The sequence below is a fragment of the Rhinolophus ferrumequinum genome, chromosome 13 (assembly GCF_004115265.2).
Source record: "Rhinolophus ferrumequinum isolate MPI-CBG mRhiFer1 chromosome 13, mRhiFer1_v1.p, whole genome shotgun sequence".
Classification (NCBI taxonomy): domain Eukaryota; kingdom Metazoa; phylum Chordata; class Mammalia; order Chiroptera; family Rhinolophidae; genus Rhinolophus; species Rhinolophus ferrumequinum.
In genome coordinates this window covers 2,853,659-2,925,288 of record NC_046296.1, presented here as the reverse complement: position 1 = coordinate 2,925,288, position 71,630 = coordinate 2,853,659, and the positions used below count along the sequence as shown (strand labels likewise).

The 71,630-nt window shown below is 45.4% G+C and overlaps 1 protein-coding gene across 7 annotated transcripts; it reads left to right on the top strand.

The window, feature by feature from the left end:
• The first annotated feature begins 11,191 nt into the window (after positions 1 to 11,191).
• On the top strand, positions 11,192 to 51,980 carry IL1R2 (interleukin 1 receptor type 2). 7 transcript variants are annotated; one of them, XM_033124188.1, is made up of 9 exons: positions 11,192 to 11,261; positions 30,731 to 30,858; positions 31,684 to 31,948; positions 36,915 to 37,095; positions 40,090 to 40,264; positions 42,367 to 42,429; positions 43,679 to 43,814; positions 45,287 to 45,429; positions 47,264 to 47,460. In XM_033124188.1, exons 2-9 carry the CDS (start codon positions 30,753 to 30,755, stop codon positions 47,443 to 47,445), a joined length of 1,251 nt encoding a protein of 416 aa, XP_032980079.1. In that variant the 5' UTR covers positions 11,192 to 11,261; positions 30,731 to 30,752; the 3' UTR covers positions 47,446 to 47,460. The 7 variants fall into 7 exon arrangements, with proteins under 7 accessions (XP_032980079.1, XP_032980081.1, XP_032980082.1 ...); XM_033124191.1 differs by lacking the exons at positions 11,192 to 11,261; positions 47,264 to 47,460 and adding exons at positions 15,185 to 15,311; positions 51,669 to 51,980; XM_033124185.1 differs by lacking the exon at positions 11,192 to 11,261 and adding an exon at positions 15,185 to 15,311.
• The last annotated feature ends 19,650 nt before the right edge of the window (positions 51,981 to 71,630 follow it).

Here is a 71,630-nt window from a genome sequence, read left to right as displayed (position 1 = left end):
CTCGGAGGCTGAGGGATGGTGTTGCTGAAGGAATGCCTTAGGGCTCCCGGTGTGCACACGCCAGTGACTTAGGCTGGATGACTGAGAACTCAAAAACACAGCAAAACACCCCTGTGGGCACCTATCAGAGAACTGGTTATTCTAGGCCAGGGGTGTCCAAACTTTTTTCAACGGTTTTCACCAAGGGCCACATGCGGTAAAATACACACACAGCCGGGCCACTCACTCGAGGTGAAGTACGTATTGCCTCACCTGGTTTATTTAAGTAAACTAAATATATTTTTGGAGTTTGCTGTGGGCCGGTTAACAATGGATCATGGGCCGCAGTTGGCCCGCGGGGCACAGTTTGGACACCCCTGGTCTAGCTGCTTAAAAGCTTTCCAGGTATGGCTTGAAGTTTGGGACTTGAGGTCACTAGGTACTGGCAGAGCTCTCTGGTTTTAGAACTTCAGAGACTGAATACACAAATGGACAATGCCTAGGATATGTATATAGAGAGAACTCTGGCCCACAATCTGTAGTAACCAGCGTGCTATCTAAAAGTCAGCCTTGGAGGAAGTCAGAGTACTTCTCTAGCAACCAATCTAGGAAGCCACATAATAACCCCGCCTGAAACAATCAGCCCCCAATGGCCAGGATTAATAACTGACAACTTCCCTAATATTTGCCCCTGCTCCCAACTTAGGACCAGCTAGAGAAAGCCAAATATGCACCCCTACCAACCAATCACGTGGGATGTCCCCCATCCAGTTAGCCCACCTCCTGCTTCCCAGGCTCACAGCCTCCAATCAGGGTACACCCACGCCTTCCCTTTTTCCACCATAAAGTTTCCCCACTCCTCTGGCTGCCTTTGAGTGTCTGCCAAAACCACATGATAGAGGCTGACTCTCTTGTTATAGTCAGCTCTGGATAAATAGCCTTTGCTGGTTCTCATTTGCGTGGTCTTCATTTATTGCCCCCCAAACATGGCTCTGACCCACGAAGAAACCTAACACAAAAGTGGGCTGGCCAGTTGGAGGGCTCCTGACTCAGTTCTGCTTCCAGTTCTCTCAACTCCTAGAGGTGAAGCAAGGGGACAGGAGGGGAAGCAAGTCTTGAGCACAATTTTAGTGGCTCCTTTCCAGGCCCCGATAGCAGGGAGGCAGGAGGAAGTGTCACAAGAGTGGGGTTCTTGGCTGCTGCTTTAGCTGCCTGGGAATTTCAGAGAGGTGGATCCCCCTGAAAGCCAGCTGCTGAGTCACGGGGTCCCCGTAACCTGGTAAACAGGGATGTGTGATCGCCTTCAGTGCAGTGGGCAGAAGGCCCGGGAGGGAGGAGGGGACCCAGACCTGTCAGCAGATGAGAAAACCAGCCAGGTGAGGATGAAGGGAGGGGGCTGGCGTTTTTGACTTAAAAAAATTACTTTGACATAATTTTACATTTGGAGAAAAGTTACAAGAATAGTAAAAAGAATTCTCACATTATTCACTCAGATTCCCCAAATGTTAACATTTTATTATATTAACTTTGTCTTCTCTACCATCTCCCGCGTGTGTGTGTGTGTGTGTATTATTTTTTTCTGAATCATTTAAGAGTGAGTTGTCAGCATGTCCCTTTATTCCTAACTATGCTATGGCATGTTTCCTGAAAACAAGGAATTCTCTTATGTAATCACAGCATGATGATCAAAAGCAGGTCATTCACATGGTATTATTATCTAACGTGCAGATCTTGCATGGATTTTTCCAATTGTCCTGCTCATGCCCTTAGAGGCAAAAGAGAATCCAAGATTATCCGTTGCCTTTGTTGTCATCTCCCCTTAGTCCTGTAATCTGGAGCAGGTTAGTCTTTCTTTGCATTTCATGAGACGGACACTTTGGAAGACTGTGAGTCGAGGATTCTGTAGAAGGTTCCTCACTTTCTGTCTGGTGTTTACTCCTGAATAGATTCAGGTTTGCACCTTTGCCAGGAACCCCATGGGTGAGGCTGAGCCTGTTCAGTGTCTCAGGTAACTGACTTGGATGTCACGTGGGCACCACATGTGACATCATGTGGAGTTCAGAGATTAAGTTTTACCCCAGGAGCTCCAGACATGTCGGTCAACAGAGCCTAAGCCAAAGGTCAGCTCACACCCCGAGGAGGCTCCCTGTCATCTCTGTCTCAATCAACAACCAACCGAAGATCAGAGTGGTTTCTTTTTTGTTGGAAACAGTGACCTATTAATGGGCGTGGTACAATTTAGAAATGGGCTCTCATTACTGAGATTAAAGGTATTTGAGATGTGTGGCTCAAATATTTTATAGAGCATTTTCCATTCTTGCATAAACAGGACATAACACATCCCCTTAGGGTCATCCTGGATTTAGCCCACGTCACTGGTGGGTTCTAGTAGCCTCGTGCTTGCTTGACTTTTGGCTTGAATGAGTATTTCATGTCAGGTGGTGGTCAGAGCACCTACAAGAATGGAGAGCGGGAAACTTCTTGAGCCTATCGCATAGGATATGTGAACATTATTTTTTTGTTGTTGTGGGTCATGGCTTGCTAATAAACGAGTTAAAAATGTCTGTATGTGTATGAGGCAAAAGTAGGTCTTAGACTCGTTCTCCTGGTAAACTGCTGGCGAGGTTGTGGTGTGGAGCTGCCAGGCCCCGCCGTCTTCAGTCTTCTTCCCCAGCTAATGTTGTCTATCAGGTCTGTTTGCAACCGTGGGCAGTTCCTTCATACTGTCACTGAGCATCCAAGAAAGCCCAAGAGCCCCTCCTGTAACTCTGCAGGAGGGAAAGTTGGGTGAGTCATGCTGTTTCTGCATTAGCAAACAGAACAAACGGCGGTGCAAAGGCAAATCCAGCTCACAGCGCAAAGCTGTCTTCAACTCAGCTAAACATTGGTATTCCCCTGGGAATCTAAAAAATCCTGGTGCCCAGGCCCCACTTCAGACGTGTGAGATCTGAACGTCTGTGGTTGGGGCCAGGGCATCAGGATATTGTAAAGCTCCCAGGTGATGATCAGGTAACCACAGCAGACTAGATAGCTGGGACCACCCTCCTGCCACCTTTGAAAGCAGGACCCACGAGGGCGACAGGAAAAGACTGGAATGTTCTTCTTGGGGTGGATGCCAAGCAGGCTAGGGGCTGGCAATGCCACGGAGGCCACCCCTTGCCCCAGCACTTTTGGGTAAATCCTCCTTCTCTCCTCTCAACCTCTTGGAAACGTCCAGGGCAAACAATGAAGGGACAAATGGCTCAGACAAAGAAAGCCTGGTTGGCGATGTGGGGTGTGATTGGCGCCCAGCACTGGTCGCATTTAGTCCTCATACACCTGCCTTAAAGCCAGACAGCATCTCACTGCCCACATCGTGGGAGCAAGGTGCTCACGTGGACAGGACCATGTTTGAGAGTCTCTGGAAACATCCTTCTATAAGGTTTTGGTCTCATGTTCAGTTCGCAAGCTCTCTGCTCCCTTCCCGCCCATGGGGGCTGCCCGATGGTCGGGCTGCGGTGGACCCCATCTTTGGCACCACTTGGCCTCCTCCCCTGGAGGACACTGGGAGGCAGGGGATATCTCCATGCTGGTGCTGGCCCAGCTCTTTTCCAAGGAAAGGCTGTTGAGACATAACTTTCCACCTGGTTCTTAAGGCAGGAACGCAGCATGTCTCTCTTCAGTTATTTAGTGGCGGCAAGCCTGGTATTGACGTCCTGGGTTATGACTTTGGCATTGCAAGAACAAATGCCAACTCTGACTCATTTGTGAGTGAAGGCCCACTGAGAATAGTTAACCTGGAGAGGACTTTGAAAAGACAGGAGGGGCCTCTCTGGGAGAGGACGTGAGGGGGGCAACTCTGCCTGGGACAGCAGGGGACTCAGTGCTGGCCGGGCAGAGGTGGGTGTCTGCAGGACGAGGGGCTTGAGTGGAGGTCTGGGCCTGTGGTTAGTGGACAGGACAACTGAGGCCAGAAGGCTGCTGGTGGAGGCCTGTGTCCTGATTTTGTCCACTAATGAGACCACCATGGACTTCCCTCACCACCGATCTGAGACCAAGTTCGAGTGTGACCCTCATCACGGTGCTTCATTCAGGGGGCTCTGAGTGGCCAAGAGTGTCTCTGGGAGGTGAGAAGCATTCATCTCAGAAGGGGCTTCTCTGGGTCCCTGACCACACACAGAGCAGAGACTCGGGGGTGTCAGCACCTTCTGATGGACCGATTGCCCCTTTCCTAGCTGCCACCCCGAACTCAGGAATTCTCAGGGGCCCCACTGTTCACACTTCTCAGCTCATCTACCCAATGTGAGCGTGCAGTTATCAAAAGCTCATCACCCTGAGAACCAGGGCTCTGAGGAATGCAGACTGACAAGATGTGGCGGAGGTGTCACTCAGGGAGCAGCCTGCAGTCCCCTGGGAGAGGTTCTAGAACAGCCGGGAGACAGAGGCCAGGCAAGTGACCTCCATTCTACTCCCTCCCAGAGGGTGGGGCCTGGGGCCAAGGGACCTGTCTGGCCGGAGAGGGACTCATGTTGTCCCCAGGATCTGGGGGTGGGGAGCAGGGTTTGGAGTTCAGAGGTCCTCCTGGGGTGAAACCCTGTCTGTCTTGCTTACAAGTTATGGGACTTAGGCTCGTTGCCCCTTAATTGTCTTACACCTCAGCAAAGTGAGCTGACACTGCTCAGTGCATGGTGGCTCGGGACCTTAAGTGGAAAGATACGTGTTGTGTATGGAACCCAGTGCCTGGAACATAAAATGGACTTCATCAACATCAGTACCCTTTGTCTCCTTTCACAGAACTGGGGTACACGGTGGAGCTGATCATAAGGAAGAAGTCAAGAACTCAGTCATCAGAACCAGGGATCTGTGGGAACTGCCTACTTCCTCAAAGGTCCATCCCCCAAGGCCAGGCCAGGCACAAGGAACCCTCCAGCAGGTCCCCAGGGATGTGTCTGGAAGGAGAAATGGAGTCCATTTCACTAACGCAGACCTCGCTCCTGTTCCTCACCCACCAACTCTCCGCTTTACCCATCTTGCCTTGCCTCCATCGATGTCACTACCTTCCAAGTACCTGGACCAGTTTCCCAGCCTCTGACCTCTCTTCCTCTGGGTATCTGGCTCTAGATGTCTGTGTGCAGCCAGGAAGCAGCTCCTGCAGGTCCCAGCCTGACCTGGGAGAGGGGCTGGGCAAGAACAAGGTCAGAGGCCTGGCAAGGCTGACTCAACACTGAGCCAGTAGCCTGGGGCTCCCTAAATCCCCTCTGACTGCAGTAGGTCGGTCCCAGCACCCAGGGTGGGGCTGTGCACATGGGTGGGAGCCAAGAGCCCTGGCAGCCAAGGCTGGGTGCAGGGCAGGCCGTCACTCAGCCCTTGGATAAACAGAGCTGTATCTAGGTGGATTCCTCAGACTAGCGGTCTTTCTTGGTACCTCACGTCGTTACCCTTCTGGCTGGTTCTTCATGTGCAGTGCATTCGTGATTTGGTGTTGGTTGTGTAGTAGTGGCTTAGATTGACTGAGTACTTTGTGCACAGAACTTTCCTAACTGCTGGTATAAACATAGAACAGCCCTATTATTGTCCCCACTGAACAATGGAGAAAAGCAAGGCCCAGAGAGGTTAAGCAGCGTGCCCAAGGCCCCTGACTTGTAGAGGATCATACTCACCTTTGCACTTCAACTCCTTGAACTCAGCAGGTGCTTAATAAACATTTGCTGGGCTTCACTGAATAGTGACTGATATTGCTAGTGAATTTCCCCCCAACTCTCCCTCATCAGCACCTCCGTTGTGGGGGTGGCTATTCAAGATCAGTGGGTCAGCCTTTAGTCATGGGGCAGGGCGAGGGCTGTGCTTCTGTCCATCACCCACACCCCGAGTCGGGCCTCCTATGCCGGGCCTGGGACCCAGAGGTGTGATGATCCTTGGGGTGTGACCAGGCTGGAAGGGGGCAGGCTGGAAGAATGCCTCTTACCTGCCTTACCTGGAAAGGCATCTCACTTCTGGCCTCTTTCTGCTTGGCAAGAATAGCAAAGTAATTAACTTCTTGATGGGATGTGGTAGGCTCAGTGCCCCCAGAGTGAAATATCATGAAAAAAAGAAAATGATCAACACACCCACCCCTTCCCTGCAGGGTACGTGACATGCTGCATTGAGCTGTTGTGTTGCTACACGCTGGGGAGTAGTTAGGGCACGGTTTCCATCTTGTTGGAGGTGTTTGCCATCACTCTTTGTATATTTCAATCGTCTGAGAATGTGGACGACCCACCCATAAATGGCGTTTATGCCATCTTTGCAGAACTGTGAGCTAACCACTGCCACTGCCACTACATGTGAGCTGCACCATGTCCTGGCACTGAGCTGGCCACTGTCCCCGACAGTCACCCTGTGGGATGGCGATGAACAGCACGGCCTCTGGACCAGAGGGCCCAAGTTGGAATCTCAGCTGCCACACGAACTCCCTGTGTGTATTAGTTACCACACATGGGCTGGTTTGGAGCAATAGTAGTGTGTCTGACAATTCTGGAGGCTAGACGTCCCCAGTCGAGGCATTGGCAGGCCCACGCTCCCTCTGACAGCTCTCGGGCAGGGTCCTTCTTTGCCTTTTCTGTATCCTGGTGTTGCCAGCAGTCCTTGGTCCTTGGTATCCATTGGCTAATAGATACATCACTCCACTCACACGGCTGTCATCCGTTTGTGTGAGTCTGTCTTGGTCCAAATTTCTCCTTTTTACAAGGACACCAATCATATTGGATCAGTGACCCTAATGACCTTATTTGAACTTGATTGCCAAAGATTGATTCCCAACTCAGGTCACGTTCTGAGGCACTGGCTTTAGGACTCCCACTTGTCTGTTTTTTGGGGGATGGGGTGAGAGACACAATTCAACCCAGAACACTGCGCTACCTTTGATAACTTACTGGACGTCTACACACCTCTGTTTCTCTATCTGCAAAGCCGGCTGCTAATATATCATAATATTCACTTCATAGGGCTGTTGGGATGATTATATAAGTCAGTATGTAAATAACAAGCTTGGAATAGAGTCAGGCACTTAGTAAATGCTCCATAGGTGAGAGCAGCTATTACCAGACCCTCTTCTTACAGCTGCAGAAATGCCGGCTGCAGGAGGTTACAATGCTTGCAGAGTGTGTGACGCTGGATTAGGAACCTGAATCTACCTGGACTCAGAGATGGGTCTGGGACAGGCCACCACTGAGAGTTCACATGGCCTGGCGCTGGGCAGCTGAAGGAGGCCGATTGCACCCAGAGAGGGCAGAGTCTCTTCTAGGAAATGGTTTTCTCCATCTTCACAGAATTCTTCACAGAATTGTTGTCAAAGCCAACAAGGCTTGAATACTCCCGGGGGTGTAGGGGGTGGCTTCACCCCTTGGTCTTTTACTTGGGCGAAATCCCACCAGCTGCGGCTTCCTTAACTAGAGAGGGGGCCCCAGGCCTCTCCCTACTCTGACAATCTGTGGGTCTCCAAGTACAAGAACCAAACACGTGATGGTCTGACTAAACCAGCCCCAGCTACTATTTTACTTAGTTCTACTAGTATTTGGCGCAAGATGGCTGAAAAGCTTGAGCAGCTCCTTGGGCTCCTTAGAGTGGGCCTGGCTGGCTCCATGAGCCTCTCAGCGTCCAGACGAGCCTCAGCTTGGGGGTGGGGTCTCGTTACGCTCTGAGGTCTCCCAGGGGCTGATAGTTGGGTTGCCTGACTCCCAGAGATGCCAGTAGATTCCTTCCCACCTCATCCAGGACCTACAGTAACGCCTGGGCATGGAGTTCCTCAGAGCCCCTACCTGGGGCCGACTGCTCTGGGTACAGGCCCAGGAGGGCACGTCAGGTGGGCATGCCTGCCCACGTGTGATCCTAACTCTGTCCTCTTGGTCCCTGGGAGGGCGGCCAGGATGACCATCGGGTTATTCACTCTCCTGAGACACTGATGGGGAGAAGGGGGAGAAAGGCAGGAACCCATGATTCAGGGAAGAATTATTTGATGCTGAGCAATTGTTTGGAGAATCAGATCTGCTTGAGGGAACGTATGTATTTAAAAAAGCAGTTGGAAATCGGTCAAGTCCACTCTTGGATCCAGGCTAACAGAGTGTTCTCAACAAAGACAACTGGAAGAAATAATTATGATTTATTATCAATGCATCATCATTTGATGCTAGGTGACTACTTTTCATAAGTATGTAATTGTGTATTCGCTGTGCATTGTTTTTTCCTTAGCAACCTTTTTCAATACAGGTAGGATCAGAAAAAGTTTCACCCTAATCCTCTTCCAAAAGTGTCAGCATTATTGACGCTCCCATTTTTACTGAATTAGTGGAGTCAGGTTAAGGCTTAGACATCCAAACGTAATGGGGTGATGCACTGCAGACTCTTGGGGGAGGACTGGTTGGTAACGCTCTTTGCCGAGATGAAACCGAGGCTAGTGAAAATCGACATTTGGGTGGCTCTGTCTCAGGAAGGGGACTGTCCTGTGCAGCAGAACTTAGTATCAGTTATTGGTTAACCAGCATCTTGCTGTTATGAATTGACACATTCATTTGTCTATATCTTCATTATTGTTATTTCTCTCCATGGAAATGTGAGTTCTTAGGGTCCAGAACAGGGCTGGGCCTGGAGCAGGGACTCAAAAACATATTAGTGAAATGAATGAATATACGAATGAATGAATGAATGAATGGGGATGCTGACCCAGACCTGGGTCTTTTCTGAGCTGCTTCGTGGGAGCTGGAGTCTGATCCCTCTGCTTGACCTGAGTAGATGCTGGAGATTGGACCCTACCAGCTCCACGGCTCTGCGAGGCCCCTTCGGATCTAGCCCGGCAACCTTAGCTTCACCTCTGTCCTTCTTCTTAACTGTCCTCCATGAGGCAGCCTTGGAATTTGGTCACTCATTTGCTTTTTCTCCCTGCGGGAGCCAAAGACACAGCCCTGGAGAATGTGAGTGGTACAAGCCCCAGGCTCTCAACCTTCGTGGGCGACACGTTTATATCCACTGGGGGTGTTTCAAAAATATCCACTGGGCCCCGGCCCACCCCTCTCAAGGTCTAGTTCAGGGGTGTCCAAACTTTTTTCAACGTTTTTTACCAAGGACCATATGCGGTAAAATATACAAACAGCCGGGCCACTCACTCGAGGTGAAGTACGTATTGCCTCACCTGGTTTATTTAAGTAAACTAAATATATTTTTGGAATTTGCTGCGGGCCAATTAACAATGGATCGCGGGCCACAGCTTGGACACCCTGCTCTAGTTGCTGTGAGATCGGGCCTGGTCATCAGTGTTTGTTGAAAGCATCTCATGTGCAGCCAGAGTGGAGAACCACTGGACAGCTCTTCTCTAAATCTTGTCAACATCAGAGCCACTTGGGGGACTTGCTAAACACCTATTGTTTCGCCCCTCCCTACCTGCCGATCCAGGAGTCTGAGGTGTGGGCTAAGAGTCCGCTTTTCTAACAAGCTCCCTGGATGGGCTGCTGCTGTCGGTCAGGGCAATGCTTTAATTGCTGCCCTGGGGCTCGGTCATGCCTCCCCGGCCCCATTCTCCCTGACCCAGAGTGTTTTCTGCTTCCTTCCCCTCCTGTCCTGGTTATTCCCTTTCTCCAGTGGGGTGCTTATTTTGCCCTCTACACTGGTCTGCCCTTCACTGAGCTCTGGGCTACAGAAATTATTTTTATCTACTTTTCCCAACCCAAAGGAGATTGGAATGCTTCAAAAGGTGTTCTACTGAGGGGGAATGGAGCCCCCAAAAGGGGACCTGAACACATAGACGTGGACACATTGGGAGGTGGTTGGTTGTGAGTTCTGGGTTGGCTGGTCTGTACGTGAGAGACCTATGTGGGGAAGAGCGGTAGCTACCTCTAGGACTTGGGGAGCCGCTGGAGGGGTCAGCAAGGCCCCAGATGTCACAGCACTGGAATACAGACATGGTCAGTAAAAGATGTGGTTAACACAGGACGGTTCACAGAGAAAGGGGGAGTGGATGGTCTGGGCCGGGCACCGATGTTCAATGCAGGTCCATTTGAAAGTCTCGTAACCACACCGTCCAGTCCCTAAAACCTGCAGTGGTGTGTCCTCTAAGCTAGCCAGCCTCTCTCATGCCAGGGCACAGTTCGTGGACTGATGCCAGCTGCCACAGCGCGTAGTCACCGTCACCCATGGGCCCAAGGAGGCAAAGGGCGGTAGCTTTTGTGAGAGCCACACTGAATGTCATTTCCCGTGAAGGCTGGTGTGCCAGCGTGTGACAGGACGTTGAGGAACGTGGATTTTTCTTTGGGATTAACTTCAGCTGAGGTCCTCATTCCAGCTGCCAAAGTCTGCTGAGCCCAAGCGCTGAGCCCGCCCTGACTGCCTGCCCCAGGGGCCATGGTGCTTCAAAGACAGCAGACGGAAGTCAGGGCTCTGCAAGAAGTGTGGGTGCCTGTCAGGATGACTAGGCTGTGTTTTCTATAGCACGATACACAGATGGGAGGCAATGGGTGCATTCGGGGCCCTGCGGGCTGACTCAACCACCATCACATCACTGCCTTCCGGAGGCATGGAGCTCAGGCAGCAGCTGGGAAAAATGCTCTACATGTTACTGAGAAATGATTTGAAAGCAGAGGAAGGTCTCCCGAATCAAGGGAGGAACTGTCTGGCAGCTAGAATGTACTACGGACCCTGGGGATATAGTAGGGTGAGAGGTGGTGGGGGTGTGGGTAAGGGTGGCCAGAAAGGCCATTTGACCCAAGACTCACAGTCACCAAAGGCTACGTGTGGTGACTTTGCAGCTTTATCTCCAGGTGATGTACAGAGCTGTTGAGGTTTGGATGAGTTGTAAAGCACTTATTTCGAAATGGAAACATTTTTATACAATACAACCCGATGCCTGTGATTCGGTTTTGGCATAGATCTTTAATTTCTAGTCCTGAGAGCGCCTTTCTTATTTTTTCATATTTTTTTTTGCAGTGGCTGGGGTGTCTGTTGTTACTTGCTGGAGGTCTGCCCGGTGCTAACCACAGGGAGTAATGACTGGTTAAGCGGTAGCGCTGGGAGGCTGGCATGTACTGGGGGAGCCAGAATGAACGGTAGCACATCATTAAGAGAAAAACCCCAAACCAACACACACACACACACACCCCTGAGTCCTAGAGTAGGGACCACTTTTTTTTTTAATCACCTTTATTATGAGTCTAAAGTCAATTTAATAATTCAGCTATTTGTGGTTTTTATTTCTAACAGGAAACATGAGGAGCCATTGGAATATTGACTAGAACAGCTGCTGGGCTTGGTGGGCAGTGGGAGGCCCAGAGGACAAAAAGGTAACGTGAAGGATGGTCCGGGGTGGCCGCTGGGAGGTGGGTGGGTGGTTGAGGGAAGCAAGGGAGACCCTGGGCCTTAACTCACAGTGGGTGGGGTCTTCACAGAGACTTCTGGGCTCCACGGGGAGGGAAGGCTTGGTCTTGTGGATGGACGAGCAGGGAGCTGACAGCTCTGAATTGGGCCTGGACACTCTGGGGAGGGAGAATGAGCATGAAATGGAACCAGCTTCCAGCTCCCCTCCCATCCCTGCTCTGCGTGCTGTGGGAGTTGGAAGGAGAGTGGGCAGTGGCCGTTAGTGCCCTGGACGCCCTGGAATTCCCATTCTTTCCCAGTGTCTTTCACTGAAAACCAAGGTGGGGAGAAGAAAGCAAAAGAAATGGCTGGAAAGAAAAAGGCTTCGATCTCTGAATCGAATAGCGAAATGAAATCTCTCCCGTGGCTCTCAGAAGCTCTGTGCATGCTCTGTCTACACTTTCTAGACAACTTTAGCCCTTAGGTGTGAAGGCGAGTGTGTTGTTTTCCATATGTATGTAGAGCCATCGTCTATGCTTCTGTGCACAATCGTGAAGCGCAAGTTCTGTGAACTGGAAGGTGTCTTGGAGTTTGCGGGAGGCTGAATAAGTCCCCTAAACACGCCCATACCCTAATCCCCAGCACCCATGATTCGCTTACCTTGTATGGCAAAAGGCATTTTACAGAGGAGGTTAAGGATTTTCAGGGGGGAGATTATCCTGGGTTACTTGGGTGTGCCCCAAATATAGCCATGAGGGTCCACATTTGAGGGAGGCAAGAGGGTCAGAAGAAGGAGGCCACATGGTGATGGAAGCAGGGGGGGAACCGGCGATGGGCTGGGGACCACAGTCCAGGAATGACAACCTCTAGAAACTGAAAAGGTAAGAAAATGATTTTCCCCTGGACATTCCAGAAGGAATCAGCATCGCCAATACTTGATTTTAGCTCCTTGAGACCTGTGTCAGACTTCTAACCGCCAGAACCGGAAGAGAATTCATTCATATTGGATGAAGCCCCCGCCGGTGGTAACTGGTCACAGAAGCAATAGCAAGCTAGTGCAGAGCTCATCCACCTCAGCCCTTTGTTTTCACAGATGATGTGACCAAAGCCCACTGCAGTCAATATTTTCATTTTAACTTTGTTCATTTGTAAACTATTCATGGGGAGGGAGTGACTTTTCTCCTGCCTCTATAAGACATACAGTTTTTTTCTATGATTGACCAGAAATGCCTTAGAATTTCCAATTTTATGGGGTCTGATTGGTAAATTGATCCTATGGGTTTGATGACCACATGCTACCACACGCAGACTCGGGGACAGGTCCGGGACTGGAAATCGTCCTCTGTAAGGGGTGGGCAGGGACACACCGAGGAGAAAGGCTGGTCATGCCTGCCTGGTAATTAATCGAGTTTATTAAAGGAAACTTACATACGAGGTGCGTCTCGGGCAGCTGCAGGACAAGATGAATCCCCACGTCACCGGGCAGGTGCCACAGAATTATCTAGGCAAAGAGGGGATAGTTAACAGTACTATGTGAATGCTGCCGGGTACAGAAATTTTTTCATGTGTTTGACCAGGTCAGGACACCCAGGAACCAGCACCGAGCAGGGGGCGGGGGAGGGGTGCTGACTTACGTCAAAACAAACACTCATTATGATCAGACCGTCTCTAAGGGAGGTTTGAGATAAGAAACCTCCCTTAGAGACTCTAAGGTTATGGCCAGGGTCCAACTTGCCCCAGGCAGCAGTTATGTCACACAACCATGTCTCCTCCACACCCTATTTTCTTGAATCAAAATGAAGGATTCTGATCTGATACGAGTGAGTGCATTTATGAAGATAACATGAGCGCAGCTGTCCCATAAAGCGTGGGACAAATAGTCTTCGTTATAATACATGACATACTGGCCATCACACATGCTCCGCCAGCTCCCTTCTCACTTTCTCCAACCCTCCGGCCTCCACAAGAAAGCAAAAGGGGTTGGAAGCTTGCCACAAGGGTTTTCAGAGGATGCTGCTGATTTCTGAACCAGAACAGACTTTGGAAAGGCCTTTGGGTCTGAAAAATGAAGACTCATTGCTTCAATCCTTGCAATAAACATCCTGGGTGACTTTCACCTCAAACCTCAGAGGATTTCGAGATATTTCGGAACATTCTGTGCCTTATCTATTTCCCATCAGTTGGTGGAGAAATTGAACCAAATGCACAGGAGATAGTGAGAACAGGACAGTGTATAGGGAACTGAGGGAGGTGGGAAATGTAGCCATTGTTTTGTGAGGACCACGGCAGAGTGGGGGACTGTGGCTGACTCTGAGGTCTGAGGCATTCGTTCTTGAAAGGACTATTCAAGCAATTCTCGTGCCTCCGTGATGGAGTTTTCCCAGAGTGAGACTGAGGTTATGCAAATTCCTCTGCATGGATCACAAGACGAGCAGTTACACTTAGCAGGGGCAAAGGCAGATTGCATGATTTCACTTCCTCTCTTTGGCTATGTTAAGTTGTAGGCTGCCCTGTGCTACTTAGTGACTGAGATCCCAACCAAGACAGGTCAGTTGGGACTGATGGGTTTGATGTCTTTGACCACAGACGGGGTGTAGACAGGACTCAATTATTCTCATGCCCTTTATCCGGGCATGATGATGGTATTTGGTGAGATTTTCCTGCTGGGGTGAATTCACACCCTTGAAACTTACTTGGCTTACCCCAAATTTATAGCTCACTGTTTAATCTTACCATGGCAAAACTTGGAACAAATCAAATATTCCCCACTCGATTGGTCCTTGGAAAAAGAATAAACATGGATACAATGTAAATTTACCCTTTGCCCATCAAGCTCCATTTGGGGGTAGTCACAGCTTCCATAAGAACGACCCCCTTTGTGACCGTATATACATCATTAAATTCCTACAGCTTTCTCACCTGTGGTCCCCCTATGTGCCTGCACCTCAGTTTGATCTTTTTAAAATTGCAGGATGGATTTGACCACCTATGAATTTCCATCTAGTTTCAACACTGTATTTTTCTCAGATTTTTATGTCTGAGTTGTGACCCCTGAGAGTTACCTGCCTTGTTAACAAAAGGATAAAACTGGGACCAGTGGGTCCTTTTGACTTTGAGCCATTTGTTTTGGATATGAAATTTCTAAGGTTTCTCTAAAAGAGTTTCTGCATCTGGATTTACACCTGGAAGAACCTGAATACCAGTATGTTCATATCAAGGAGGGCACTGGACCGAGAGGTCTTTACGGTCCCATCTAGTCTGGACAGCAGGGATTTGAATCAGCGAGGTGGGAAGGTAGGGCTGAAGTAATTGGCCACGTGTGTCTGTGGGGCAAGCTCCCGGGGTCCTCTCTAACTTCATGGCCGTGGCTCGTGACGGGAGAGAGGAGTCGTCACTATCGCCTTTGGGCTCGTTAGAGGAGGTGAGGGGACATATGTCTTGTACAGACATGACTGAGGACCAAACTCTCATTTTCGGAGTATAAACTATTCAGTTAGGTGAATTCCACAAACTGTAATAAAGATTTGGAAATCACCCCCTTTCTTCACTTAACAAGGATAAGTCATGTAACACTGGGAGCCAGGGACTCATAAACTTAACATTCCTTTGATCCCAGGAGGGTCCTAAGGGAGAAACATCCACTATCCCACTGGTTAGAGACCAGAAGTCCTCCTTATCTCTAACAGAACCACATAGGGCAAAGGACACACGACTTTAAAACCACCTCTCAGCTGGAAGGATGAGTCTTAGCGAGTCACAAAAAAATAGGGAAACTTACGCAGAGTTTCCTTGGCCACTTCCCCATCTGAGTGATCACATACCCAGCACTATAGCCCGGGGTGCTCCCCTGTGAGGAGAGAAAAGGTGTGTCCACTGCCACTCAGTTGGAGGGAGTGACACAAGCCTGATTAGGAAATCCCGGGAGGACGGGGATATAAATCTGTGCCCCAAACGCTGAGCTTCCAACTGAGGTGAAAGTCAGGCCCGGCAGCCCTCCCCAGGTGAGAAGCAACAAGGTGAAAAATGCAGAGCTACAGGTAAGAGACTACTGAGAGAGAGAGAGAGAGAGAGAGAGAGAGAGAGAGAGAGACAGGAAATCTGGGAGTCAGGACCCCTGGTTTCCATTTCTGGATGGAACCTCAGGCACCTCTCCTTATGTCTCTAGACCTCAGGTACCTTCTCTGGGGGACAATCCTCATTTCTGTGACCTTCTCCACCTGTGTGAAGGTGTGGGGACAGAGCCCCAGAGAGCAGTTTCCAGGCTCTCGGCCTCATGTGGAAAGGTGCTGGCTCGGGTAGCAGATGGCCGTCGGCTGTGGCTAGTTGGCCGTCAGCTGTAGCCGGTTAGCCAATTGGCCACTGATCTAACTGCCGCGGCTGCACTGGAGAGTGGGTCGAGTGAGTCGAGAGTCGAGTCGAGTGGAGTCGGTCTGTTGGCAGAAAAGCGGACAGCAGGTTGCATGTCGTGTGACTCCAGCCTCCAGTGAGACCATAATGGTATGACTCCCCTACCTATGGCTCCGTGGGTGTTCCTTTTTGGCCTCACCATATCCTGTGTTCTTGTGTGGGGAGCGGGAGCTGAGACCCCGCAGGCCGCCCTGCACGACGGAAGGTGACCTTGACTTTTTAGGCCTTCAGTTTCTCTCTCTGTCACAAATTGGGCTGAATGAGAGGGCTTCTGAGGACCTCCTCAGAGTCTTAGCAATAGGCAAAACTGCTGTGGAATCCAGTGAGAGGAAACGAATTGCTACTGGCAGGTGTCCACCTCACGAGAGGCTGTGCCAGTGAGGCGTACACTGAACTCAGAGGTTTTCTTCTTTGGAAGGATTCTGGGATTTCCTAGTGAGGCATGTCTTCTTTTTTAAAGTAAGTGTCCTTTTCTAACACTGGGCTTGGTTGTCTTGAAGGAGTGGTGAGCAGAGCTTGGCGGGAAAGCGTCTGGGTTCAAGTCCAAACTTTGCCTCTTCCTAGCTGTATAATGTATACTCAAGGCTGTCTTTAAGATATTCAGTACTCTAGTGAACAAGGGGTACCGTCTGAGAAGAGGTCATCTTCCCAGTGGCCACGAGCTTGTCAGTAATTAACAGCCAAGAAGCATCCAGCTTACTTTTATCCTTGGCTTCATTCTCATGCAACAATAAAACTGGGCACAATTTTTAAAAAAGTTGTGTTAACCCTTAATTATAACGAAACAGATTGCACAACTTTTTTTACCTGCCCAGTGCCTCAGTTTCCCTATCGGTACATAGTGATCTTGATGGTGAGGAGGACCACAGGCTGGTGGGAAGAGTCCATGCATCTGAATCACGGAAAGCACTTAGAGTCGTGCCTGGCACCAGGTGGGTGCTGCCTCCATGTTTGCTCTCAGTATTGGACATTCTCCCTCTCGAATCCCACTCCCCTTGAATCCCAGTTTCCTCTTCTTGGAACCCCTGCTCCCTCGGGAGTCCCCTACCTCCTGGCCCCAGCGTGGCCTCTACCATGGTGTGATGTTGGTCAAGGCTTGTCATCTCTGAGTTTCCTCTTCTGTAAACTGAGGCAGTTGAGTGACTGAACTTCCCAGTCCCGCCCCAGCAGCTCAGCGTCTGTGTTGGGATGCTGCAGGTCTCCCTCTCGGTGGTCCGTCTCACCCCAAGCTCACCCTCTTCCTGGCCCGTTTCTCTGAGCTCTGCCGTCCCAAGAGGGCAGTGGGTTCCTTCCCCCCAACTCGGTGTGGTATTCCCACACGCGCAATAGAGGAGACCCTGCCCTCAAACCTCACCACAGTCTTGTCCATTTTAATAATCTTTTTCATTTGTTTAGCCGCTTTGGTTATCCTAAAAGGCAGGACGGAAGTCTCTGTCCCACTCGTTCCCTGTTGGGCTGGTGGCCTCTTCCACGCCCGACAGCAGACCTGCCTCTCAAAATCACCACTCCCACCCCAACTTCCAGAGCCCAACTGTTTAACGACAGACAACTGAGAGATCCAGGTCCACAGGCTGCCTCCCCCGCTCCTCCCCCAGGAGCAGAGTCGACTCTAGTGACAACACAACGGAAGTAGTGCAAGTACACATTTGGGTTGTCTTTTAATGTCGTCGCCTGCTCTCTATTTGGAGACACTTGATTGTGACAGTGCCTTCAGCCAGTGGTTCTCAGACTTGAGCCTGCAACAGCATCACCCGAAGGGCTTATTAAAACGCATCACCAGGCCCTCTCAGAATTTCTGATTTCGTAGGTGTGTAGGTGTGTGTGTGTGTGTGTGTGTGTGGTGAGGACTTCCGTTCCTAATAAGTTCCTGGGTGAAGGTGATACTGCTGGTCCGGGTACCGCGCCTTGAGAACCACTTTTTGAGGAGATAAGAGGAGGTTCCATGTCCAGTGGCAAACGTGCGAGTGGGTTATTTCAGGACAAGAGCCTTTGGAGGCTGCTTTCAAAACAGAACTCACAGAGACCTCCTATGGGCTGTGATGAGTGCTAGAGGAGGGGATGTGTTAAACAGGATTATTCTTTTTAACAGATGGAGAAGTAGGCACAGCAGGAACGAGTGAGTCCATCACTGAGTGAAACTTGACCTCAGTCTCCTATTGATTTTGTTCTCTACCCACGAAAGAGCGTTGCTTAAAGGAGGATGGAAGAGGGAAGCAGAAAGATGAAAGGAATATGAAAGTTCCTGTGGTCAGCTGATGGGCCAAGCCCAGTGGGGCCACAAGAGTAACAGTGGTGGCTTAGTGTCGGTTCTCCAGCACCTCAGAGCCCCTGCTCCGGTGGTTAGCACCACCTGGGGAGCTTTTACAAATCCCAGGACCTGGGACCAATTACATCAGGAACCTGGGGGTTGGAGCCCAGGCATCAGCTGTTTTTGAAGCTTCCCAGGCAGTTCCAATGTGTGTATAACCAAGGCTGAGATCCACTGCCCTCTCACTGTCCCACCCTTTCTAAGCTGCTCAGAGACTTACTTCTTCTTTCAAAACTTGTGTTCTGAACCTGTCATTTACCCAACAATTGTCATCTGATAAATGGGCATTTGAGTCACTGGTCGCACAATTGGGAAAGAAATCTGAGAATCTCAGTGGAATTCCATCCAAGCATTTCCAAAGCATACTTTAGTTAAGAACCTCTGTTTCATATTAAGCATAAGTAATTTCCTAAACACAGGAGGCAAATGATTGTGGCACTTGATTTTGGGGCAAAGAGCCCAGTTTAAAACCTGGATATTATCTTGCTGTGCGACTTAGGAACATAACTTCATGTTTCTGGATGTCAGTTTCATTCATCAGATGAAAAGAATGGATTAGAGAACAGGGTTCTTTGCTATTTTAAAGAATCTCTAGAAAGTAGTCAGACCACACAAATTTTTCATGAAATATCAAGAGGAAATCTAAGAATACTTGGACTTAATTGGGGATTGCAAACCTGAGTGCATTCAGGAGCCACGCAGCAAGTCAAATCTATGAGCTGTGAGTGGTAGGACGTGTGGCCAACTGGAAGGAGCTTGTCCCTGGGAAAAGACATTCAGTGAAAAAATAACACTTACGCTTTTGCTGAATCATGCCCATTCACAAGTTGAACTGGGCTGTGATTCCCATTTTGTGAGCTTTGACATCTTGTGACAAAATGCTCATTTAATCCTAAAATAAAGGGATGAGAATCAAATCGTGGCCCCACCACTCCTATTTGTGTTCTAGTGGAGGAGTCAACTTTCTGTAAGCCACAACGTCTTCATCTCTAAAATGAAAACAATAGCATGTAATTCATAAAATATTGGGAAAAATGAGAAGAAACAGTACGTTTCAAACCTTTGCTTACCACCTGGCACATGGCGGACGTTCAGTGTCAGCTGTCATCACCACCTTCAATATTATCATCATCAGATTATGAGGTTCTGACAGCAGAATTTCACAAACCACTCTGAGAGGGTTGGGGTGAGCAGGGCACAGGGATATGATAGTACCTGCACTCTCACTCCACGTAGGTATCTGCCGACTTTATTGAATAAGCCAGTACTAATGATCAGTGCACATCAAATCCTCTGGGAGTCTTATTAAGAGGCAGATGGTTCTGACTCCCCAGGGCTGAGGTGGGGACGGAGACACAAGTGACGTCCAGGCTGCTGGCCCATAAGTCACACACTTTGAGTTGCAAGGCTTTAGAATATTTGGGGAGAGCTTTTCTTGTTTGTGAGCCAGGAAGAAGTTAATGTCAGGCTTTGGATGGGTCCTAAATTTTCTAGTGCTAATATTCATCAGAAAGTTTTCTTAAATGTCTATGATAGGCAGAATTCTAAGATGACCCCCGCAGATCTATGCCCTTGTCTAAAACCCTCATATTGAATGAGGGTGGGCTATACGAATATGATGGGATGTAATTCCCATGATAGGGTTACCTTATATGGCAAAGGTGAAGGAATTTTGCAGATGCAAGTTTGGTCCCCAATCGGTTTACTTGAAGTTAATCAAAACAAGACCATTCCGGGTGAGTCCAACATAACCAGTAGGCTCTGTCAAGGTCTAGAGGTCAAAGTCAAGAGGTCAGAGAGAGGAGAAGTAGCATCTGATGTTTTCCACTAGCCTCAAGGAAACAAACTGTCATATTGTGGAGAGGGCCATGGGGCAGGAAATGGTAGGTAGCATCTATTTGATGAGAGTGGCCTTGGCTGACAGCCAGCAAGAAAGAGGGGACCTCAACTGTACAACAACAAGGAACTGAATTCTACCAATAGCCACATGCACTTGGAATAGGCCCCTGAGGTCTGACATCAGTCTGTGAGGCCCCAGTGCGGACTCCCAGGGTGAAGCCAGACATCCGACCCACCGCCAATGAGCAAAGCAACGGGTGTTGTTTTAAGTCTCTGAGTTTGTGGAAGTTTGCTGCACAGCAGTAGAAAATGAACATAATGCCCTAAATTTTCTCTTTGACGGCCGTGCATGCCAGTCTAAGTTATACTGCAATAATAACCTAAAACACCTCAGTAACTTAATACCACCCAAGTGTATTTTGCTCATGCTACATCATTGTCATTAGTTTCCCGCATCAGACGGTGATGGCTCGTCATAGCCATCTGAGGTCATTTTCAAAAGAAAACTTAACACAGACCATCTGTTGGACTCAGATTGTTTTCACACAGTGCTGAGGTGGGAAATAGGTGTTTCTTCTCTTTATCAGAAGGAGAAACGGACATTCAGGAATGAGTGAGTGGATCCATGGATGGAAGAAGACCTTAGCCTCCAATCAGGATGGCCTGACCATCCTATGTGGCCACTGTTGTTAAACGAGGACTCAGGGTTCACAAGGCAGGAGAAGAAAGGGCTGGGGGGTAGGACCCTAGAAGAAAAATGGGTAGGCCTGGAAGTGATCAACGTTCTTCCTGCATAATTTTCATGGCTAGAACAAATCATGCGGCTATGCCTAACTTTAAGGGTGCAGAGAAATGCAATGTTGTGTGTGCCCCAAAGTAGAAGTTTCCAGATATTGGTGAACATGAGTCTCTTTACCACATCGTGTAGGTCAGTTGGTGTGGTGGGGAGAGGAAACAGAGTTCAGGTCACCCAGCTTCATGGAGCTGTTCTTACCAGCAGGGAACAAGCTGGCCGGGCATCAGAAAGCTGAGAGAAGCCAGAGAGCACAAGTGAGTGAACCCAACATTTGTCCCCAGCTCCAGGGGAGACCAAAAGGTCTCTTGGTGGGACTTTTTGGGTCTGTGGAAAACCCAGTAAGTCTGGGCTGTCTTCAGACTGAAGACTGGTTTTGCTTGTGGCAAGGGATTTTCTCCACAAAGCATAGATAAAAATCACATGGGTTTTCTATCTTTGTGTGTGTGTGTGTGTGTGGGTGGGTGTGCGTGCGTGCGTGCGTGCGTGCTTGACTTTTATCGGCTGTCATGGCTGTGCTAGACACAGAGTTGGGGAAAGTTTCCCATTTTGGTGACCCTCAGAAATCAAGCCATTCCAGGTGAGCACATTTTCCAGAGAGTGAAAGATGATCTTCTAGCATAAAAACAAAATCCCATCTGTTTTCACAACAAAACAATTTTGGAAGGAAATATTTCTGATAAATATGTAGCATGGTGAAAATTTATACTCACTGCAGATCAAAATGTACCTTTAAGAACTCTTCTAATAAGAGTTCATTTGTCTGCTGAGGTTCCTTCTCATTAGGAAAAAGGAATGTAAACTACCAGTACATGTTATCTCCATCTCAACTCTGCTTCTCTCGGATTGATTCCATCTCTTACACAAGTAGATGCTCTGTCCTTTGGTTTCTCATCTCACCACCTTCTTCTAGCTAGGAAGGTGTCTGAGAATAGGGAAGCTGCGTCCCCAGGGCATGCGATGGGGAGGGTGGCTAGTCCATTCCTACTGGTGTGTGGGTCTTCACTGGCTTCCATGGAGATGTCGCCGGACCTGGCTGATCACACGTGTCCTAGCTGAATCTACTAATGAGGTCTGTGGCTGGGAAAGCCCATGGTCTGGTCTTTCAGCTGAGTCAGAGCTGAGGCTATGGCCCACGTGGCCCCACTGTGCCTCTCGCTGGCTCCACGGGTCCTCTGTGTCTTGGCCATGTCCTCATTTCTCCCCTGGCTTAGACTGGCTACCTGTGCAGGTGACACTCAGAATATTTACCAACCAGCAGGGCACGAGCACCAACCAGTCAGAACAGATGCTGCAGTATCTGTTGCTGGACCGCGAGGACCTCGGAGGAGCACCAGGAAAGCCGAGGTAGCAGAGGGTGGCGAGCTCAGCGCTTAAGTAAGTGGTGATTCACCAACTGGCAAGGACATGTTTCCACAGTTGGACACACTGCTCCTTAAGGACTGAGTATCCTACAGCCTCAGCTCTAGGTCACCTTGCCCTTCGCCCTGGCAGCCTCATATTGGCCCAGATCTTGGTTTACCTCCCATTCTCCACTAGAAGTACAGGGATCTTTTCCCCATTGGCAAAGAACTGAGGCTAGCAGGGAACTAACCCTAGTTCTCTCTGTCTAAGTTCTCTCTGTCTAAACAGAACTCACAGAGACCTTCTATTGTCTACTATCTCTACCTAAACACGCCATGTCATTGTTTCCATTCTTACCAACCCCATCCCATCTTGGTAAGGGCAGCTTTCTTTACCACAGTGGGATTCCTCAAGAGACGCAATTTGAAAGCAGAGCAAAAATGCCTCTACTCTCAGCTTCCCGCTCTCTTCTACCTTTTGTCTCTTGGCACTCGGTTTTGGAAGTCATGAGAGGGAGCGGAGTCTGCCTGCTTCCTCATGTGGCTTCTCTCCTTCTACCCTGGAGCCCCCAGAGCCTTTTCTCCTACTTCCCCTTCCTACCAGGAAGGAACTTCCCCTGCGTCATATCCACTTCCTTCCCTCCTTTCGGAGGAGGCCTTTGCTCTTCCCCTTTCCTGGGGCCATGGTGGCAGAAGCATCAGACATGGCAAGAAGGGAAATACATTGGAAGGTAACTACATTATTATCCCTGTTGCGTGTGGCAGGCACTGGCCCACCCTAGAGGGTTCTGAACAAAATTTAAGCTGTTCTTCATGGATCAGGGGACTCATTATGAACATCAAGTGTTTCTTGTTGTGGCGCCCTGATAACTTCAGGAGGCCACAGGGAGGTGTCTGCTCTTAGGCCCCCAACTGCTGTACTTTTGGTTCTTTCATCTGTCGTGGTGGATTTTCTGTCTCCCCTGTTACTGGGCAATCAGCTGCCATTTCTTTCCCTGTGTGTTTTCTTCCACCAGCACGCTCCCTCTTTCTAATTTGCTACTTCTAATCTGCTTTTGGTTGAGCATTTCTGGTCACCCATTGCTGCATAACAAACTTCCCCAGAAGTCAATGGCTTAAATGAACATTTTATTCTAACTCACATGTTCTGAAAGTCATGAAACTGAGAGGGCCTCAGCTGGGCAATTCTTCTGCTCCATGGGGTTTGACTGAGTTCAAACAGTGGTTCTCAGCTGGAGAGTCTAAGATTGCTTTAAGGACATGGCTGGTGCCTTTGAGGAGACTCCTGGGAAGATGTGCAGAGGTAGGACTGTCAACCTGCCCTCCCTGCACGTGGCCTCCTTCGCAAGGTGGTCTCAGGGTAGTTGGACAGTTTACATGGTGGCTGGATTCCCCCAGAGCAAGCATCCCATGGAAACTGTGTGGAAGCTGCGTGGCCGCGGAGTTCACCTGGCATCTCTCTGTTGTCAGACTTGAGGCACAGGCTGGCCCACATTCAAGGGAGGTGAGCTGGACTTCATCTTTTGATAATGGGGTGGTGCTGTCACATAATAGAAGACCATGTGGGATGAGAGATACTGATGTGACATCTTTAGAAAATACAATAAGCCAGTCTGCGAAACCATAGCCACGCTCATACGAATAAAAAGAAAGAGGTCCCGAAAGGGCTTCAGACCTTCTCCTGTTAGTAAAGTAGACATGCCTTTGTGCCAGGATCCTATTGGCTCTGTTTCAGCTGTGTAGAACTTTTTGTCCTTGTTTCTTTTGTCTGTGGTGTATTTTAAATGGGCAGGTTTTCTGGATGGCAGATAATTCAAACATCTGAGGTGTTTGCCCCACTCGGAATACAAGAGGCTGAAAGCAACACGCAGTTTACAGACTGTGCATCTGCTCCTAATACCTGCTGTCCCCTTGCCAGCACATGTCCAGTTACTAATGAACATTACCTGGGAGTAGCCCCAGCTGGAACTCCCAATACCTAGGAGAACTCAGACATCTTGAATCCTGGCTCTGCCATTTGCTGCCTAGGGGACTTAAGCAAGTGAGTGGACCCAATTCAGTGGTAATCTGATTAAGCCCTCTGACTTGGTCCTTTAGAAATGAAAGCTGTGCCTAGGACTGAAGCCTAAGCTCCAAATCCAGACTGACTTAGTACTCTAGGGTTTTACACCTGGGAGGTGTAATAGAGTTCTAAACAGCCCAACCCTTGCGTTTTAGAGATGAAGAAACCGTGACCCAGATTGGGTAAATGGCTTAGCGGCTTGCTCAAGGTCACATAGCTAGTTAAGAGAGTGAAGAGGAGAATCCAGCTTCAGTCTCCTGTTCTGTGTGCTTGAAGACTCAACCACTAAGACCTCAGTCTGAGTGAAAGCATTAGAATTCTGCGGTAGGCTTTGGATGTGTGTGTCTGTGTGATTGTGTGTGTGTACATGTTAAACATCTTTCTAGAATATGGATGTGCACATAGGCTTATTTGATTCCATTGGGTAAATTTGCACATCTTTCTAGTGTAGTACCTGGTATTAGCCAAGTTATTGGCTACAACACCAGAAAGTTCTTGGGCTGTGTGCCGGACTTTTAGCAGGAGTTAGTCAGAATGCAGACAGGGGAAGCTCTGACTTCTCACTCCGGTCTTTCAGCTCTGTGTTCTTGAGCAAGTTGTTTACCTCCTTGAGTTATTGGGTCTGCTTCTGTAAAATGCTGATGAGAGATACCACTTGTTGAGTGTTTTCTTTTCGCCAACTCTGTGTTGACCCCTTTATATACCACATGCCATCTAACCCTCCTATGATGCATGCCAGGCCACAGCCATTTTACAGACCAGCAGACTGAGACTCACAGAAGCAATAGAACCTACCTACTGGCAGCAAACCATCTAGCTGGCACAGAAGGATGGCAGGATTCTTCCTGCTGTCCTCTGTCAGATTCTCAAGTCCATGTGCTTTCTACTGTGCTCCCCTGTACAGACTCCTTAACTTTCAGGACTGTTGGAAGATGCAGATAGACTTCTTAGCTGACCCCTAGGGTGCAATCTGACCAATGAGTGAAGCTTGAGGGGAGGGACAAATTTGCATTCTGAAATGACAGAGAAGTTTCTGATTGTGAGTACTTCTCAAGACTAGAAATGTCCATCTTGGCTAGCTTTGGAGGATGCTGGGTTTGGGAAGACTGTTTGGGTGGGCTGCTGAGCTTAATGGCTTCTAGAGTCCCCTTCAGCTCCAGGTTCTGATGCTTCTACAGAGCAGAGAATGAGTATCAAGACCGAGGATTGTGTAGACTCAGGTTTACATCCTCTGTCATTCCATTAGCTCCATGGCCTTGGATAAATTACTTAATGTATCTAAGTCTATTTCCATAGCTTCAAGTTCATAATGGGGATGATGTGTTGTACCAGATGCTTGAGTTTTGCCCTCTGGAGTTGTTCAGAGCAGTGGTTCCTTCTCACATGAATGTCAGGCTGGGAGAATTTGAGGCTGGTGGATTTGTACTGTGGCTGCCCAGGGCCTCTTAGGTAGAGGTTCCATGTCAGTCACTTTAGAGAAGGATAGCAACTGTTATGGGCTAGCAGAATGGTATTCTCGGGGGTTGGCCTGTGGGAGGGCCTGATGTAGGAGAAAGGAGAAACAAGAGTCTTGGTTGATGGTCCAGCCCACTGGGGGCTCTGCGTGACTCAGGCTTACTGGGAAAGCAGTGTGAACAGAGAGTTTGAATGCATGGGAAGATGAGTTGGGTTGATTTATTGAAACTCTTAGTTGATGTGTCTTGGGGAAGAAGTTGGTCAAGTTCAAAAGGTTTGACAGGAGGAGCGTGGTTTTAGAGGGATCAGATATTTTTGGCAGAAAGTGAAATATTAAGAGAATGTATAGATCTTGGTGGAGCCAAATCTTAGCCTCTGTAGGTTTTCCCCTTTGAGACTGAGCCCAACATGGCCCAATGCCCAATTCTGCCAAAGATGCGTCTTCAGGCACCATGGCTTCCAGCAGTACACGATCTATCTCCCTAGGCCGCACCAGGGCAAGGACATTGAGGTGCTGTCAATTTGACAAAGCCATTGGCCATACAGACCAGAAGTAGTCCCACTGTGCTGCTCTGAAGTGCCTTAATTTGCAGGGAGAGCTGGCTTCTCTTGTTTCTAAAGAACAAAAGTAATTTGTGGACAACCATCAAGGGTTCTGCTTTGAGCCAGTCCAGTTTTCAACAAAAGCTGCCTCAAACCTGGTCATGTATTTCTCTAGAGGATCTTCCTTACCCCCCAGACTCTTACCATTCAGTGCTTTCCAGAGATTTAGTTCAAAATTCTTTTACTTTTGCTATAGGTTTTGAATTTAAAAAAAATTTCCAAGCTTAACTTTGATGTAAATATTTATTTTCCACATGGCTTTCGGAAGTTCTTATACCATATGCCTGAAACAACATGTTTGACTTTTTAGGAATTTGTTTTATAACCTGGAGGTGACTAAGGAATCTACCTAAGGCCTGACATCTGTTTGACTTCCTTAATACTCAGGATCTGTCACCTTGTTTCTGTTTTTAGATGACTGTACTGCCTGACTCAGAGTTTTAAAACTCACAGTTGCCTAAAAACTTCCAGAAAAAAATTTGAAGATAGAAATAAAGTTTAATTTTCTGGGTGAATTTATATACATATATATATTTATATATACATATATATATATATGAAAAGAGATTTTTCAAAATTAAATTAAAATGTGAAGTAAACACCTGCATTCTCTTGGGCAACATGTACCATCCATGAGCAGGAGGCAGTCACCTGGGCATCAAAGGCAGGTAAGCCGTGACCTGGACTTAATGAGCTGCTGGAGGTGCTGCCCGCTCCCTGTTTGGCTCAGTGCTGTGTTATCAGCCATCAGCTCTTTTCCCCTTACTGCATTCTTCTCCTTCCTTCAACTCTTCACACATTGTCATTTTCTTTTTTTTAATGCCTGGCCCTGCTTTTTCATCTCATTTTTCTGTTTCCTTACACTGAGTGTGGTGAAACATGGTTATTTGACAAAAAAAAAAAAAAAAAAAAAAAAGGATTCACCCTGAAACTCCAATACTTGGAGTAAGCTGCTCTTAAAATTTCTTTCTTCTAGTAAGAAGGTCAACTTAGATTGAAGCAGAAATGTCAAGTTATCTGTAGTTGAAAGACACATTTAAAGAAAGTAGGGCAGGAGAATAGTGGTTTGCTGCAAACCTCTGCAAGACTAATTCTTTTTCCTTTGGGCACGCCAAAGACTTACTGTTTCCCACAGTATGGCATTTTGGGTTCCAGCCTTTCTCTGGGGTTTTGACTATTGAAAACTATCACTATGTGTTTGTGGTTTACTTGTCTGAAGCCACTTCCTGGAAAGGTCACTGTAAAGCAGTATTTTGCTATAGTTCACGGGGAGAAACCAAGAGAGTTTCCTTGACTGGGGACCCTGCGTGGGGGTGAGGGTGGCTATTATTTGAAGAGGACATTTTAGAACTTTGTTTTACTGGAACAGTGTCCTTGTTGAAACATCTCTCCTTCTCACGCTGACCAGATATGTGATTTTGAGAAGAGGGTTAATGTCCAATTCACTTGTATCAACTGAAAAAGAAAGTGATGGCACTAGATTTCTCGAAGATTCTTCCAGCTCTGTAGCTCTGTGAAGCTTCAGCTAACAGCTACCCCTGAATGGATGCAGCCTGATTTTCTGGTGTAAAAATAATTTTAAACATGGTTACAAACCTTCACATAATCGAAGGCTAAGCCTGAACCTGAGTCTTGGGTTGGGGGTGGGTGGGACTGCTTTCATTTGAGGCGAGACCGCACAGCTCCTTCTGCCTTTGAAATGACTTTTTTAGAGTCAATCAGCAGAAACTGTTGAGTATCAGAAAGAAGACCAATGAGAACATAACACCTGGCAGTATCTGGAGCAGTTTTTTCCAACCTCCCCCCACCTCCAAACTGGGGTCCTTTTCAAAAACTCTGGAAAGTTAACATATTGGGGTTAGGTTTGGCTGTGCATAACAGGAAGCTTGGATATATAAAAGAAGGTAGCTGGGAAGGAGGGGTGCAGCTCCCTAAAGCCACCAAGGACTCATGCTCCTCTCTTGTGGCCCCACCCCTTCCAACAAGTGGTCTTCATCTTGTGGTCGAAGATGGTGGCTGCAATCCAGCCATCATAGCCACACAGAGCCAGCAGGAAGGAAGACTGGTGGAGACTTTAAAGTCTTTTGCAGAGACTTGTAAGTAGATTTCCCAGGAGGAGCATATATTTCCACTTGTATTTCATTGGCCCAAATTTTGTCATGTGGCTACTATTTGCAAGGGAGAATGGGAAATGTAGTCATTTTGTGGGATAGTCATGTGCTTAGTTAAGAGTTGGAGATTCTATGATTGGGGAGGTGGGGAGGGACAGATACTGGAGAAGGAAACTAGCAGCATCTGTCACAGAAACAATACTTTTGAAGACTAGGGGCTTTGGGATCATTAGTCCTAGGCTTAAACTTCATGCCTTGCTTGCTAGCAATAACATATCAGTCAAGCTACTTAACCACTTTACTCTCTTCTGCTACATCATCTGTAAAACTGGCATGATATTCATATCATGGGGGTAAAATAAAACAGCAAATGCTTAGTGTTTAGCACAGTAGCCGCCCCTATTACACTAGTCCCTGTATCAACATCTTTGATTTCATTCATTTATTAGGGTATGTGGTATTGGTTATACCTGGTATATCTAACTCCTACTTCTTTCATATCCTTACTAGAGAACTAGTGAGTCTGGCCGAGAGCAGTACAGTTGGAGATGTGCTAAGCTAATGTGTGTCCAAAGGGAACAAAGCAACCTGGTCAATGTTGAGGTGATCTTTATTTTAACCAAGTGACCTGGTGAAGCTAAGGGTGGGGTAGAGATAGCGTTACGGAAATATTGGTGTTTCAGAAACATTTGAAGGATAGGACCATGTAGAAGCAGGAAGAGCGTAAGGGAGACAGCCCTGGGGCAGACCGCCAGCTAAGGGGAAAATCTCAGGTCCTTCACTGCTCACCCCAGTCCCTCATCACTAGAGGGGGGAGTTCAGACTGAAACTCTGAGCCCATGCCTTCCCATGGCTCCTGACTGAGGAGGGAGGCTTCCTACAGTGCAAGGATCACTTCCTCAGTTTGCCCACCGTGCCCTGGCCACTTAAGAGCCATGTGGGTTTACTGTGAGCCTGGATGATATATACTTGTCCAGCCAATGGCTGTGAGACCAGCCATTCTGAAGGATATATACCTGTTGCAGGAACAGAGAACGAGTCAAACTTTGTCAAGGAAATGGGGGAGGGGTGATTTTAGGATTTTTTTTTTTTTTTTCTGGATTTACTCATCACTCCCAACTCTCTGGTAGACTTTTAAGCATAAATATTCCCTAGTACCTTCTGGGTTTGGGCACCACGTAGGCCATGAGTGCTGTGAATAAGTCTGGGCCTCTGTGCTCAAGGCTGTCCCCACCCATGGGGAGCCAGACAAGAAACAGGTGTGGTAGAGGGCATGATTGCTCCCATTTCTTTCCCCTCCTGTATCACTTTGCAGCTCCTCCCACTAGAGGTGGGGGCATTTCCCCACCCCACTGAAAGTAGGTTTGGTCACGTGACTTGTTTTGGCCAATGGAATGTGGGCAGACAAGAGTGAGCTTGTTCTGTGCAAGGTCTTGAGTGCTGTTGCTCACAGTGCTTACATTTTGCCATCACATGAGAAGATCAGCTCCCAGGAAGTCACTGGTCCAGGGAGGATGAGCGACACGTGAAGCTTGGAGCCAAGCCTAACTAACCCAGCCTAACATAGGTCAGCCAATTCCATCTGATCCACAGACCTGTGAGCGAGAACAAACGATTGTTGTTTTATGCCATTCAGTTTAGTGGTTTGTTAGTAGCACTGTATTGGCAATGCTTAGCCGATACAATAGGCTATTTCGATGCAGTGTGAGAGGCACTGCAGGGATGCACAGAGGCAGCTGATCATCTTGGGGAGGTGTGTGGGGGGATGCTTCACGAACTGGTGTGTATTACTCGCTTTTTGGACCTCATTTTGCTCTTCCCCTGGGATGCTCTAGACCAGAGAGTAAGTCTGTAGAATTCCTCAGCGTAAGTCAGAATTGTGTGTAAAATAAGAGTTAATCCATAGGGACTATAGGAAAAGATCTCTGACAAGTAAAATATGAAGACTGTTTGACTTCTAGTCATTCATTCACTCATTCAACAAATAGGAGTTAGGGACATAACTGTGAATAAAACAAAGTAGGACCCTAGTGCACGTGGAGCTTACATTCTAGAGAGAAGAGACATGGTTAATGGTGAATGCCACAGAGAGAAATAGAGCAGGAAAGGAAAATATGGAGTATTGGGGCAGAAAAGGGGTGCAGTTTTACATAGGAAGGTCAGAGAAGAACCTCACCAAGAGTGATGTTTGAGCAAAGACCGAGGGAGGAGAGGACCCGAACAGTGGCCTTCTCTGAGGAAACCGCATCTCAGGCTGAGGAGCAAGGAGTGCTCAGGCACACTTTAAGACAGAGAGAGACACTTATGATACGGACGCCCCTAATCCAAGACTGTTCGTGCTCTGAGGATTTGCTGTTAGGTGTGTTTGGTGAATATAGACATAGAGAAGCAAATCCCAAAATGTCGAGTTTTCTTGTTAAAGAATCTAGGCAAAAAGGTTCCCGTCATTAGGTGAAACCTGCATGGGACCATATTTAAGGGATTCTCTCTTTGGGTGTCTGTGGTCCCTGGTGACCCCTCTGTTTCCTCCTCTAGGCTACAGGGTGCCAGACTTGAGATGTCCACTTCCTGTGTCCTCCAGAAGTTGTCGGGAGCAATGTTCATCGTGTACCTATTGATAGTGGGTGTTTCTTCCTTCACCATTCAGCCTGAGGAACACACAGGTCAGAAGTGATTATTTCAGCTGGAAAGGGGTTGCCTGCAGCTTCTCTGGGGAAAACGTGTTTATCTAGGGAGGTTTTGTTGTTATCAAGAGACAAGTTGCGGTTACTGGAGGGGAAAGGGGGTGTGGGGAGGGCAAAGTGGGTAAACGGGCTCAAATGTATGGTAATGAAAGGAAACTAGACTTCGGTGGTGAGCATAGTTGTCAAATTATAATGTTGTGCACCTGAATTTTATGCAATGTTATTAACTCAGGTTACCTCAATAAACATCATTTTTAAAAAAGAAAGAAAATGACATACAAATACAAAATCAAAGAATTAGCAAAAAGCAAGGTGTGAATATTCATGTCTTGCTAAGTGAGAAATGCTTCCTCTGGCCCACCCCCTCTATTGCCCTGTCCTTGCTCTGGGCGTCCGCCATTCCTGCCTAAGAGTGAACCAAATAAGTGGTGTTTTGCCCTTGATAAAAGGTGCCTTTGGATTTTTAACTACAGGTCTGTCAACGAAGCTGTTTTTTCGTGTATCTGAACTTAGCTGAGATTTACTTTAATGATAAGGAGTTAAGTGAGAAATGTGGCCAAAATTTTTAATCATTTATCTTGTCACCATGTGAACCTGATTTAACTTTTCCCACAAAATATAAATCGGAATTGCTAGCAACCTGAAATTTGGTATTTGGGAGACTTGAAAGGATTGTAACAGGAAGGAGAGAATGGGGTGCTCAGGGTACAGGCCACTTTGTTAGGGACACACTTCTTCCTCAGATATGCCCATCAAAGGGAGGTTTTGGACCCAAAGCCTGACTGTGGTCTCTCTGTCCTTCAGTGCCTGCAGGAAACTGCCGATTTCGTGGCAAATATTTCAAAACCAACATCGGGATAGAAGGGGAGCCTGTGGTCCTGCAGTGCCCCCAGATGCGGTATTGGTTGGGGGCCTCTGCCAGACCCCATGTCAGCCTGACATGGCGGAAAAATGATTCTGCTGGGATGGTCCCAGGGGGAGAAGAGACAGGAGTGTGGGTCCAGGATGATGCCATCTGGATTGTGCCAGCCTGGCAGGGGCACTCTGGCACCTACATCTGCACTGTCAGGTAAGCCCCTCTGGGACGACGGGGTGGGGGTTAGGGGGCCTGAGGGGGGTGGGGTGTGGGGCGTGGGACTCCTTGATGAATGGACCCTCACACGGTTCTTCAATGAGGACCTGGATTTAAAATCCATTGTGCAGGTGAGAATCCACGTTCTGTCTTCTTCACTGCTCCTGACGGGCTGAGAGCCACTGACAGCCTTCCCTGAGATGTCCTCATGGCTCCCTCTCCCTCTTCATTTAAATCTTTGCTCAAATGTCACCTTTTTAGCCACTTTATCTAAAACAGCACTCCTGTCACTCTCTCTCTGGATGTTATTTTTCTTCATCTGACACATATATATGGGGTATATATGGTTACTGTGTATCTATCCCATTAGAATGTAAACTCCAGCACAGGAACGTGGCTTTTTTTCACTGCTCAATCCACAGGGACACAAGAAGTAGATACAGAACACTGACTGAATTTGACACTTGGATGAGAGTTTAAGAATGAGTTCATCCAACTGTTTATTGTACACGTGAGGGAGCTGAGCTCACTTATAAAGTTCTTGCATGTGGTGGGTGTGGAGCGGAGACTGGAACCCACAGCTCCTGACACGGGGTCTAGTCCCCCTCCCTCTTTGTTCTGTTGCTGTTTTGCAAAAATTGTGGTACCATATACATAACATAAAATTTACCACTTCAATCCTTTAAAGTGTACAATTCGGTTGTGATAAGTACATTCACAATGTTGTGTTACCATCACCACCATCAGCTCCAGAATCTTTTCATCTTCCCAACATGAATCTCTGGGCTTCTCGAACACGAACTCCCCGTCTCTCCTCCCCCAGCCCCTGGCAACCGCCATCATACTTCCTGTCTCTATGAATTTGACTACTCGAAGCAACTCCTATGAGTAGAATCATACAGTATCTGTCCTTTTGTGACTGCTTATTTCACTTAGCATAATATCCTTAAGGTTCTTCCATGCCGTATCATGTGTCAGAGTTTTCTTCCTTTTTAAAGCGCAATAATATTTCATTGTATATATAGACCACATTTTGCTTATCCATTTATTTATCAATGGATACTTAGGTTTCTTCTGGGTTTTCTTTGGCTGTTGTGAATAACGCTGCTATGAACATAGGTCTTCAAAAATTTGTTTGACTGCCTGCTTTCAATACTTTTAGATATACCCAGAAATGGAATTGGTGGACCATGTAATAATTCTGTTAATTTTTTGAAGAATCATGATACTGTTTTTCACAGCAGCTACGTCATTTTACATTCCCACCAGCCATGTACAAGTTTCCAAATTCTTCACATTCTCACCAACACTATTTTCTGTTTTGTTTTTTTTTGTTTGTTTGTTTGTTTTTGTTGAGTGGGGGGTGGTGGTTAATAGGCACCCTAATGGGCATGAAGTGGTATATCATTGTGGTTTTGATTTGCATTTCCCTAAAGACTTGTTATATTGAGCATCTTTCCATGTGCTTTATTGGTCAGTTTTGTATTTTCTTTGAAGAAATTTCTATTCAAGTCGTTTGCCCATTTTTAATTGAGTTGTTTATTTATTTTTGAGTTATAGGCATTGTTTATATATTGTTAATATTAATCTCTTATCAGATATATGACTTGCAAATATTTTCTCCATTCCATGGGTGGCCTTTTGACTCTATTGATAATGTTCTTTAATGCACAAAGTTTAAAATTTTGATGGTCAAATTTATCTAGTTTTTTCCTTGGTTGCCTGTGCTTTTGCTGTAATATCCAAGAAATCACTGTCACATCTATGTCATAAAGCTTTACCCTTGTGTTGTTTTTCTAAGAATTTTCATAGTTTTAGTGCTTATGTTTTGGTCTTTGATACCTTTTGAGTTAAATTTTGGATATGGCATAAGGTAATGGTCCACTTCATTGTTTTGAATATGACTATCCAGTTCTTCTAAAAACGTTGTTGGAAAGACTGTCCTCTCCCTAATGAAGGTCTTGATATATCTTGCTGCTTCTTGAAGGAGAAAGTTGTAGGTCTAGTATTGGAGATCTTAAAAATTCCCTGGCTTAGTTCTTCTGAAAAGGTAAGAGCTCAGTGTTGGCCTGATTTTGAAATAGTCCTGCCCTTCTCTCTTCAGTTGCTACCTCTAACCTTTCCCAAGATTCTATTCACTCCTCTTACCAGGCAGCTTTAGAGTCTCTACAGATTTCATAAACTCGTTTGATTTAAGGAGAAGTCATACCCACAAACATTTATTTACATTTTGTGTGTGTGCGTCTATGTGCTACTCGGTAATGAACCCTGCCCAGGAAGCAGACAAGTAATCACTTACCTCCATATCAGGGAAATGTGGATGTCTGATTTTACAATAGCTATACATGCATAGTTTTCCTTTCTTTTCTAGTACAAAAGGTCCTATTGTTTTCTAAGGAGCACTACTAGAAAAAAATAAATAGTAGAAAAAGAACAGAATTTGGAGTCAGGATGACATGGATGCAAATCTGAACCTTTTCATTTTCTATCAGATGGGACCTTGGTCTTATCACTTGACAATTCTAGGCCTCAGTTTTCTCCACTGTAAGAAGGTTCGTTGGGAGCATTCTGTGAAATCACAGTATAAGAAGCATCTAGTGTGGGGAGCACCGGAGCAGGTGGTCAATATATGCATAGAAATGCCTTTTCTTTCAAAGGCAATACTTCTTGACTACTGAAGTGATAATATGCAAGAATAGGGGAGTGGTGAACTGAGTCATGTTTGTCTTAAAGTTTGTTTCTACACTCAAGTAAAAAAATGGTACCTAATATCCTTATTTTGTTTTCTATTGTTGTAGAACAAAAGAGGTGTGGAATTGAGAGGGGTTGGAAATCCAATTGTGGATCAAGCTTTTGGAGCATGTGGGAGAGTTAACCTGATCTCTAAAACGCTCTTCTACTCTAAGACTGGGGTTCTGATAGAGTGAGAATCACCAGCACTTGCCACAATACCTTTTGGCATTTACAGTGACAGGGCATGACACTGCTCTGTCCTTGTGACTTTTATAATCTTGTGATCTAGAACCCACATGGCCTTTCTGTCAATCCGGGTGAGGGAGGTTATGCTACGGAATCAAACAACCCCCAAATCTCAGTGGCTCCAAACAATGAAAACTTATTTATCACACATGCAACAAGCACAGGGTGGGTGGGCAGACACTCAAGGACGCAGACTGAAGGGGCAGTCGTTATCTCAACTGTTGGTCACTGTACCAAAAGGAAACATGCTGTGGAGGGTCTCTCCTGGCTTTTAAAACTTTGGTGTGGAAGTGACACACATACAATTCATTGACTAGAGTCATATAGCTGCACCCACACATGTAACACCACCATGTGCTCAGATCTGGGAGAACTGGATCTATTTGGTGAACAGCACTAGTGAATACCACTTTTTGCTGTGGGGATACCACACTACATGGGCAATGTGAGTGGTGGTCAAGTTATCCCCCACCCCTATTTCTTTTGGGTTTCATTTTCATGGAGTATCTTGCCAGTGGGGAATACTATAATGTGGGGATCAATAATGTGAACCTTTTCTTAACTCCTGATATGTCTGGTAAGCTTGGTTTTTGGAGATACTGCCCTAATTTAAGGGTTTTCCCAGAGTCCTATTGGGTTGACCTCTTAGTAGCTAGCTATACAGGCTTAGGAATTACTTAATTTCTGCATTGCTAATTTGCCTCATCTAAAAATAATATAATAATAACTCCTAACTCACAGTGTTGGAGAATAAGTGGAATAATGTAAGCAGAGCACCCAGCACCGACCTGGCAGGCACCTCCTCACTCTGAGGAGCTGCTGGGCTGACGACTTCCAGCTGGGCACTGTCCTTTAGCTCTGTCCTCATTTGCATCTCTTCCACTTGCAGTGAGATGATGCAGTTTTCAAGGTGACAGTTAACTTTCTGCATTCCTTTATGCCTAAAACATTTGTTCATCTCCTTTTTTCTCTCTTTTAACCAGATATAAAATATAATATAGATATTGACATATATTTGAATTGATTATTTTCACATTCAGGTAGTTAAGCTTTTATCCCTTATTTCTTTCATATATATATTTTTCACATTTTGTTTCTTCTTTGGGTATAGCTTGTTTTCCATTTTGCCGTGAAAGTTCTTGTCCTCCCACCCCCTCCATAACACACATTTGTATCATCTTTATTGTTGTCCTGAGTTTCTTAGGTAGCCAGGACTTAGCGAGGTACATATATTTTTATGTGTTCTACTTAAGAAAATTGTTTTAGTTAATATCCTCTGTCCTTCCCTACATTTCCTCCATGTTGCTATAAACGTTTTGCCTCTGCCCTTTCCCCAGTTCTAGGGTCTTGACAGAATTGTGATACTGAGATTATAGTTAGCCCAACCAAAAAAAAAAAAAAAGCACCAAAAAACAAAAAACCAAAACCAAACAAACTTACCAAGTTAATTTCCCTCATGTAGTATTGCAAAAATCTTTTATAGATTTTTATATTAAGTTCTCAGCAGTTTTCTGAACTTAGACTTCAGTTGATAAGTGATTCCCCAGAGAAGTAAACGGAATTTTCTTTACACGGAGACCGTAGCTCTTAGAAAACAATTCCTTCATTTAATTATAATTCCCTGGACCAGGAAGTTGGAACATTTACTCAAGGAACCCCAGAATCTGGAATGGTTTGGCCCACCCCTTTGAAAGGGACTTGGGGATTTCTTAGTGGCTCTTGATGGGATTGAAGTTAGACGTGTGAAGTGTCCTTTGGGAAAAATGCAGAATATTTTACACTTTCTTTATAACAATTATGAAAGCGTGCTTTTTTTTTGTCCCCCAAAGAATCAAAGGGATCAGGGATAGAAGTATTGCAATACTAATAAAAAAATGTAGAATGCATCATTTAATGAGATTGGGGAAATTGTTCTTAATTTCATTTAGCTTTACTTTTTTTTGCCTTGCCATTTATTATCATTTCTTTTTTCCTTTTAAATCAGAAATGCCTCTTACTGTGATGAAATGTCCATTGAGCTCAGGGTTTTTGAGAAGACAGAAGCCTCCGTGCCTTTCACCTTATACCCGCAAAGTCTTACCTTGTCAACCGCTGGGACATTAGTTTGCCCTGAACTGGGTCAATTCACCCATAACAAAACTGACATGAAGATTCAATGGTACAAGGTACATCTTTAAAAATTGCCATTTAACTAAAATGTGTTTTTACTAACCATAGGAAAGATATAAAATACCTGTTCTGAAGCTAACACATTCACTTTTATTTAAACCAGTTATTTTAAGAAAGGGCCAGGATAATATGTTCTATTAACCCTTATGTGGCTTGGGTAAGAGTCCTCAGAATAGTGATTTGAGAAGACAGAATATGAAATGAATCCAATAAATAATAGTTGTAGAGAGTCGCTTTTAACTCTGTCATTTATCTATTAAAATTGAGAAAAAATTGTTTATTTAACAACTTTATACACACATTAACAGAGTTTTTCAAAAGCACTTGATAACTAATCTTTGGGCTAAAGCAGTAAATGGAAACACAGTTTATTCTTTTGCCTGGTTGAATAAATACTCTCATCAGGTCATGTGTGTAGACCAGGTATGGGCAAACCACAGCCCAGGGCCCAATTAAGCCACTGCCTTTTTTTTTTTTTTTGTACAGCTTGCAAGTTAAGAATAGTTTTCACTTTTTGAAATGGTTAAAAATTTTTAAAAAAGAATAACATTTTATGACGTAAAATGATATAAAACTCAAATTTCAGTGTTTATAAATAAAGTGTTACTGGGACACAAACACATTCATTGATTTTCCTGTTTTCACATCGCAATGGACAGAGGCCATGTGGGCTACAGGCCTAAAATATTTCCCACTGGTCCTTTATAGAAAAAGGTAGTTGATATGGACCGTAAATTGAAACTGGAAAGTACAGTTATTTGTTGAATCATTAAAAGAAATTAACCCTTTAACCCAAGAATTAGGTCCATTTAAAAAACTTCTATGGAAATAAGGAGATAAGTATATAACACTGTACTAACACATTTACTGCATTGTTTATAAGAAGATACTAGAAACAAGAAAATATTCTCCTTGAGGGATTAGATAAACTAATTTCCTCTCGTAGGAACAGTGGAATATCACATTCCTATTTACAAAGATGAGATAATTTTATATGTATTAACAAGGAAAGAAAAATACAATATTGTTATAGTTTTTAAAAGGCTTTAAATGGTATATATTGTATTTCTAGTTTATTTAAAAATATAGTTACACGTATTTAAGAATCTGAAGGAATATACATTGAAATGCTAAAACATGTTTTGGGGACAAAGAAGGACTCAATGTCTACTTTTTAGAAGTCTGTATTACATATATATACACACACACACACACACACACACACACACACATATATTTTTTACATTGCACTATTTTGCTATCAGCAACAGCATTAAAGGTATTTCCATTGTGTAAAAGAAAAAGAAGTGAGGAACTGCCTTTCATTTAAGAAATATGTTATTCCTTACTCTATATAAACAGAACTTTTCAATGTAATCTCAATCGACATTACTTATAAGTTTGTCATAATTATTAAAATATATCTTTTCAGATAAAAAAGAATAGGTTAACCGATTGACTAGTATTATAATTTCAAGATACACATAGACTATTAATTTAATATTGGAAACTTTTAAATGATTTTCTGAAAGTAGAGGAAATGATTTTCTGAAAGTAGCCAGTCCCCATGAATTAGCCAGTCCAGTTACAGAACGAATTCGCTCTTGGTTTAGGAAGAGTACAAAGAGGACAAGTGAGAGGAGAGAGCACAGGCTCAGGAGGGATCAGTCTTGGTTCAAAACCCTGTTCCTTCATTTACCTGCTGTGTGGCCTTGGCCAAGTTATTTCACCTCTCGAACCTGCTTCTTGTGCAGAATGATAATTAGTCATTCGTAGTGGCTGGGATTGTTTGGGATATTAAATGGAGGACTGAGTATGAAGGGCCTCCTGCAGGGCTTGCCATATAAATCTGGGATAAGGATATCATGGTGGTGCTTAGTAAGATTTGTTCCCTTCCTACGAATGGTAATCATTACTGAGCATGTACCAAGCACAAGTCTGTTCTAAACTGGCTGACATGTAACTCAAGGAAGTAGGGGTTGTCAATAGCTCTATTTTGCAGATTACGAAATGTAAGGAACTCGCGCAAGGTCACACAGCTGGTAGATGGTGAAGCCAAACCCTAACCCAGGAGGCCCCACACACCATGCCATGCAGGGCAGCCCTGGTTGCCCACGGGCTCTGGCAGAACTGTGCTGCTGGGCCCTATTTGGCTTTTTTCATATTTGACCACTCGTGTTAGGAACAATAAAATCTCCCCTTTTAATTAAATATATTATAAAGCAGTACTTTATGAACCTTGTGGCAAACAAACACTTCTGGTTATGTCTGTCTTCCCACTCAGAGTAAGAATCTGGAATGACTCAAGGTTATATTTGACTTTCAATCATCATGGTTTTGAAAGAGATGTTCCTGAGGACATTTTGTCTTCATTACAATGTTTTCTTAAATCCCACTCAGCTTTTCCTATGTTATAGGAAGCCTTGCCCTTCAGGGTTCTATTCTTCAGAACCCACGGTATCCTTTGCCCACATGAAAAGTATGGCCTCGTTTCTCAGGTTCAGTTTTTTTTTTTACAAATTTTTCTGCATCTCTACCGACTCCTAAAATTAAAATGATTTTTAAGGTAATTACAGCAACATTGTCTCTTGTGAACATTGTTTTCAAGTCACCATGACTACATACAGTACTCTTCCCTGGGGGTCTCCTAAGTAAGGTCTAGGCAGCTGTTAGGCCTTAAATGTATCTGTATCTTAAATGGCCTACTTTGTTAAAGAAGAGAGAGTTTCTTTTTTCTCCCATTGTGCTTAAGCAAATGTGCTTTAAGCACTGTGGTTAAACAAATGGAGCAATTTTGTTTTATATGTTAACAAATTCCCTCTCCTAAAAAGAGAGTGAAAAGTATGTCCCAAGAACAACATTAGCAAAGTAAGTAACAGGGCAATTCTTGGGTTGCAAATTCAACACTGGTTGATAATACTGATGCTATTTATAGCTTTTGAGATATAAATTAGTATATAATATAATTCTGAAAAACATTTTCTTTTAAGGATTCTGTCCTTTTGGATCAAGACAACAAGAAGTTTCTAAGTGTGAAGGGAACCACTCGCTTACTCATAAATAATGTGTCTGTGGAGGATGCGGGCTATTACAGCTGTGTTACGACGTTTGCCCATAAAGGCACGCGATACAACATCACTAGGAATATCAAACTACATACCAAGAGTAAGTGCTTGCCATGAAGGTACCCTTCCACCCTGCTTCAATAACAAGCACGCACAAGACAAATTAGGGTTCATATAGAATTCCTTGAATGTCTTTGGTACGAAAGGAAAACAGATACGACAACTTTCTTAAAACATCAGGCTAATCAGACATGTGTATCCCACCTTGAGAGGTAGAAAGCAGGATATTATTTTAAGGAAAGGTGAACCCTTGGGTGGTTGATAGGGTTCCAAGTCTGAGGCTAAAACACACCACTAGAGGGAGCCAAACAATGATTCACTTGGAAGGCTTGCACCTACCTCCCGCCATTCAAACATGGTTGCCATAACTTGATGTATAATTCTAGGATACTAGGATTTTATCGGATTCTTCAGTTAGAAGGCTATGCATTGGCACATGCAGTGGATATTGCCCTTTTTTTTTTTTTTTGTCTTCCCCAAGGCATGTCTAGTTGCTCTTGAAACCAGTATTTCAAGCAGTGAGTGCTCTTATTAGTTTAAATGATTTCTACTTGAGAATAATGTTGTGAACAGTATTGGTTAGTATTTAATATTTGTTCAACATTTACTACATACCTCCTACATGCTGGACATCAAGCTTGGTGCAAGTGTCATAAAAGTGGTTAAGTCCATTCCACCCTAGAGAGTAGACTTCTTTTCTTTATTTTATACACAGAATAATTACACAGTTGGAGTCTTCTAAGGGCATTTCAGAGAGCTCTGGAAATATATTAAGGTTAAATAATTGGTCTATGAAGGGGAAAAAACTAGCTTTTTTCTCACAGAGAATCCAGAGATTCAATTCAACTACAGGGAAAATGTGTCTCCCATGAACTGAAATCTCTAGATTATATTTCTTTTACTGTGTGTGACGATTCATTCACCTCAACTCCTTGTTCCCCCCCAGGGGAACACTGTGACTTCCTGTGACTTTGAAGGGCATGCTTACCCTGTTCATGTGATACTGCACAGGAACACTAGGGGGCAGCAAACCTACATTTTAGCCTGTGTTGCGATCACACAGTATCTCAGCAGTTCTGGAAGAGTGGTCCTGGGCCAGCAGTAGCCGCATCACCTGGATATTGGTTAGACATGCACAATCTCAGGCCCCATCCTAGACCTGCTGAATTACAAACAGGGGACCAGGGAGGGGAGTAGTCTGTGTTTGACAAGTCCCCCGGGGGATGCTGATGAGTCCTCAAGTTTGAGGCCCATGGATGTATAAAGTCCTTGAGGCTTGTGTCTCCTCTCTTTGCTGCCCCAGCCTCTGAATGGCAGCCATGTGCGGGAAGGGCTGTTGGTCACAGTCGAGAAGTCCCCTGCACTTTGGGCTCTACTGTGATGCTGCCTGATGCTGACTCATGTTAGGGTTTCGGATGCTCTTAGAGGAAGAAGTGAGGATGGAGCGAGCAGTGATGGAGACGAGCAGCCCTTTGTCCATCCCCACGCTGTCTTTTTTGCTGCAATTAATGTGCCCAGTTTGTTCAAGCTGCTGGGAGACCTGCCTCGTGGGGAGCTGAGTTCTGAATCCTACGGCACCCACCGCTGTCTCCCTAAAGAGATACATCTTCAATAAACAGGACAGTGGCCAACCTGGGCCACTCTATCACTCCGTGTAGGATTAACATTACAAATAAGTGGTTTCCAAGCCTCCGGGCCTCTTGTTTTATTTTATTTTAGTTTATTTTTTTTGAAGTGGCTTCGGTATTCTGTGGCAGCACTTGGCAAGAGGAGGATGGAGTGGAGGGAGATGTTAGGGGCAACCCTATCCTGTGGACACTGTGAACATTACTGTTAAAAATTCAATCAGGAAGCCCGGGAGGGGAATGGTTAATTGTTTATCACAGAGCAAAGAACATCTGTGAGCAGAATGTGTATTTAACTGTGGCTTCTTCCAGTAATCTCTCTTCTGGGAAAGGCATTGGGCAAGGATGCTCGTCTTTGTGGAAAGCCTGTTTCCTTTGCTAGACAAAGGTCAACTCCCACAATGGCTGGCCATACCGTCAAGGGTAACTTAGTTAATTAACCAAACAATGGACCTTGATCCTCAACTTGAAATGAAGCCTTTCCTAATTGAATCTTTTTTCCACATATCTTGCTCAGTAAAAGAAGAGGAGACAGTTCCTGTGATTATCTCCCCTCACCAGACCATATTAGCTTCTCTGGGTAAGGCCTGCAAGGACTGTAACCCACAGGGGTGGCTGGGACGCCTGTGTCTGTGACTGCACCTGCTCCTTTCTGTACAGTGTGCCTGGGTGGAGACCCTAGAACCCCAGCATGAGAGGCTGAAATAACAACTGCCAGAGAGCATTTCCCTGTGTCAAATATTGTTAGAAATGGCACTGTTTGAAGCAGGTACACTTTGCTTCATGAAAAGCCTACCTACAAAAATCTAAATGTAAAAATCTGAACATCTTGGTAGCTGTTATTAACTGTGGGAAAGGATTAATGGCGTGATACTCTCACAGAACCAGTACCTGTACTATATTTAAAACGATTTCACCCTACCAAAACTTGGCCGACCTCAGCATTTCCCTAATACTCCATTTGCAAAATGAGGCCGACTGCTGGCCCCTCAGACACTGTTCATGTTGCCAAAATAGCTGGTCAGCTAGTGGGGAGGTCTTATTTTCCCATTTTCCAGAAGGAAAAGCTGCCCGTGGGCTCAAGATGGATGAAGGAAAGTCAAAAAAACTACACTCGGGTCAGGCTGGGGTTCAGATTCAGGCCTGTTTGTGAAGCCTGTATCCATTTGGTGTGTTTGGTTTTGTATAATGGTTTATAGGTCTTATGCTGGCTGCAGAATCCTGTTCTCTCTCTCTCTCTTCTGTTTGGTGTTAGACTTATATTTTAAATTTTAATTGGAGGCCATAGCAAACTCCTTGGTGTTCCCAGCCTAGTGAAGCTGAGTTTCCCACTCTGTTTCTCTGAAGGCACCATTTGTATAAAACACAGTGGCTTTTTAAAGAGTTAATCCTACAGGAACATGATCTGGGAATGAAGCGTTGAGACGGGAAACAGAGAGCTGAGACCAGCAATGGGCAAAAAGAAAGAATCCATATGTTAATTGGATTTTCTGGGGTAAGAATTAACTGTGAAAGAAGGCAGCTGTTGAATTCAGAATGCCCTGCAGGATCTCAGGGGCCTTGGGGAAGCCATTTACCTCTGGGTTTTCATCCATCATGATAAAGACCAGTTGAAGGAACTGGAGATATTTGGTAAATACTGATTCTCTGTGTAAATGGAATCATTTGAGGGAACCAAGTTTCCTTCTAAGAAAAGAATTAGTCAATGAGGAGTGTTTGAGAAGGTGGGGAAGGGTCGATTGCTCAGATTTGCTGGTGGACGAGCAGCTGGGGTGACCCCTGAATCCAACTGGATTCTGACATTCAGTGCGCTGTCTTGCTGTACACAGGGTCGAGACTGACAATCCCGTGTAAGGTGTTTCTGGGAACCGGCACAGACTCGGCCACCCTGCTGTGGTGGAAGGCCAACAATACTGACATAAAGAGCACCTACCATGAACGCCGCGTGACCGAGGGCCAGCGCCTGTAAGTGGGTGAAGATGTGTGTCAGCTTAGAAGAGTCTTCTGGGCAGAGCTGTTGTGAAACCTCCATAGGCTTTACTTCTTTTTGTAGAGACAATGTCATATCCAACCTGTTGATATGACACACGTGCCACATTCAAAATAGTTTTTCTATTCTAAACTGTTGGATTTTTAGAATTTTAAAAATTGAGTTTTGCTAAAAATTAGCAATTGTTCTTGAGAACCAAGCTTTCCAGGTAAGAGTTGAGTTGTACTCAACAACTTGACATTGAGGTTGCATTTTCTAGCTGTTTAAACAAACATTTATTTCTTGATTTTTTTACAGTTTTTCTTTTTAAATATTTCGGAGTTAATATATTTCCATTCCCTATGGTGCAACCTGAGTGTCAAACATTTTCACAAACCCTTAAAACAAACTTAGCCACAGTATCTGAAAGCCCCTTCTGTTTCTCAGGGAAACAGGGGCTGCCACAGTCTCTAAAGAAGGTTAATAGTAAAAGTAAGAAAGAATTCTGTTCTCATAAGCATTCATGTCTGGAAAATGTTTTCTCACTCTGAATGTAGAACAATCAGGCCTTGTAAATGGGAAACATTTGCGTATGAGTAAGGGAGACTGTTCAGTGTTCCAAATTATAAAGTACAGATTTTTAAAATTGTAGTTTGTGTTCTCTGAATTAGCCTGAACTTTGGCTTGCCAAATTTTTGTCTTGTTTTGAAAGAACTATCAAAAAGGGTCTTTCTGGATGCAACCAAGTGAAAATTATATGTGGCTAGCACAATTGTTCACTTGCAAGTCTTCGCTGTGAAACTAACATGTCCCATATCAGCTTACTCATATTGTCCTTTTACTTAAAGGAGCCTATTTCTCCCCCATAGATTAAAAAAACAAAATTAGTCCTAATGGATCCACCTCAGTGACATTTTTATTCATACTAATACATAGTAGTGTAGCATCTTCAGAGTCCTATAACATTATAAATCACAGTTATGTTGACTAGAATCATTCTCTTTGGTCAGTATACAGCCCTCCATTCAGAACTTGAGTTTACAGAGTGAGAGTTGGCCGTGGAGATGAAAGGAGGGGACTCTGTTGAAAACCGGATTCCTGGAAACTCCTTATCTTTATTATGCAAACAATTTGTTGGTGATACAGTTAAGTTTCCCCAAAACTAGACATTTCTATTCCCACTATTGGTTCTTTGTTCATCAAGGGCCTTAAGAAATGAAATTTTCCATTGTCCAAAGTAAACTGGCTCCTGTAATTTCCTTGTAACGACTGTCCTATTACAGTGACTAACAGGCTTAGAAGTTCTCCCAAAGAAGTAAGACATAACAGGATGTGCTCCCAGCTTTGTGAATCTAGAAACCAATGTAAGCGTAATGGAGCCTTCTAATTGGGAATGTTTGGACGTCTACGTTGTAAAGACAAGCTTGCACTGCATACATCATATTTAAGTCAGTGTTTCCTCACTCAGGGAATACTCAGAAAATAATGAGAACTACATTGAAATACCACTGATTTTCAACCCAGTCATAAGAGAGGATTTGAACACGGATTTTACATGTGTCGTTCGTAATACACTGGGTATTCAGATGCTACATACCACAGTCAAAGAAGGTATGTATTTTGGGGACATTAAAAGGGAAAACATGTTGGTTATTCTGTGGCAGCAGGACAAGACTACCAGTCTCTGGATGATGACTTAGTAAATCCCATGTGTTTCCTCTTAGTGGAGCATTGAGAGCGAATCTCTCGTATTTTATGATTTTTTTTTTAGTAGGGTGGAGTCTGGCCTTGGAAGATTACATTGAACTAAAAATTTAAATAGCAAGCCGATTTTTGGATAAGAGATTAAAAGTTTCTGTGATAAACTCTAAGAAACCCTGTGTCCTGGTGTGGTTCTGCCTGGATTGCAGGACCAGCCGTCCTTCATCCTCGAGGAGGGCGGGACATTCTTCATCAGAAAGTTGAGAAATCTTATCCTCCAAGAGTCAGGGACTGGGAGAGTCCCAGGGTTCAGGGTAGCTTTAGGGTTAAGCTCATCCATTAAGAGGAAATAAAGTGCAAGAAATCAACCCAGTGCCCATGTAAGGACATTTGAAAAAGAAGAGCAGACAAATCCACATTATCATTTTGACCAAATTGGTTTTTTAATGTTTAAGTCCTGAGCAGGAAAGGGAGACGCGGGTAACGTGGTCTGTTGGCAGCCTAAAAGGGGGACAAGCCCATGGCATCCCCACCTGGAATCTCAGCATGCTTCCTGGGCAGGCTGCAGCAATCAGATCAATGCAGATTTCTCCATATTTGCTGGGGAGGCAGCTGTAGATGTCCTACTAATTGGAAAGCTGAGCATGTGGTTAAGCCTCCGGGAGAGAATGGTAACGTGACACAACTTTTCTCCAAAAAGAAAAGTCTCTGCGCCAACAGCATCACCCATTTGAGCCACTGGTTGAAAAATACGGATTCCTGGGCTCACCTCCTATCTATCCAGTCAGATTCTCCTGGGGAAGCCAAAGTCTGCCTGCAACTGAGTGGGCTCCTTTCATATTAAAGCTTGAGCAGATTCGTGCCCCAAAGGAACCTGTGGATTGTGGGGTCCTGATGCTGGGAACCTTTAAACATTTCTGTAACATGAGCCTTGTCCCTGCACGTCCTTTGCTGAGCTGGCCATGACTGGCCATAGAGGGCACAGCTAAAAGCCTGTCACCAAGACTGAGAGGTGCATTCAAACGGCTGCTCAGAAAATGTTAAGCCTGGTGGAGTTTCAAGGAGCAAGAATCCCCCAGAGATGACAGCCTGACATGGTGTCAGTTCCTGGATGCCTACACACACTGTGATGAATAGTAGCTTAAAAATGTAGAATTCTGGCCTCATCGTCGATGCATCTAAAAACGCCCGTTCTTGTGTTTGTTAATGTTTTATTCCTAGTCTCCTCCTATATTTTCACAACACAGAGGTGCCAAGGAGTAAAATATGACACAGTTGGGTCCAAGCAATAATCTTGACACCTATAGCTCCTTTGTCCAAAGTTTGTTTTGTTGTCCTTTGTTACTTTATTGAATCCTCATGACACCCACGCTCATTGGACAAGGGCAAATTGTACCCTGGCCTGGTCACAGTTGGCTAGTTGAAACCTAAACAGACGATATCGTACTGCACACTATTCAACACGAGGAACAAAGTTAGACCCTCGACACCGCCCCGCCTCTCCCCCCCCACATAGTTTCTCTCTGATGAATTTTGGTTCCACTTTGCTTGTTTTCCTAATGCCACAGATATCATTCTCCAACATCCTTTATCTTGGTGTCAGGGACACACTTCCTGAAAATCAGTGCACATTTATTAGAAGAACATACCCCACTGCCTTTCTTCCCTCTCTACCTGCACTGTACTGTCCTATTTGGCCATGAGAGAATGTTGGAGCCCTGATGTGACTCTGTTCTTCCTACAGCCACCACGTTCTCCTGGGGGATTGCTCTGGCCCCCATTTCGCTGGTCCTCCTGCTTTTGGGGGGAATATGGATGCACAGACGGTATAAACACAGAACTGGAAAAGCATATGGTTTGACCGTGTTAAAGACTGGCCATCAAGATTTTGAATCCTATCCACGTAAAATAAAGGAAATAAAATAGTTCAAATACAAACCATATCCTTTCCTATGGAAGTGTCTCTGCCTTTGTGAGGGACCCTGTTCTTTTCCTCAATTGTTAACAAAGCTGCTGTGTTTATAGAGGGTTTCTAGTAAAGGACTGAAGTATTAATGTGAAGTTTGTTCTGACACTGAGTGACAGGAGCAAATGTGGGTCAGGTGAGTAGCTCTCTGCCACTCGTGACCTACTTAAAAGAGTGAGGTACCCTTAGACCTGAGTAACAGTCAGAAGCATCGAAGTGAGTTTTGAAATTCACTTATTCATCATTTAAAAAAAGTGTGCTAAATGTCCATCTTGGCGGGTGTTATATATACAAAGGTAGTGAAGACGTAGTTTGACTCTTTAGGAAGATGAAATTTCATTTTGAGACTGTGAAGGATGGTTTAGAAATGCTAAAGAAGAATCAACAACATTTGGTGAATTTTTTTCAAAAGGATGATCCCCCAAATAGCGATCAGAATAGATTGTCAGAAAAACACACATTAGAACATATTAGTGAACTGAGAAATAGACTCAACTTCTTAACAAAGCTTCTGAAAATAAAGAGAAAGGAAGGGTACTGAGATAATTGCATACACATTGGGAAAAAAATAACAGAGCCTCTTATATCATCCACTGAAAATAAAATCTAATTAAATTCTTTTTAAAAATCAAACCGTAGGAAAATTGCATGGCTCGCTACTTTACCCGTTTAAGTGACTGTCCCAGAGGCCCTCTACATAGCACCTCTTTCCATCCCTCCTGCCCTCACTCTGTTTGTGTCATTATAGCTCTTATCACCACCTGAACTTCCATTATATACCTGCTTATTTTCTGTTTGCTTTCCCCGCTCGAATGGGAGCTCCAACGCAGCAGAGATGTTATTTTGGTCACGGCTGTATCTCAAGTACCTTAAATCATGCCTGCCACATACTAAACACTTAATAAATATTTGTAGAATAGATGAAAATAGGATGAATCGTCTTGTGTTCACTACCGATAAAAAAAATCACCGGAGTAAGAATTGACAGGCTTGATGATGTTACAATTTCTGCATGATGAAATAATAAAAGCAAAAATGTAAAGGAAATTGTGTCAGTCAAGTTCGAGGAGTTAATAACTATAACATCGTAACCTAGTAAATGAAAGAACACGCGTAGGAAATTTTCAGGAGAAACACACATAAAAGAACCGTGGACAACGATCTGTTTCAGTAATAATCGGAGTGTACATTAAAACAACATTGAGATACCAAAGCACTCACACACTATCAAGTTTCAAAAGGTGATATCAAGGTTATTTTAAAACAGTCACTCTCACACGCGATAATTCCATTTATCATTTGGTACTGGGAAACAAAAGGGCCAGTGCGGTACCGGGTCCAGCTTTCACGTTCTTGCAAGAGGCAAGTGGAGGATCTCTTCCCAACTTTGTTCAGGGCTATCATGCTGGTAGCTTACAGTTGGCCACCATGGGAGTGTTTATACCACAGAAATTGGCAAATGCCCCGAGTTCACCCTCCCCTCCCTAGCACACCCCTGCAAGGATCATAGGGATGCCCAGTAATGCGAGGTCTGGGAATTACCTTAGGAAATACTTCAGTTAAAGAAAATGATTAGATATATGAAGTAGTTCAATGAAACTTATTACTCTGATGATGAAAACTTATGCATCAATGATAAATTAGAACGATCAAGAATGTGAGACTGAAATATTTATAATGTTAAGGAAAAATTCCGTATTGTTTTATACAATTTATATGATTACAGCAATAGTAAAATTTGTTGTGGCTAGAAAAAGAGAGAAAAGCAAGGATTTTGAAGACAGATATCTTGGGTTCCATTCCAGCTCCACCATGTGGTACCTCTGTGATTCTGGGCAAGTCCTTTAATCTCATAGTACACCAGTCGTCTCATCTGAAGAATAGGGATAATACCAGGAACCATCCTAGAATGCTGGTATTCAATAATCAAAAAACATAGGAGGAATATACACGAATAAAAATAGTTGTATTGTTTAGACCAAAGGTTGACAGCAAGCTTCTGCCCTTATCCAGCCTGCCCTGTTTCTGTACATACAGTTTTATTAGAACTCAGCCACTGTTTACATATTGTTCACGGCTGCTTTTGCTGTTTGAAGGTAGAGCTGAGTTTTGAGGTGGAAAGAGAGGTGTGGACATTGCAAACAGCGGCTCCGGGTACTTGTGCCCTTTCTGGATCTCCAGGCTTGGGTGCCACATATCTTTCATTCCCCTTTCTTCCTGGGACTCCTCCTCCAGGTCTCTTCAGAGTTCTCCATCTTCAGATTTTGGCAGCTTCACCAATGACCCAGAAAAGAAGCTGACTGCAGCCAGAAGAGACTCACAAATGACTTTCTAGATGCCCCTTTGACTGCACCCCTTGCGTATTTCCTCCCCTGTGCAATTCATAAGTGTAGGGTCATGCTGTTAGGGAACGTAGGACACGTTGGGGAATTTGGACACTGCATTTATGATAACATCAAGGAATACATGTGACACTGAGATTGTTACTTTTTGAGATAAGAGTCATAACCTTTCTAAGAGACATACAGAAATATTTATGGATGATAGTTGAAATTTGCTTCAAAATAATCCAGTGCTGGGTGGGAGTATAGATGAAATAAGTTTGGTCAGGTGTTGACAATTGTTAATACCTGTGATGGGTGCATGGGCGTTCCTTATACCACTCTATTTTTGTATATATTTAAAAATTTTCATAATACAGAGGGAAAAAACAGAATAGAAACAACCCAAATATCCACTAGGCAAGAGAATAAGTGTGTAAACTGAGGTGCAGTAGCACAGTGAATTATACAGTGCTGAGAATGCATGATAGATACTCTTTTATATAAAGTGAAAAAAACCTAAATCTTTCTATCTATCTATCTATCTACACATATACATACATATATTAATATTTATTTACATTTAAAAGCATATATGAGATTAAACTATATTTTAACTGTACATAGAAGCATGCATGTATATTTAAAGGGCACATGTGTGATTTTAAAGGTTTAAAATCGCCTATATTTTAAGAAAGCAAGATAATGAGACACCCATTGTTCAGGTGACAGGTAGGGGACAGGGTGGGATGTGTTAGGAAGACGTAAGTTTCATCGAGTTCTAGATCTCATGTTGGCTGGTGGATTATTATTGTTTATTATCAAACAGATGAAGAAACAGGCCACTCCTGGGTGAATGAAGAGACTATGTCTTGAACCAAGGATTCTGACTAATTTTGTGCAACTGAGTCCACATTAAATGAACAAACTAAAAGAAACAAGGTGGTTTCTTTCCTTAATGTGGCCAATTTCATCTATTTATTTTGATTCTATTGGTTTAAGTTTCTGAAGGGGAATTTTCTCACCTCTCCCTGCAAAATCAGGGAGATGGGGCAGTGAACAGTGCTTGATAGCCTCACACGTCCATGCACTGCCTGTAGGAAAAACAAGCCCTGTGTAATCAAACACCACCTCTCCAGGAACTAATTGAGGATAGCCGTGGACACCAGTCACAGGCACCAACAATAATTTATGCACTAGTAAATGAGCTTGATGTCTCAAGTATTTCATATGCTATCGGAATATATAGGGGTTTTTCAGAGAGTGGGATTGTATACCGACTGTATGACCCCCCAGAGCAGGGCATCCTTGCCCGTTAATGCACCCCCAGCCCCTGGCATGGTGTCTTGCCACTTAGGAGGGACTTAAGAAGTGTCTGCTGAGCGGATAGATAACATGTGTGTTCCTTGGGTTTTCCCAGGCCTTGCCAGCCTATGTGGACAAATGGGAGTCCATCAGCAGGACTCTTCCAAGTTTCCTGGCTACTTCCAAACTCGCACTGGTTATTTCCATGACTCCTGCCAATAGCTCACTTGGACCCACTTTTGTTTTCGTGTCGTTGTCATCCCCACCCACTGGTGTCTGCCACCCATGCCATCTCTTCAGCACTTCTTGTTGTTGCTGCCACGAGCCTCCCAGAGAGCCCTGTCACCCTACAGAGGGCATTGTCCTGGGGTGTTGAGTAGACAAGCAGTCCAAGTGCAGCCTGGTCACCCGCGGAGCCAGGAGCCTCCCTGAACACTCACCGAGATCTCCTTCTGTGGCATATGTAGTCAGACCAGCCCCTTTTCCACAGGGCTCAGCCTCGGACCGCGGGGTTCTTCCCAACGTGCTTGTGAAAACCACTTTTTCATTCTTCTCAGGAACAGCAAAACCAAGCCAAGCAAAGCAAAGAAAAGCCTCCTGCAAAGAAACTCTCAGAGGGGCTGTCCACTGGTTCTTCAGAAACGGCCCAGCCTACAGTTAACAGCCACTGAGTGAGGCTGAGGCGTCAGGCTTCATGGGGCCAGAAGCACCTCTGCCAGCTGCAAGGATGAAGGGAGAGGAAGCTTTCGACAGGAGAGAAAAAAGCAAGAATGAAGAAGAGGAAAACGACATTTAAGCATCTGCAATGTGCAAAATGTGTTTATGTTTGACTCAATGGAATCCTCAGAAAAATCCACAAGGCAAATATTGTAACCCACACTTTAGAGATGAGGACACAGAGCTCATGTATTTGAGATATTGCGCTGTAGAGAGTGTGGCTGAGATGTACAGCAACACAGGACGTCCTAACATGGAATCCCAGAGCTCAACACAGCTGCAGAACAGCTGCCTCAGCTGGGAAGAGGCCCTGGCAAGAATACTGGAAGGAGCAGAGCACATGTTTGCTTTCCTGGGGGCAGCCTGGCTACCAAGAACCTGAGTTATGCAGGTCTGGTTCCTCTCCAAACTCATCCAAGATGCATCTGGAATCTGTGAGGGGACAAGAGCGGCTCTAATGGGGGTCCCTCCACAGGGAAGGAAGCAGCACGAATGGGACCCAAGTGCACTCTCTCCTACAGTGTTCCCCAGGTTTCTGTTCCCTCTGCCTGTGGGACTCTAGCCAGCCTGTGCGGACTGGGATGAACAGCCCAACCACACGGTCCCGCTCACCTTTCTGAGGCTGCTCGCCCGGTACAGACGTACAGGTGTACTTTCCAGCATCTTTCTGAGCCTTGTGGTGGGCAATGTGGATTTAGCCCCCAGAAGGCTCGGAAATGATTAAGAATAGTATGTGAATTAACTTAGCTGCAAAACCATGCTATTCTCAAGGCTGAAAATTCACCCTGTTGAATTTCCTGTCCCAGATGACTGTGTTAAAATGTGGGTTTTATTATTTTTCAGATATGGTGAATTCAAGAGATCAGGAGACGACTGTCACTGAAAAGGTGGTTTGTTACTTGTGAGTAACAGGAGAAGGGACATGCCATGCCATGCAGGGCCACATGGGGAAGTCCCAGCGTGGGTGGGGAGGCAGAGGGAGTGAGGGGAAGGAAAGCTTGGGCCTTTATTGTGGTTTCTGTGGAAGAAATGGGCAAGATGGGGCAAGCAGGCTCGGGGCTGGCTAGTTTGAATGATTTCAGTGGGCTCTGGGGCACAGGGACTGTCCCTGGTTGTCTTAGGGCAGGCGGATAGTGGCCTGGAGAGTGAGAACCCCACAGAGGAGGTGGTTGTGGTGTGAGCTCGGGACTGGTTGCTTTATATTTGAAAAGTGTGCTCTAAGAATTCGGAGCCCTGGGTGGGGGGTGGGGAGAGTCCCTTTCAGGGTCAGCAGGGCCTGGATGTCCAAGCCCCAGAAACACCTGGTTGATACACTTATGTCCATCCTTGTCTGACACAGCTCATCAGTAGTCCTGCAAGGAAATTAAAAGGCCAAAGGTAAAGAGCCAACAAAATAGATAGGCTCCCAATTTTATTTTTTGCAAGGAGAATCTCAATTTTTATTAAGTACCGTCATGCCAGTCAAGCAGTCACCGTAACTCTCGCAAGCGTTAGCGGTAAAAGGTGAGTGTTGCAGGGAGCTTTAGCCTTGTAATTCGTAGCCTTGGCAATATCCCAAAAAGAATATTCTGTAGCTCAAATTTGAAGTTTGAAGATTAAATTATTTTGCCCTTGTAAATTCAAGTATAAAAACAGCAGACCTCAAAATGTTGAAATCAAAGCCTGAGTTTCCTCTTCCATAATTCCTTCTTGCTCGGTCCTGGCGAGAAGGCTTCTCTAGTCTTCTGCATGGAAGGGTGTGGTTTCTTAGGCTTTGGACACAGAGTTGGTCTCTCACATGTCCCCTTTTAAAAAGTCCCAGTGTTAATACAAGATTATCACAGAGCTGACCCTATTTGCACCAATTTTAAATTTAAGTCTTCCCCTGGCCTCTGAAGTGCATTTACCAGGCAAATGTTGTCCCCGGGGTTCCTGGGGGAAGAAGGGGGGTGGGGGTGGCAGAGGCCACCGGTTCTCAGAGTGCAGACCCCAGGCCAGCAGTTTAGCATTGCCAGGGGCTCACTGGAAATGACAGAGCTGCCAAGGAGACTTGGGGTGGGCCCAGTGCCAGGGGACAACAAGCCTTCCACGTGATTTCATTGTATGCTCAAAGTTTGAGCCCCACTGTGGTCTTTCTAGGATCCACGACCTGGGAATGTAAACCCTACTGGGCCAATTACTCCAGCAGCCATTCATGGCAGCGCACATTGACCACCTCTGGGAAATTCCATCTGTGCATCTCATCTGAGCTTTAGGATTCCGATGCCTTCTTCAGTGATGTGTGTGTGGCCAGGGGGACCTGCACAGTCTCCCAGGCTCTGGGTCTTTTTTTGGTGCCTTTCTTTCCCACTCAGCATATTTGGAATTTCTTGTTGAGTCTTTTCCCCAGTGTCCTGTGCTTTGGGCCCTGCCTGGTGAGAAAGCTTCCCCAGTGTGTGGTCAGCAGGCACGTGTAGTCCTGGGCTGGAGCCTCAGTGATGGCTTCCTGGCTTGGAACTTTCTAGGCCTGTCGTGTGGGGCGCCTGGCAGGGTCTCTGGTCCCACTCCCCACACAAAAATGCAGGATGTGGCTAGGCCAAAAAGGAACACCCACGGAGCCATAGGTAGGGGAGTCACACCACTATACTCTCGCTGGCGGCTGGGTTGGAGAAACTGGAAACAGGAGCCACACAATTCTCAACCCTCACTGCGCCGCTTGCAGACTCAGCCACCATCTTCTTGCTAGCCCCCTTTTTCTGCTAGCCTAGCCACGGCAGTTATATTCGTGGCCAATGGCTCACTGGTTACAGCTGACGGCCAACTAGCCACAGCTGATGGCCATCCAATCACAGTTGATGGCCATTTACTACCTGAGCCAGCACCTTTCTATGTGAGGCCGAGAGCCTGGAAACTGCTTTTTGGGGCTCTGTCCCCACAGCTTCCTGGCTTGGAACTTTCTAGGCCTCTGCCCCTTTCCCAAGGGAAGGGCTTTCTCCCAACCCTACGTGAGCTGCAAAATCACCTCCGCAGATCACAGACCCTGGGGCCCCGTGAGGATGGCTCTCTCACCACGTGCTTCCCAGTCCTAGGCTTTTCCTCAGCTTTTGAATGAATAAGACCTTGTGTGGCTCTTCTCCCCCATAAAGATGTTTCTGAAGTGGAGGGAGATGCTTCGAGTGTGTGTGCACAAGGTAAACGGGCGGCCCCCAGCCGTGGCTGTGTGCTGGGACCACTGAAGAGACTGAAACAGTGTCACCGACATCTGGCCTCACCTGCAGGGACGGATTCTGCTACAGGTGGGCAGTGAGCTGCCTATGCCCTGCAGGTGATTCCAATGAGCAGGCCGGGCTGGAACCCCTGTTTATAACCTCTTCCATTTTCTAGAGCCTGTGGGCCTGAAAGCCTTATTTTTCTTTGCTTTCTGGACCAGGCATTCATTAATTCATTCTTTCATTCACCTGGCATACTCCTCTGGCTTTTCGTCTCGTTTGGGTCTTCCATGTGAGAGCTATAAAATCAGTGAGTCTGGGCTTGCCAGCTCACCCAGCTCACCTTCTCTCTCAAATGGGATAATACCCCTCTGTCCTACATCCACCCTGGCCAGGCTCCATACCGCTGTCCCAATGGCTCTTCTTTACTATGCCTCGTCTGTGTGTCCTTTCCTTTATTACCATCCTAATTACATATAGTTTTCAGTGATGCTCCTTCAACGAAGAATTCTGGCAACCTCATCTAACAAGAACCATGTCACACCCAGCAATTCTTGGACCATTTCACAATTCTTAGGTTATGGCCAAACCACGTGAATTTAGGATGCATCTCTCCACAGCATGCTCCTTGGTGCAGATGGAGACAGAAGCTGGGGCAGGTGCTCTGGTTCTGCCGACTCGACCTGGGGTGACAGCGCAGGGCTGGGACCTCTCGGTGCCCGTGGGCAGCGCAGGAACTCAGCAGCCTTGCATTTTAAATGTAGCACCAGCCCTCCTAAAAAGGCTTAGTCTGATTTCATTCAGCGTGGCGTGGAATCCAAGCACACTCGCCTGCAGCTAATGTAGTTCAGGGTCAGGGTGCAGCAGTCTGCTTCGCAAAGGTCTTTGTGTTGGTCATTACATGGCCTGGCCCCTGCGCAAGCCTCAAACGGCCTCCATATAAAAACCACATGCAAACAAACAAACAAGCAAACCAATCAACTATGAACTGCAGTAGGTCCCCCCACCCCCGCGCAGGGAAGATCCTGCAGGGCAGGGAGTAATACAGACTAGACTATGATGTCTGTATTACGGAAGTGGCGCACCACCCAGCGAAAATCAACCTAGACAGCCATAGGGCCCCACAGGGACTGCCACAGGCCACCAAGGAAAAGGCCAGCGGGGCCACCATACCTGAAAACCATCCTTTGCCCACATCAGATGTTTCCATCACTCGGTGTGTATTGTCCCACAGATTCCACTCCTTGACGCTCCTTAGCTGTTTCCCTCAGCTGATTTTGAACCAATTCAGAGAAAGGACAGAAGAGGAGGCAGAAGCAGAGCTTGAACATATCTGTATCACCAGCAGAGCTGGCGCTGGAAGGTGTGTGGCAAAGGAGCTTCTTGATTGTGAATATCTGAGCTGGTCAGGCTCTGTGTGTGGCACCCAGTTCCAGGAAGTGTGGGGCCCCATAGGCCTCCCCTGTGTGGGGTCTGGCCTTGGGGAATTTAGGACATGGAGGAACCCAGCAGCAGCTGGCTACCTGTGCACAGCCTGGCCCCTAAAAGGTGGAACAAGCGTGCGTGACTGAGCGATGCCCTCTCGGCTTCTCTCTGAAACTCACAGTGGGGGCCCTCACACTCCTCCCTCAGGGTGACTAGTGAGGGACGAGGGCCCGCGGTATCCAAATGGAAGCGAACATCAGGAGCGGGGGCCAAATCTTACCTCCTGAAAATAAGCAGTTCTTGGTTGTTTCTAGCAACTGTACTGCAACTTCTATCGTTCCTGTCCAAGTATTTATTATCACGGGTTTCTCCCTGGAAACCTCTTTCCAGGGGAGAGGAGTTGGACTCTCGTTCAAGTATGAGTCCCACTGAGCTATGTTCGTTGGAGACCAGACCCGGAGAGCGGGACAGAGCCTTTCTAAGGCCATCGTCCAAACCCTTGTTTCCAGTGTCACATGGCCTCTTCCTCCATCTGCTGAGGACATTTGTACCAAAACCAAATGGCCCAGCAGCTGTTCAAAGACATTCAGAAAAGAGGAGGTCCTTACAACCTCGTTCCCAGTAGGCGATCAGTTAGTGTTTGTTGAATGAATAAATGAATGAGTGAATGGCTTGTGCACTAAAAGGATGGGGCAAGAGGAACAGCTTTTCGTATTACCATTGGCTTTCCTGCAACTGGCTTTCCTCGTGCTTTTTCTTCCTTTCCAAATTCTAGTCTCACTTTAGGACTGCTCCAATGCCTGCACTACAAAGCCTTTTCCAAACTGGCATAATCTGTCCCTTGCTGAATTCTATTTGGGCCTTAGTGCTTTCAACTTTCTATGCCGTTAATCACATTTTTCTCTTTTCTCCTCTATGGGGCTGTAAGTTGAGAGCAGTTTCAGGGTCTGATTTTGTCTTTCCAAAGCATCTTGCAAAGTATCATAGAGCAAAAAGCATGTGTGCAAAGACTCTGAGGAAGAAAGCTCACTCCTGAGTGGGCCCTGAAATGCCCCAGATGAGGGGCAGAGACCAGCTAAACCAATCAGATTCTCTCCAGGAATTCTGAACACACCACGAGAGAATCAGCCACTCGGGGACACCAAAGTGGAGTATTCCAAACCAAGCAGTCTGTGTAAGGAACCCTTCGCAAGGCTGCCCACCAAGAGCAAGTCTTACATGTACCACAGTCTCACCGTTTCTTGAGTCCACAGTTCCATCCCAGGTTTATATTTTCCCCAGCTTCACAGTTTCCATCTAGGACATGACTGCATCCTGGGCCTCTGCCTCCAGGCTGGCTTCCTGCTCCAGCCTACCTGCCAGGGGGCAGTAATCTTTCTGAAGCCCAAAGCTGATCAAACTTTTTAATGGCTGCCTATTGCCAATCTACTAAAGTCCAAGCTAAGAGGTCTTTTCCGGTCTGCTTACTTATCTCATTTATTTTGTCTACTTCTGTCCTCTTTTACTAAAATGTAAGCTCTATGAGGGCAGGAGTTTGTATCTGTTTTGTTCACTGCTGTGTTTGCAGCTTCTAGAAGAGGGCAGGTGCCCAGTAAATATTTAGTGAGTGAATCTTAGCTTTACCAGTGTCATCTCCTGCCAATTGCTCCCCTGTTGTCACCCAGGGCTAGCTATGCTGAACACGCCTTTCTGCTCAGGTCACATTTCCTCTTGCGTCGTGGCCTTGGCATGTGCTATTTCTTGGGTCAGAAAACGCCTTCCCAGCTTGTTCAATTGGTTGACTCTTCCATCCTATTCAGGTCTTGCCTGGGACCCGATCCCCCAGATCTGGCACCTCTCCTGTGTGCCCCAGAGCACCAGGCAGCCACCACAGCTGGAAGAGTTGTCCTTTATTGAGCCAAAGGGCCAGGTTCTTTCTAAGTAAATTTTCAGACATTATCTCATTCATTCTTTCATACCAATACGACAACTGCTAATAGCACCCCTAATTTACATATGGGGAAACTGAGGCTTGAACAACTTGAGTAACTTGCCTGAGTTATAAGGGCAGTAAGTAGAGGTAGGATTTGAACCCTCTTATCTACTGTGTTTCCCCGAAAATAAGACCTAGCCGGACAATCAGCTCTAAAATTAATATGAGACCTGGTCTTATTTTACTATAATGTAAGATCGGGTCTATAATATAATATAATATAATATATAATATAATAAATACCAGGTCTTATAATGTAATCATAGCCTACTATCAGTCAGAACCCAGCAAGTACCCTGTGCCCAACAGTGATATTCTCTAAGACTTAAACAGGACACTGTAAGTGCAGCACAGAAAGTACGCCAGGAATCGCAAAGTTACTCCCTGCTCACACCAAGCTCCCCATGTGCCCTAGTTTGTTGGAAGTAAAGCGAAAGGGGGGATTTGAGGGTTCTTTTCACAACGAGACAAAGAAAGACGTCTCCAAAAGACGTATTAGAGCTGATTATCCAGCTAGGTTTTATTTTCGGGGAAGCCGGGTAGCTCTGGATGCCACATTCTTACCCTCTGAACATGTTCTTCCGAGGGCAGTGAAGTTGTCTGTGTCCTTGTTGTCTTTTCTCAGAGATTATAAGCTCCTTGAAGGTAGAATCTTTACCTTATGCAGCTTGGCTTTGTCCTGGTGACTTGTCCTTAGCTGCATTCACTGACTTAGCCTACATTGAGCACCCAGTAGATACTTGGTGAATGACCGAGCGAATGAATGAGCCAAGGATCGTGCTAAGGTGCATATGAAGACATGGAAAGCAAAGTCCCTGTCCCCCACCTCCACGTCCATCCAGGAAGCTTCCCACCTATTCCCGGAGTGTCCCTATGGGCTTCTCCCCTAATGACCCATTAGTCTATCCACATGTGTACCTGGACCACTCGAACGAATCCATCCTTATAAATATTATTTGGAAAGCAGAGGTCTATCGATTTCCCAATGTCAAGGGCACCAAATGAATGAATGAACGAACTGTGCTGGCTGCTGGTATTCATGGGAGGTGGGATATTCTGAGAGCTCACAAGGAGGTTTTTCTCTGTAATCAAAACGGGAGGTTGGCACACCATTGCAGGCACACTCCCTCTGACATGCAGAGGTCGCTGTCTTCTGTTTTGAAGATTGAATGCTGCCAGGTTCTGCCAGCTCCATCTTCAGCCTTGAGCTTCTTTGTCTCATTGTGAAAAGAACACTCAAATCTCCCCTTTTGCTTTACTTCCAACAAACTAGGGGAAGTAGCTTGGTGTGAGCAGGGGGTAACTTTGCGATTCCTGGCGTACTTTCTGTGCTGCAGACTTAGAGTGTCCTGTTTAAGTCTTAGAGAATATCACTGTTGGGCACAGGGTACTTGCTGGGTTCTGACTGATAGTAGGCTATGATTACATTATTTCAGATGCTAATAAAAATATTTTTAGAATAAAGTCCTTTGAGAATTCTGTCAAGTGCTGCGTATGCTTTTCTTGGTAAACATTCAAGTCTGCCATGTCTTTCTGAGTCAGCTTTGGCTCAGCAGTGCCCATCCTGAGGAAATTCAGACTTATCTTCAAAGTCAAAAGCCTGGGTTCATTTCAGAAACCTCCTGGAGATACAGGATCCGGATGAGATACTGCATGGGTGGTACTTTGTGTTTTAGCACATTTTCCTCTAAAGAAAAATTTCCTGTAACACACTTGAAATTACAGTCTTTCAGGGGAAAAAATTTAAGGAGAGGTTGTCCTCAGTCTCCCTTTCTCTGTCCCCTACCCCCCTAAATATGGAGCTTCTGGTGATAGAGTAGGGGAGAGGAGGGAAGTTGGGGGACCATGAGTGTCTTGACTTCCCCATGTCCACTGGCAACACCGACTCCAACATTCCTTAAATCACATTTTTTTTTTATCCAGTAGTTCAAAGCAGATTCTTTATTTCTTTCTGTTTAGAAGAAAATTATGAAGAACAATTTTTAAACACCTCCCATGAGCAAGATGCTATGCGCTTGGTGGGGGTTTGTGACGAGACCCATCAGGGGTGATACAGCATTTCTTTGATCTCCAGGAGCTTGTGGAACAAGAGTGGGCCTGCCGTGTTCATAGATTGTATGTGCTTCTCCGGGCCACGCCAGTTTGAGGGGGCCACAGGAACGGCAACTAAATGTGTCATCTTAGTTCTAGATTTGTTTCAGTTAGGGATACATTTGGTTGCAAGGAACAGAAAAACCAATAGAGTGGTTTCAATAGAAATTGTTTTTTTCTCACATTACTAGAAGTCTAGAGGTTTGGCAGCTCAACGATGTCAGGGTTAGTGACTCTTGAATTTTTGACCTTTTCTCATGGTTACAAGACGACAGTTAAAGTCCAGACGTACATTTAAGGCAGTGCCTACATTTAAGGCAGGGAGAGGGGAAAAGGGGAACCTCAGTCCTGTCTCTACCTGTATCTGGAAACGCTTTCCACTTGACTTCCCTTCCCTTCCCTTAGTCTAGGCCTAAAAGTGGTGCTAAATCTCTGTTGTACATAAGGGATATGGCCTCACTGGGTGGTGGTGAGGATGGCATTGTGTAATCTACAGAACAAACTAACTGATCCATGAGGATTCAACCCAAGCATAAAATAGTGAAAGGTATGTCAATAGGGTCTGTGGATTAAATAAGGTCACAAATCCTTTGCTCCTTCTCCCAAGAAGTGGTACTTAAATCTCCTCCCTACAAACCCTGGTTTGGTCTTACTGACTTGCTTGGCCAATGGCATGAAGCAGAAATGACTTTCCGGGACTCTCAAGGTTTGCTCTAGGAAATCCTGTAGCTTGTAACTGGGTGGCTTGAGTGGAACACTTTCTCTTAGAGCCAAGATGTCCAAGTGTTCTGAGGCTGCCATGCTGAAGAGGCCCCAGGTAAACGCTCCAGGTGAGAGTATCAGCTGAGCCCAGTCTTCCATCTGCCTCTGCCAAGGTGCCAGATGCATGAAAGACCCACGAGACAAAGCCATCTTCCGCTGAGTGTCACCAGTTACCACGGCTGTTGATACCATGTGGAAGAGATGAATCACTCAGCGGACCTACACAATTGTGATATAAAGTCACACACATGTTATTCTAAGTTTCTAAATTTTGGAGTAAGTTGTTACTTAGCAATAGACAACTGGAATACGGCCACCACTTTCTATTTCCTGTAGTCACTGCTATCTTCCTTTCTTAGAAGAATATGTACCATCTTTCAATTTAGGCCAAAATAGTAGGTTAAAATTCAGCGGTTTGGACTAAGTTCTAATATATACACATTTAGCAACCAGTGGAATATTCAGACATCTCTTTCTTTCTCTCTGTGATCCATGTCTGGAATTTTAGATCAAGCAGTTGAAGAACCTGCCCCCAGGAAATGAAAACACATTCCATTCTCAGTGTTGCATTTGAAGTGATGGACATGAGTCTGAAGAGTCAATTTATACACCTAAGCATACAAAGCAGTAGAAACGATACATATTGTGAGGAGGTTTCCATGAAGGTTGGTAAGTACAGCAATGATTATGGATGTACTTTCTGAGAGAAAGCTAAGCAGAAAGTGGAACAAAACCTTGGGCGAATGTCCACAGTTCTAGAGGCCAGGAGTCTGAGGAGACCTAGATAGGTACTCAGAAGATGCGGAGATAGTTTGTGGAGTTCATGTCAAGGCCAGGGAAGGGATTCCAGCAAGAAGCACTGGTGTCCCATGCCACAAAGAGGTCTGGAATACAGCAGTTCAGATAAGACTACCAGCTTGCAGGCGCCCTTGTCACAGTTCCTGTGACCTCAGCCATATATGTCTGGTTGGAAAAGAAACACCTTCTTTCACTAATTGTGCAATTAATTTAGTGAGGGGTCTCTCCCTTGGGGAGCAAAGGCATGACCTGGTTTCATTTATTTTTTTCAATGACCTCAGCCAAGCTATGTCCTGATAAACCCCTTTTTTACTGGGTGGAGAGCCCCCTATTGACTCTTTAGTCCATTTCCACAGCTTTTCATTAACATTGGGCTACTGGAACAGCTTAGTTTTGAGTTTTGAAACTCAATCTTATTCATTTAAACATTTTAATCTCATGATTATCCACTGTTGGGAGTATGTGTGTGTTCGTTTATGTGTTGTGTGCGTGGGTATATGGCGGGTCTGTCATCTCGCAGCCTCTTTGTTTCCCCTGAACTACCACCTCTGAGTTGGCTGGCGCTGACAGGAAGGAAAATTGTATGTGAAGTCGTCATGGATAGCTGCCTCTGGCCAGGCTGTGTCCTTTTTCTACTGGCCATCACTAGTTTTTGATCTTGCGCTGAACTGGTGTGGGGTCCTTTTGCTGGCTCTCTGGAGGTGGGAGAAGGCCCTAGTTGGTTGCTCAAAGGTCCTGGGAAGAGTGGTCTCATCCTGCACACTTGCCTCGCTTTTATAATAATGTTAGTAATCCCAGCCTTTTAATCTTTACTGGTCAGAGGTCTTCACATGTGGGCTACTTTCCCAGAGCATGCCTTCCATTCAAAGGAAAAGAAAATAAGGCTGTTCCGGAGTCCTTAGTAAGTCCCAGCCATTTTGAAAAGCCCTTTCATAATGTCACTTAATCAAATCCTCTCAGTTCCGGAAGGAACAGAGGCTGAGAAGTGGAAAGCCTGTCCAGGCCACCCCCGTGCCCGTGGTCAGTGACCTGGCTGGGATTTTCACCCTAGTCCTCTGTCTTCTAGTCTAGTGTTATTTCCCCACCATGTGCACCTCTCCACAGGCAATCATTTTTCCTGCTGAGAACTTCCTTGACCCTCATTCTGTCTTTTTAAAAATGTGGTATCCCAAAGTTCACACCATTTACCAAATGTAACTGAACCTCGGTTGTGTGTAAACAGGATGATGGTTTGTTTACGACAGTAGTGGCTTTGTTGCCCTTTGACTCAATGGGACAATAGGAGAATGTTGCTAAAAAATGGTCACAATAAATGGTTGCATTTCATCTCCAGGTTGTAATGGATGGGTTGGGTATCTTTATCTGATAAAAATAGTATAGGTGACTTCTCTGGAAGGCATTTTAAGGAGAAGTATAATCATAAAATACTCACAGAGAAAAACAGCTATAATCTCCTGCTCACGACTTGTTGCTTTGCCAGACCTTCTTGAAGTTCATCAGCTTGACATTTTATTATCAGGAAAAATTGAAAGTCATCCACAAAGTTAGAGATTTCTCTGTGTACTCCTTTATTTCAGATCAAGTATTCATTTATCTTGAAAGTTGGTTTTGGCCCGCAGGTTTCCTGTCTAGACTGCTAAATGCCTGCTTTTCTAATGGCTGTATTTTGAAGTCATCAGGTTAGATCTGGGGCAGGTCTGCAGTAGGATCAGAATCCAGATCATGAATTCCAGAAGAGGTAGTTTATCAAAACCTCAGCTTTCTACTCAGGCAAGTCAAGAATGGACATGATAAGCCTGCATAGAGGGTGCCAAAAAATATATGCACATTTTAAAAAAGAAAAACTCAATATATACTGATACTCAATATATACTGACAACAAAAGATGAATACAAGTCACATTTGACTTGTGCAATTACAAGAGGTGCGCAAAGTGGTTACCATCAGTGTCCAAACACTTCTGATTATGGCGAACTACTGCTTGAGTAATGCTGACCGAAGTGTCCACTTGTATACATTTTTTTTTGGCACCCCTGGTATAATTATAAGGTATTTATATCAGATTTACTTAACATACTGGAACATACTACAAGGTGCCACCTGATGCTTGACAAGGACAAAGACAGTGAAATAACTATTTTAAATAGCATTAAGGAAAGGTATGGACGTCATTCATAAAGAGGTGGCACATACTAAGATACCAAAAGATTCAAATAGGGTCTGAGTTATTCATTCCATGTTAATAAATACGTATCTACAAGATAATTTGAATGGTATGAATGATATCCCTTTGTGTCAATACACTAAAAATTATTTAACCAATCTCTACCATAGGAAATTAAGTTGTTTCTAGTTTTTAATTATTATAAACAAAGCCACAATAAACATCTTTGCCTCTTCTGACACCTATCTAAGTACATCAGGTCTTCAGTTACTCATTGCAAACCAATGGTGGTTTTTATGTGCTGAACAGATTAGGGAGGGTGTATGAGGGCATGCCCAATGTTTAGGACCCTACAGTCTGGAGAATAAAAATCTGTAAAATGATTTAAAAAAAGATATTTTTAGAATAAAATTGGACTTTGCCCACCTGTTTCTGGAACAGGAGAAGCAAGGCATGCCCTAGGATGCATGGAGGATTTAGAAATGATACATGACCCCACAGAACAGGGAGTGCCCTTATGGAACATGTTGTCCCCAGAGATGACACAAACTAAAAAGGGGGATTGGCCAAGGATCTAGACAAAGTCTGGGAGAGAGCATCATAACAATGTGTGCTCAGAGATCACTGGGAACATCCTGGACCTATTGATGTCAGCCTTAAGGAACACAATCCCCAGTGTCTCACAGCCTTGACCTGGGCTCATCACAGATGGGCCCAATGCAGCTTATTTCACCTCGTCTCTGAGCATCCTCTTTCTCTTGGAATCTTGGACCAGCTGGCCAGCCCCCTAATTCCAATTTTTGATCTTTCATTCTCTTCTTTCCTAGAGTCTGAGTAGAGGCAAGAAAGTAATGAACTCATGCTTTTATATAGTTTATGTATAACTCACTTCATCCTTTCAACAACCTATGCAAAAGGCAGGGCAGCTCTTTCTGCACCCATTTAGTTGAGGTTTAAATAGTTCAGGGGACTGAATTCCTCAACTCCTGTCCAGTTTCTGCTCATTTCACCATGAGTTCCATCTTGAGGTGTGCTGGGATTTTACTAGCTGGGAAAGTTCATGTATTGCCACTGTAGAGAGAGAGCATTTGCCTTTCGACAGGTGTCTTCAATGAATGCAGCTCTTTGAATTTTAGAGAGAGACCTTGGGGGAATTTCCCTGGGACCTCGGATCACAAGACTGTTTACTCACCTCTGTAGGTGACTTAGGTGATAAACTACAATGGCAGATCAAGACTGGCCACGTTAAAGTAGATATTGCCATGGAAATGGTCCCACCCCCACACAAACATTATTTAAAAAAAAATTTTTTTGTAACATTGAATAGTAGTAAAATTTTTGAGACAGCTGACCTAAATTTTGAATGTGATTCCAAGGTTGTTGAATAATGAGAACTGATATGCTTACTATAAGGAGATATAACAGAAAAGAAGGTGACTTCAGTCCAGAAATCACTGGACGTAAAAGAAACCTCAGTACATCCAACCCGGCAGAAGAATCCTCCCAAAGAAACACTTATTGGTTTGCTTTTAAATTGTGTTTGATTCAAATAGTAGTAAAAGCATAGCTGTGTATTTTTACTTAGCTATTGGTTTTGGTATTTTTTAAGATTTTTATTACAATATAGCTAACATATATTAGTTTCAGGGGTACACAATGGTTATTCAAAACTTATATACCTAAAAAAGTGATCACCATAAATTCAGCAACCATCTGACACCATACTATGCTATCACTATTATTGACTATATTCCCCATGCTATACTACAGCAATCCAGAGATGGCCAATGCTTGCAATGTGCTTGTAGGTGCCTCTAGAGGCCAAGCTGTGAACCAAGGCTGGCTGTCTCTAGTGTTGGGTTTAGGGCTGCTCAGCCAGAGGTATGGGATACACCGAAACCAGATGTCACTTGTTTGGGTGACATTTCTCAAAGGTATATTTGAGAAATTTTAGGAAAGTCTGCAGCATGAGCCAAGACATGTCATTTATATTGAAAAGCCACTGGAAGAGGCGTGGGTTTGCCCAAAAGTTGGGTGGCGTGTGGCATCAGGGTATCACTAGGGCAGGGCAGAGGAAAGGTGATAGCCTGTAAGATGGGGAATAAGGTATGACATCTGTGTGCGCCTGCATGCAGGGAGAGGGAGGGAAGGCTCAACAACGAAACAAAGGCTTCCACCAACGCCTCTATCTGGGAGAAAGCTGCCCCTCCAGACCTCACTCTGAAGGCAAACAACTCAGTTCTTTCCATGTGTTGCTGGTACCTTTCAAGCTTCTTCCCCAGAACTAGAGCTCAGAGCAAGTGCGTCCATCAGCAAGTAAGTCCGTGCGGGAGCCCTTTAGGAGGAGCGCCTGGCAGTGCAGCCTCCCTCCATCTCTCACACCCCTAATCTCTGTTGGTTTTCACAGCCAGAATTTATGGGGACTTCTCTCCCCATCACTGAAACTCTGGGTTGGAAAGGGGCTGGCACCCCTCTCTTCTCAGAGAGGACCTCCACAGCCGAAATATCCCTCCTGATTTTTAATGGTCACACTTGGGTATGGGAACAGCCCATTCCGTGTCTCTGCCCCTCCTACCAGTCTCGGGATGGCTTCTTCTGTATGTCCATTGTTGTAGGGCTTCATTTCAGCTAGACGTCAGGTGATTCTCAATGATGGTTGTTCTGTAGTTTACTTGTAATTGATGTGGTCCTGAGAGGAGGTGAGCACAGCATTTACCTACTCCACCATCTTGACTGGAAATTGGTTTTGGCATTTGTTTTATTGCATGGTATGAGTTTCCAAGAGCAGAACTTTCATTGTGTTGGAGCATGGAAAAAAGGGGTTTGACTTAAGATGGCTCAGTTAGGATTGTTTCCAGGAGCCAATTAAATGGTGAGGCGGTGGCTGGTAGCAGTATTTGTTAATGGTGTAGATGAGGAGGGGATTTTGTCCAGCTCTGCAGAACTCTGGCTGTGCTTTGTTAATGTGGCAAGGTCGTCTGCAGGCTCTGTGTTCTCTGCCTAATCTGGGTCAACGTGTCTGCTTCTGTGGGCTTGCTACAGTTAATGGATGGGTGTTTTCACCTCCTCTTGGCAGAAGAAATAACTTCCTGAATGGTGTTTAAGCCAAAAAGGATTCTTCCCAATTTGGTGGAATATCAAGTGCTGTACACACCCTTATGGGCAAGATCAGTAAATGACCTTCATGACAGCCAGGGTTCAGGGCTTTTGTGTTTAAGCCCAGTTAGCTCAGTTTTAGGTGGACAACACATGCACTGCCAGCTGGGGCTGCTCCGTAGACAAGAATGAACGTGTCATTACATAACGGAGAACTTGGTAGACGAATGAATGTGTGAAATGGGTGTGGACCCTGGAGGGATCTGGCCAGCACAAGTAGTCTGGTGATGTTTGTGTCAGCGTTTACAAATGGAGATTATTTGGGGCTAGAACCAGTGTGATCACGTGTACTCATTGACTTGTGGAAGAGATGTTTACCTACGTATATACCGATGGTGTCTCAGCCTTGAATATTTCTGCAAGGAAGCATGAGAGAATGTTATGTGTTGTTGTTTCTGTGGGGGAGGAAGCGTTCTGGGATGGGACTGACATTACTTTCCAAACTATTGTTTTACCAAATGCACATATTCCGCTTCCATTTGGTTAACCAGACTGACTTTCTCCAGCTGTATTAGGGACAACTGTGTGATCTTAGCCACATATCACTAAAGGTTGCTGAGCGTCATGTTTCTTATGTGCAAAGCAAAGGACTTGAGTTAGAGACCTTTTCACTTTTTTCCTAGCTCCTTCTAAGGATTCATTTAAAGGCTAGAGTACTTTAGGAATTTGTTTGTACCTAAAAAGAATTTTCCACCTAAGCTGCTTAAATTGGCTATGATATCTGAGCAGTGTTTTATAACCCAGCGATCCTTTCCCACAGATAGCCAAGACAATGGAGATGTTGAAGGTCAGTTATACATGTCTCCCTGTCCTTAAGCATGACCAGAAAGGGAGACTGTGTATCACTTCCAGTAGATCCAATATGCAACAGAGCTTCCTGTTTGTGGATGGGTGGGACTATTTAAATCCTTTTAAGTCAAGCCAAAAACTGGGACTCGGGCCAAACGCTGAAGGAAGCCAGTAGCTATTTGATCAGGGCGCGTGAAGTCTTCTGTGAGCTCTCATCAAATGGCCTTGTTTTCAGAAGCGCTCCTCGTGCTGGGCATTGATACCAATCAGTGCTTTGAGAGCCACTATTGAGTCATGGAGTCATGGCTGACTGGCATTCTTAAAAACAAAAAACAAAACAAACAAAACCCCCCCCAAAACGTGTCCAGAATGGAAATATTTATGCTTTATCAAAGCAGAGGAACTTAAATAAATAGATTGTCATTTCTTCCCTCAGAGGAGGACTTTAACAGGCTGGAGGTCATTGTCAACATCCATTTGGGGCAAACTGATAAAATGGAGTCAAATGGGAACATAATTATATCGTTTAGTTTTTTGGTTTTGTTTTCCAAAAAGCCATCTTCTGTATTTTCTAAATGTGAGGAGGGTCAGTCTAGTGGGTGCATGGTCCATTTATTTGCCTCTCTCAACTATTCAGAATAAAGAGTGTAAAATGGAGTGAAAAATAGCTAAAATAGGTGTTATCCTAGTTGTCTATTGATCTTTAACAAATTTCTGTAAGTGTAGTTGCCTAAACAATGATAATCATTTCTTAGCTCACGGTTTCTGAGGCCAGTGAGTCAGGAGTGTTTGGCTGTGGCCAGGGCTGCTGTTATCTCAAGGCTTGACTGGGGCTGGAGGATCAGCTTCCAAGATGACTCTTGTCTGGAAGGGTGATGCTAGCTATTGGCAGGGGACCTGAGTCCCTCCCCATGTACACTCCCCACAGGACAGTTTGAGTGCCTTCATGACTTGGCAGGTGGCTTCTTTCAGAGTGTGTGACCCCATAGGCCACAGTGGAAACTGAAATGCCTTTTACAATCTAGCCTTAGGAGTCACCTACCTACTGCAGGTCAGTCCTGATTTAATAGGATACAAGGGCATAAATACTAGAAGGTGAGGCTCATTCGATAAGGGAGGGTCATCTTGGAGGCTGGCTACTGCTGGTGTTATAACATCACTGTGTAAGATTCAATACCTACATACCTAGATTGGCCTGTTCCAGCCCCATTTTTGAGGCCACTGCTCTCTTGGACTGCTCTCTGCATGTCCTGGGCCTATAGACATTGCCACCATCTGGTTTAGCTATGACTCCACACTACTACCTAAGAAGGTCCTTGGACTCGGGACTTCATAATAACCACGAGAAGATTTGAGAGCCAAATCCAGACTGTCCAAAACCCACATGGAAATGTGTACCTCCCAGTGTAGTATTGCCCGTGCATAGAACCATCCTGACGTCAAACACCGATACTTCCTCTTTGGAGAACCGGTGACGTTTGCTGCCCTAGGGAGCAGTGTGGCAGTGTGTCTGTCCCACACGGTCCTCTGCTTTGGTTGACCTTAATGGCTTTTGCATTCCACGTGATCCATTCTGTTTCACTCTTTCAATGTAGGTGTCACAGTCATTATTGTGTGTTGCACAAAGATCATCTTTATAGGACTGAGTCTTGTCTGTGGAAACTCATAAGCTCTATTAACTGTGTTTCTAGTGCTGTAGATATTTGTGTTCTCATTCCCTCTTTCAGTCATACAACTGTGACCTGACCCCACTTCAGTCATTCAACTGTGACCGTGACCCCACCAGCCAGTGCTGGTATGGAGAGCTTGCTAGACTGATGGCTACCGTGCCACGTGTAAGACACCGCAAGAGAGGTGCTCGGTGCTCTTCCTTTAGGCTAGGTTCTTCTAATGGCTTCTGCAAAAGCTGCCTGCAGCACAGGGGGACGGGATTTGAGAGGTGGCTCTCCTGTAGGCATACTAGAACAATGCTTTCTGGGCTGACCTCTGCAGAGGTCTTTCTTATTGTCAAGTGGCTCTCTCCTCTGTTGCTTGCCATGTTCCCATGTCCTCTCAGTTGCAGATGCTCAAAGGCCTGTGGTCTCTGTGGGATTTTACTCTTTCCTGCTGTTTCGGTTGCTTCCACAAAGGAGGTCCTTTGGTCCTTTCCAAGAGCCTCCTTATTCTCTGACACTTGTCTATCTGGCCCCGCAGTACAGAGATGATTCAAACCAGCTCTTTTAAAAGGGGACTACTTGACTCGGGTAGAGTGACAGTAATGTGAAGAGTCATTAGAAGAGATTGAAGAAATAGAAAACCGCACAAAGCAGAAACACTTAGAGTATCCCTCTGGGGACATTCAAAGCAGGGCTGGTTGCCCCACATGGCTTGTTAAGAGAAGCAATAGAGCCCACACATTCCCTGGTCTGCTGGAGAGGGGCCCCACCTCCTAACAATCTGGGGACAGGGTCTATGAAACTGTGTGAAAATGGACGTTCTCTGCTCAGTAAAGTGACCCAGATGCGGGGGTGGGGAGCTCTAGAACTCAGGGGTGACAGCAGCTTGTTCTTCTGTTGAACTAACTCAGCTGTCACTAGAGCGGGAGGAAATGAGCCTCCAGGGCTGTCCAGATTCCTCGTTCATCATGCCAATATCTCTTGGGTGGTTTTTAGGATCTGCTTTGATGTGCACTCTAGGAAGTCCCCAGGAATGACATTTCTATTGTGTAGTGTTCTCCTCGGAGGGATGGTGTAGAGAGCGTCTGTGTCTGGTGTGTGCATGTGACAGGGTGGCCATGACACATATGTCCAGAATCCTTAGCTCCCTCCCCAGTTCAAGCCTTATAAAGATGTGAGAACACCTGAGCGCTTGCCTTGCTCCTCCTCCTGCAAGAAGAGTTTTCTAGGCTTTCCCCACCCAGCTCCCAAGGCGATCTTTATGCCAAGCACCAGAACAATTTTTTTACTATTCTAATTACCTGAAGGGGAAAACAAATGAACTATTTAGTTAATACATTTAATTCCATGTTTGCTGCAGGTCCGTGGTGAGGGGAAGTGACAACATTGTCACAACAAGCCGCACGGTTTCAGTGTTTTTTAGTTGGAAATGTGTTAGGTCTTTGCCGGAGCACAGCAGTCCCCGTGACCTTCTCATTCAGCCTCTCAGGCTTTCAAATCAGAGAACCTGGTGTGAACCTAAAGGACAGTTGGTTACCAGCCTCTCACGCGTGGACTTTCTTGAGGTGGACAGGGAACCTAACGTTTTTGGCTGCCTACTCTGACCCAGGCACCCATGCAGACACTATTCTTGTTATTCATTGTAACATGTCCCCTGAACCATCTCACACATTTGGTGCCAATACCCCTATTTTAAGAGACAAGCAGCCAGCTTGACTTAAAAGGACGCAGTGAAAATTTTCTGTTATACTCTGGAGAGCTAGGTGAGGAAAGATGTCTGTACTCTGATGTGCATGAATCTCACACGTGTTTCTCAACTGCTT

Bases quoted from the DNA above. Each gene is read 5' to 3' on its own strand.
- IL1R2 (XM_033124185.1), top strand. The intron at 30,859-31,683 runs GTCAGAAGTGAT...TCTGTCCTTCAG, and splicing joins TCAGCCTGAGGAACACACAG to TGCCTGCAGGAAACTGCCGA. The intron at 37,096-40,089 runs GTACATCTTTAA...TTTTCTTTTAAG, and splicing joins TGAAGATTCAATGGTACAAG to GATTCTGTCCTTTTGGATCA.